The sequence below is a fragment of the Lactuca virosa genome, chromosome 6, assembly GCF_052849685.1.
Source record: "Lactuca virosa cultivar CGN04683 chromosome 6, Lactuca_virosa_CGN04683_v6, whole genome shotgun sequence".
NCBI lineage: Eukaryota > Viridiplantae > Streptophyta > Magnoliopsida > Asterales > Asteraceae > Lactuca > Lactuca virosa.
The window spans coordinates 118,016,682-118,088,770 of NC_136431.1; the positions used below are offsets into that span (position 1 = coordinate 118,016,682).

The window sequence follows — 72,089 nt, forward strand, 5'->3', positions numbered from 1 at the left end:
GCCGTCATAATTATTTACGAAACCAATCTGAAACTTACACTTTTAACCCCCGACTTCTAAAATTGTGACAATTAGCTCCTCGAGCCCAACACCTTGCTATATAATTATTGATTGTAGGGCTATTATACATTCATTCATTTATTTATTTATTTAATAAACGGGGTGTTACATTTATGGTCTAAGCATAAATAATAAACTAAACTCCGAGAGTGTAGTTCCAACTTGGTTGTGCTCAGTTGGTTACTCTTCAGTAAATATCTGCAAGCCATTTACAAATATTAGATAAACATTAAGTACCAAGTGCTTAAGTGTTATATGAAAACTATGAGTTCTACATAGTAGATACTAGAAATACTAATCTCTTCCAGACTTTCTTTCCAAATAAGTGGAGTAAATCCTCTTCCAGTATCCAGTTTTTTCACAAAAGAAACAAGATCCATCTATGTGGGCTTTAGTATATTTCTTGGGCTTAAAGGTGTTCGGTCCATAAAACATGGGTTTCCTGAATCACACTAGGTGACTCTTTCAGCCTTGCATTATTCCAATGTTTAAACTAGCTTTAAATAAAATATCACTATATTTATTGGAATATTGCTTGACCTGATATATGATCAGATGTATGTTTAAATTACCCAAGACTTCCTAAAAGTCATGAATAACTATTCCTAGCTTGATGTTAGAAGCATCTTTAGCATCACAGTGATGCCATTACTAGTTATCATGTTCAGGTTTATTGCTCAAAGCAAATAGTTTAGGACTAAGACCTTTAAGTGTATACAATTTCATATCTCTCACGAGATTGTCTCTTAAGATATAAACCATTCATTGAATTTCTATCTATTGAATGTTATTGTTTCATTAAGTCATTAAAGAAAATGAAAATTCATGATAATGAGAATGGATTATTTAACCTCAAAATTTTAACAAAATTCATTTAGTGTTTTCAATATTTAATCTTTAATAATTAATACCCTTTTAGTTTCCAAAAACATTAATTATCAAAGTTTAGGATCCAAATTGCAAAACAAATAAATGGTTAGGTATCTTTTATCTCATCCATTTGAATTCAACCCAGTAGATATCGGTTATCAATTATATCTTGCTATATAATTCCTAGATTTTATGGGATCACTAATAACAAATTTAATTAGACATGTTTGATCCCATCTATGCCTCGGAACTCTGTTGCTTAGGTATCCTTTAACACAAAAGATTTCCGATCAAATCATCCAATTTGAAAAACTTGTGTCATCGGCCTATAACTTGGTTATAGAAATCTCGAAGACACCCCGGCCATCAAAAGATAACACTAAGCGGTTAGGTATCATTTATCCCGCTAGTGCATACAAGAGATGTGCGACTGTTCTTCAAAAGGATTGCATAGATTTGAGGTTTGTAAAAAAAATGGGGTTTTATATGTTTTATAATTATAGTTTAAAAACGTATGATATCATGGTTATTTCATGCATATAATAAACCATGGTATCGATTATCAAAAGAAAACACTTTTAAAGGTTCTATATAAAAAGGTAGTTTTTATATAATTTGACGCAATTCAATTTTAATAATCGGTATTAAGTTTGAGTGCATTTGAACCTTTTATATCTTTAATAAAACTTCATTTATTACACATATATTTGGAGTTTGTATAAGTTACAAAAATCACCATTTTAAAACTTATAATAGAGTATTTCAAAATTTGTCATTATTAATGATTTTATAAAACTGGCTTTTATTTTTAAAATAATAACTTGTTACATCTTATGTCCAATTTGGAAAACCAAACTCCATATGATGTTTATTTTGTCCAAAATTATTTTAGCATGTGAAAAACTAATTTATCAACCACACATAATAATTGTATAAAATAAACAACACAAACATGCATAAAAAGATATGTGCATAAACATAACCGACTAATGACATTTTTGTGAGCCAACACAAAATATGGCAAGTCCATTCCTAAAGGGACATTTAGGGGGACCAAAAATCTTCCTGTAATGTTGTTGTAGAAGCTCTTACTTAAGTAACACCCATTGCTTGCAAAAGATTGGAAAATCTTCTTTAAAGGAAAATTTTCAGCTTTCATGACACTTTTCAAAAAGTGACATCTTTATGTTCAGCACATGTACAACACATGTGTAGCTTTCATGAAACTTTTCAGAAAGTGTCATCTTTCTGCCCATCACATGATGAACTCGAAATTTTCCCTTTTGTTTTCAAAAAATGGCCCCAACTTCATTTCTTGTTACATCTTTGTACAAATAAATTATTTCTAAAAACTAATCTATTACTTTACAAAAATAATCAAGAAAACTAATCTATTTAATTATTACATACCATATGAATAAATAAATTATTACAACCATTTTTATAATAAAAACAAAAAACACACCAACACAACAATCATAATGGTCCTTGGCTAGTTTATGCACATAATATACATCAACATACACATAAAACAACCTTTGTTTTTCTAAGACAACTTTGACAAAAGATGCATGAAACTTTTGTCACATAAAAAAATAACAATTATAAAGTTGTCATAGAAAATATGTATGAACTTATTTTTATAGAAAAACAAGTTATCCATATTCTCCAAAAACTAAGATTTTCAAAAATCAAAAAATCTAACCAAACTTGCAAAGTGGCTGTTTAATACCAATTGTTGGGTTTTAGTTCAAAACTAGTTTTATAATCTAGAAAAATATGGCAAACGGAGGACTTTAATTTTTGAAATAATATAAACATTTTATACCCACCAAGGATCTTCTTGCAAGTTATCAAAAGATTAAAACACCAACCATTGAAAGGATGAAGAAATAACAACCTTTGTTGTTCTTTGGGTCCTCTTGGGAGGCTTGGAAGTTCATGAAGAATGTGGAACCTTTGAGACACCAACAATGACTCAACTTGATGTAGATGCTAGTCCATAAACTCTTAACTCTTAAGCTTGAAGGTCATAACCAATATTAACTTCAAGAGAGCAAAAGATAAGCAAGTATTCTTCAAGTTTTTAACCAAAAACTAGAGACAAGTGAGAGGGGAGAGAAGTCACGTTTTTTACACTAAAAAAGCACCAAAAATGAAAGTCTTCAGGTTATGGTCTTAAAGCAAAGGTAATACGCATAAGGTATGAGCACTTTAAGACCTACCATGTCCCTAATGTTCCCCATAACTTTAACCCATGCTTTCTTTTGATTTAAATAATAAAAAGGTCATGCTTCTTTTATTCATTATTATAAAGATATAAAAGAAGACAAAAGTTTATAAATTTTGTAAACTTCTTTTATAAAATATAAACTTTGGCTTTTGGCTAAAAGACAAAAGTTTTCTAGTCTAAAATAATGTACATGACTTAATAAATCATACCATATGATATATTATGTTACTTGCAATTGAAAATTAATATTTCCATGAAATAAATAATTTCCAATTAATTATAAGAGTTTTATTGAATATTTATTAAAATCAATTTCTAATAAATAATCAATTATATCAAGTTGTTGTTAGTGTGACCCATTAGTATCATATGTTAATTAGCAATATCACTTTAATATGACTCTTGAGCGTACTAGACCTTTCAGTTTTTATTTTTGGCCAAGCAAGCTAGCATCTATTTAGTCTCAGAAAATTAAAAATTGTGGGGACCGGTTGGTCGCTTTTCAGAAAATAATCGTTCTTCAGAACCTTCTTCCAAGATGGAATTGTCACCCCATGCGTTGAAACACAAACCAAACTATCAGGAGCTCGTGTCGTGGTAATGATCATATCATGACATTCTTCTTGAAAGTCTGGTTGTTTTTGTTCTTCGTCCGAGCATTCTGCTAGCAATCTTTCCAACTCCTCCAAATTTCTTTCTGGATAAAATTTCTCCTCTTTTATCTCTAGCTCATGTATCTCGACTTGTTCTGGTTCGTCTGTCAAGACGTAGTCTAACCATCTTCCAAACTTCTTCAAATCTTGGTCTAAGTCATAACCATCATTTTCCCGCTCTAATTTGTGCTCCACTTCCTCAAGAAAAGTGTCAAAACCTTCGAGATTTGGAAAATACATAAAAAACGAACTAAAAACAAAATAAATAAAAACTGAAAACTACTAAACTCACGTCGTGAGAGGTGAAGCTCACGTCGTGAGAACAGTAAAATCAGAAAAAACAAATTGCAGAAAATTAACTTTTTGCGGTTTTTACCCCACAAAAAGGATTGATAAACCTAAAGTAATTAAATTAACAACTGAAATAGTCATCCCCGACAACGGCGCCAAAAACTTTGATGTGGTGCAGACTGTACCTATCTAGCTTTAAATTTATAACCTAACTACTTATCTACTAATGCACCTATAGGCAGTGTACCTAGTCAGTTTATAGTATAGTAAACTAAGTTGGGTATCGAACACAGGGAACAGATTCAATATGCTAAAATAACTACTAAAAATTAGTCTAAAAGCAAGTAAAAATTAAAAAGGGTTTTTATCTGATTTTGCAAGTTTAAACTAACTTAAGCAATCAACTAAATATGATTGTAATCAAGAAATTAAAAAAACACTTTCGCTTAGTTTTGAATCCACATTTTCCTATGGTTACCTCTTATTTATGGATTAATAAAGCTGGTTAACAATTGATATGTAATTAGCAATCTTGGACCGATCTATTAATATTTTTACCAATTCATGTACTACTATGTAATGGTCATACACAAGCAAACACAAAATTCATTAATAATAACAATTGGGCTATGTAAGATATATCTAGATAATTATCTATGATCAAGACAATTAATCAAATACAATTATGATCACAATTATGTTCTCCAACACAGCTAAAGATGTTACCTATATTCCTTATATAAGATGTGGTTAATCATAGCTCTATCAATTTAATGGTCACTAAACTACTAGGTAACAACTTTATGCAATTCAATAGTCACTAAACTACACTTAACTTGAATTAAAGCAACAAAGATGAACACTTTAACATGCTAGGCAATGATAATCAAACACATGCATAAAACCAAATTCATAAAATCCATAAAATAATAAGTTAACTCATAGTTTTAAGGTTTCATAGCTAAACGAAAGTCTACTAATTTAGTTACTCATATCTGAAAGGAAACACATAAGTTCATAAGAAATTGACATGATTAAATTAATGAAAACCGAATGAAGTGTTTTAATCTTTAAATTCTTGAACTTCAAACAATCTCTCCTTCCAAAAGATGCTTTTCGCACTTTACTAACCTCCAAACTTGGTTATCTCTCCAGAAAGCAAAGGTATATATATATATATATATATATATATATATATATATATATATATATATATAGTTTCCAAAAATCGAGTCTCTCGTCGTGAGAATTAAATTCTCACGTCGTGATCTCAGTAGAATTCATGTTTGGCAAGGAAACTGCATTCCGCATAGCTATCTTCTAGAAGAATCAATCTCACGTCGTGATATTATACTCCTCACGTCGTGAGAACTGGGAATTAGCATTTGTTATAAAAACGAAAGTCGTCTAAAATTTTTTCTAGTTTTCAGATTATTTTGAATCTCGTCAATCGGAGTTACGAGTCATGAGATATGGTCAAAATACTGACGATGGGTCAAGCTGTCCAACAACATCATTTTTTTCAGCTCCAGTCCTCCAAGTACCCAACTTTTGTCAGTTTCAATGTTTTTCTTCGAGAATGTCCACTTTTGGCTGCAAAATACAATTTAAACATTATAAGTACCAAATATCTTTGCCATTAACCAAATTATAGCTTAAAATGTATTAAAATAATGGAGCAAATTACACGAATGGTCTTTATGGTTTAGGGCAATTTACGTGTTTGGTCCCTAACTTATTTGTTAATTGGGAAGGTCCCTGTCTTACCTAAAAAAACTATTTTGCTCTTGATTTTTTAATTTATTTAAATAAACATACCCCCAACCCCACCCCCTCACCTTACCTTACCTACCCCACAATTTTTCCATATTTAAATAAGTCTTTTTAGGTAAGATAGGGACCAAATGCATAACAAAAAAAAATAGTAGGGACCAAACGCATAAAAAAACAAATAGTAAGGACTTTCCAAGTTAAGAAAATAAGTTAGGGATCAAACGTACAAATTACCCTAAACTATAGGGACCATTCGTGTAATTTACTCAAAATACTGCCTAGAAATGTGTATAAATATAACACTATCACCTGTCTAGCAAATAACCTATCCATCTGAAACCAAGAATATTTATGAGTGTCACATGTGGTAAGTACAAGAAGAAAGGACACAATTAAAGAACTTGTAAGGGCCAAGGTGGGATTATAAGTGGAAATCATGCAAGAAAATAATGGTGGTGTAGGGGGAATGGTGTTTGATAGTTATCTTTTGTGTTTGAAAAACTTCTAATTGTCTTTTAATATTTTATTATTAAGAATAACTTTATGTCCTATTTGGAGGTAAAAACTTTGTTTAATTTTACAAAATGGTTTATCTATGGTTGAGTTGTTTGGTTAGTAATGTACATGTATAATATTTATCGATTTCATTGTTTTTTATTCATATGTTTGCTTCATATGGTTGTTAATTAGGATAAGATACAATCAAATTTTTATTTCATATGGTTGTTGATTAGGATATGGTATATTAAAATGTTTGTTTCATATGGTTGTTGATACAATCAAATATTTGTTTTATATTATACCTTAGGATATGATATAATCTAGAATTATACACTTCAACAAAATTACTAAAAATGACATAACTATTGTTGACATTTAAAGAGGTTATCATTAGAAAATGTAAGGAGTTACAAAGCAACTTAAACTTTACATTTTTACATTTTAGTTTAACAAAACAACCCCCTAAATAATGTTGAAAGTTTTTTCTTTTCCAAAAATTGCAACTAACAAACCTCTAACACCTAGCCTCTAAATCTAAAACAACACAACACCCATAAAAAGAACCCAAATTGTAACCAACTACAAATACATCTTCATTTTTCTTGCTTCTTCTTTCAAATACCCCAACGAAACCTCATGACTGTTGATTGTTTCAACAACCAGTGTTATACTAGTTGATTGTCAACACATGAGTGGCTCAACCCAACCAATAAACCCACATTTTGCGTTCGTCATTTTTTAAATTTGAATATATCACCAATATAGAAAATATAAATACTTTTCATAAAATTTGTTACAAATAGAATAGCCGACTAGAGTTAATTGAAGTCCAAGATGTTCACATAAGCTACTTTTCCACCTAAGTGGAGCACTATGTCGATTTCTTTCAAAAGGGAGAAAGCATTAGGTCTAAGAAGTGGCAACAAGGAGATATATGTTAAAGCTTATTTAAAGAAAAAATAATAATTATATATTAAGAGAGATATATGAAAAAACAAAAATGCTCTCGTATCGGGGCACATGGGCAACTTAATGGGACAAAATAGATGTATATTAACTTGACAAAATTGCAAGAATGGTTTTGTGTTATGTCCCAACTTGCAAGTTTGGTCCAAAAAGATTTGGATTCACGCCAGTGGTCCAAAAGTTTGATTTTGTTGCGAGTTTAGTCCAAACTTTATGAAAATATTTAAAATAATGGAATTCCCTTTAATTTTGTTTTTTCATTTTCTTTTTATTTCAATAATTAAAAAAACAAATAAATAAAATACAACCCATATATATATATATATATATATATATATATATATATATATATATATATATATATATATATATATATATAGCGGAGCGTTCAATCGAGAACATTTTCCCCACGAGAACATTTGAGAACAAATTTGGACCACACAATTTTTTAATTAAAATTATAAAATAATATTTATATAAATCAAAAAATAGTTACAAACAATTAAAAAAACCCACTAACTAACACCACTCACCACCCAACCAACACCACCCACCACCACTACCCACCACCACCACCACCACCAACCACCACCCATCACTACCCACCAATATCACCACCACCACCACCACCACCACCACCCGCCACCACCATCACCACCCACCACTATCACCACCACCTACCACCACCACCCATTACCACCACCCACCACCACCACCCATCACTACCCACCACCACCACCTATCACTAACCACCACCACCAACCACCACCCACCACCCACCACCCATCACTAACCACCACCACCAATACCAACAACCACCACCCGCCACCACCACCACCACCCACCACCCAACCACCACCACACGCTGCCACCACCCACCTCCACCACCCATCACCACCGCCCGCCACCACCACCAACAACCGCTACCTACCATCCATAACTACCCACCACCACCAACCACTACCCACCTCTCATCACTACCCACCACCACCCACCATAACCACCACCCACCACCACCAACCATCACCCGCCACCACCACTCATCACTACCCACCACCACCAACCACCACCCATACTACCCACCACCACCCACCACCCATCACTACCCACCACCCGCCATCACCATCACCACCCACCACTATCACCACCCAACCACCACCACCTGCTACCACCATCCACCTCCACCACCCATCACCACCGCCTGCCACCACCACCCATAACCACTACCTACCACCCGTTACCACCACCCATCACTAACCACCACCACCAACCACCACCATCCACCACCACCAACAACAACAACCACCATCCGCCACCACCACCACCGCCCGCCACCACCACCACCATCCACCACCCATCGCCACCTCCCACCTCCACCACCCATCACCACCGCCCGCCACCACCACCAACAACCACTACCTACCACCCATAACTACCCACCACCACCAACCATTACCCACCACCACCTACCACCCACCTATCACTACCCACCACCACCCACCATAACCACCACCAACCACCACCCGCCACCACCACTCATCACTACCCACCACCACTCATCACTACCCACCACCACCAAGCACCACCCATACTACCTACCACCAACCACCACCACCACCACCCACCACCCATAACTACCCACCACCACCAACCACTACCAACCACCCATCCCTACCCACCACCCACCACCACTACTTGCAACAACCCACCTACCCATCACCACACACCAACACCACCCATCACCACCACCCCGCATCCACCACCCGCCGCCACCACCCCCACCTCCACCTACAAAGATTTGTTATTGTGTTTTTGATTCATTAGTTTTTCTCGTGTATATAATCACATGTGATTATATGTATCGAGTCACATGTGATTATATGTATTGAATCATATATGATTTATATGTTATTAAATACATATAATCAGATGTGATTAAATACACGTGAAAAAACTAGTGAATCGAGAATGCCAAAAAGAATATATCCACGTAAATCATATGTGATTAGATACATATAATTACACGCGATTATATGCATTTAATAAAATATTATTTACGTGGGCCGTATTTATTTTCGTTTTTTCAATTTTATAATTGGCATCGTGTATTAAATCACATGTGATTATATGTATTTAATCACATATGATTTACATGGACAATATTTGTCTTCACGTGTTGATTCAATAGTTGTTCTTGTGTATTTAATCACATGTGATTATATTTATTTAATCACATATAATTCGTATGGAAAATATTTATTCTTGCGTCGATTCAATAATTGTTCTAATATATTTAATCACATGTGATTATATGTATTTAATCACATATGATTTATGTGGACAAGATTGATTATTTCTTTCTCAATTCAGTAGTTGTCCCAGTCAGTTCCGCACTTCGGTCTGATGCAGTTTTCGGACTTCGGTCTGATGCAGAGGGCAAGGCCCTGGTTAGTTCCGGACTTCGGTCCGATGCAGTTTCCGGACTTAGGTCCGATGCAGTGGGCAAGGCCCAATAGTTGTTTATATGTTATTGTATGGTATGTGGTAGTTTGGGGGAGCTCACTAAGCTTCGTGCTTACAGTTTCAGTTTTGGTTTCAGGTACTTCCGCTAGTAAAGGGAAGAGCTCGGGATGATGGCATGGCACACACCACAGTTTTCAGTTACCCTGGGAGTTCACTCTGATGTCTTGATATGATGATACAGATTTTGATTTGATACATTTACTATGTCTATTGAGATACTTGTTCCATGGATTTTTATGAGATGACGTTGTTATCACGATTTTAGTAATATTAAAACAAAAATTTTTGGGTCGTATTTTTGGGCCGTTACAAGTTGGTATCAGAGCCTTGGTTTGAGGGATTCGGGCATACTTCCGGGTATGTCTGAACTCAAACTAAGGAAATGGTAAAGGATTTTCAAAAGAGAAACATTTTTGAAAAGAATTTTCGAAAAAGAACTTAGAAAGAGAAAGAGTTTGAAAAAGAGAAAAGGGTGTGGTGCATGCGATCAGCCGAGCTCAAGTAAGTACTCCCAAATTACCCATACAAGTTTATGTTATGATTATCAGTTTCAGTAGAACATCATGCTAGAATAGGACTAAGGACCTAGGAATGATGCCTTATGTGCCTGCTTTATGTGTTTCAGCTTTATGAGAATTTCATGCTAGTACAGAGTAGACAGCAGTAGGATAGCCTGTTTAGGTTATGCCTGATAGTATGAGCTTAGCATCGTATGCTAGTGCAGTTTCCCGTATAAGGATAGGGTCTGTTGAGTCAGTTTCCTTTTGTCTGAATGTTGTTTGCTTTGTACTTTGTGGGACTTGGAATGACGGGAGTTAGCTGTTAGGTGGATACGTTAAGTCATATGCAATCAGGGTTGAATAATCTCAGAGTGTTGGATTTGACCCTATTGCGTAGCTCTTGTCTGATTCCTAACCGTTGTAGGGCCTAAAGGAAGAGAGGCAGAAGTGTGAGAGGATTGTGGGCCGAGTAGCCTCTTTCGATTATGATAGTCGAGGATTGTTGACCCTTCATGGGAGAGTTTGGGTACCGTACTGGGGCGGAGTACGACAGGTGTTGATGGACGAGGCTCATAAGTCTCGTTTTTCCATCCACCTAGGGGCGACGAAGATGTATAGAGATCTTCGACCCGATTATTGGTGGCCATGCATGAAGCGGGACGTAGCTTGGTACGTGGAAAGGTGCCTGACCTGCAGGAAGGTCAAGGCGGAGCACCAGAGGCCCTACGGCAAGATGCAGCCGTTAGACATTCCGGTGTGGAAATGGGAGGATATCACTATGGATTTCATCACTAAGCTTCCCAGGACCGCACGTGGAGTTGATTCGATTTGGGTCATAGTGGATCGGTTAACCAATAGCGCGCATTTTATACCGATTCAGGAGAGCATATCGGCCGAGAAGCTAGCCGATATCTATGTACGAGAGGTAGTGGCACGACATGGAGTGCCTGTATCAGTAGTATCAGACCGAGACGTCCGTTTTACTTCCAGGTTTTGGAAGCAGTTTCATAACGAGATGGGTACTCGTCTCCTTTTCAGCACCGCTTTCCACCCCCAGACGGACGGGCAGAGCGAGAGGACGATTCAGACTCTCGAGGACATGCTTCTGGCATGTGTCCTGGATTTCGGTGGCAGTTGGGATACATATCTTCCGTTAGCGGAATTTTCATATAACAACGGTTACCATGCTAGTATTGACCGCCCTCCTTTCGAGATGCTCTACGGGAGGAAGTGCAGCACCCCGATTTGTTGGGGCGAGGTCGGTCAGCGAGTCATCGGGAGTACCGAGGTGGTGCTCAGGACCACAGAGTTGATCCAGTAGGTTCATAGCAGACTGCAGACTGTGCAGAACCGGCAGAAGAGTTACGCCGACAGGAGGCGTTCGGACTTGGAGTTTCAGGTGGGCGATATGGTCCTCCTGAAAGTATCACCCTGGAAGGGTGTTATCAGGTTCCGGAAGAGGGGCAAGCTGGGCCCCAGGTTCATTGGTCCTTTTAGGGTTTTGGCCCGGGTGGGTCGGGTTGCTTATCCGTTGGATCTTCCAGCAGAACTTAGCCAGATCCACAACACTTTCCATGTTTCTCAGTTGAGAAAGTGTTTGGTGGACGAGTCAGCAGTTGTACCCTTGGAGGATATTCAAGTTGATAGCAGCTTGAATTATATCGAGAGGCCAGTTGCGATCTTGGATTGGAAGACGAAGACCTTGAGGAACAAGGTAGTCCAGCTAGTGAAGGTGCAGTGGCAGCACCGGAAGGGTTCGGAGTGGACGTGGGAGTCCGAGGAGGAAATGAGGGAGCATTATCCATAGTTATTTATCGATTCAGCAGCAGCAGACTTCGAGGACGAAGTCTAAGACAAGTGGGGGAGAGTTGTAACGCCCCAATTCTGGTATGTAATTTAAATAAAGTATTTCTTATTTCTTAAGGGGTACTCGACGAGTCAGAAGCTCAACTCGTCGAGTAGAGACGAGATTTTGAGCACGTTTTAGAAGGCGACTCGACGAGTCCATATTCTTGGACTCGGCGAGTCCGCCAGTCTGGATGAAACCCTAAATCTAAGGGTTTGCACCATATTTAAACAACTTTATGCACCCTAGTCAACCTCCCTCACCCACAAAGAGTCCCATACGAAACCCTAGCCGTTCTATTAGCATTTTTGGAGCATTTTTTCACTTGTGAAGGTTTTAGTGCATCTTGGGGATTTGGGGAAGAAGAGAGAAGAGAAGTATTCAAGAGGGAGCAAGTAGATCCAGATTCCTTGTTGCATTTCAGTCTTCTTGGAGGTATCAAGCTGGAACCTTTGTTTATTATCTTTTAGATCTCTTGGAGAGCATGTTATTGACATTTTGAGCTCTTTCTAGACTTTAGGGTCGAATTAAGAGTTGAGATGATGAATGGACTTCAGATCTAAGCTTTCCAGAACCTCTTAAGCTCAAGGATGCCACCTTTTTCTGAGCCAAGTTTCCATTTCCAAGCTTAGATCTCTTCCTTTAGCTTATTTTGGGTTATAAGCTTCGTATTAGCATGTTTGCACGTAAAGTTGGAAACTTTACGTGTAAAACCAGCCCTAGGAGTCCCGATCCATGAATGGAATGCTCTGGATTCGAGCAGAATCGACTGACTAGTAATGGCATGCTAAGGACTCGGCGAGTCGCTCTTCTGACTCGGCGAGTCGAGTCGCGAGTCCCCGATATTTCCCCTTTTGAGAGTTTGCGAGTGGAATAAGTGAGTGGGAATTGGACTCAGTGAGTTGAGACGTAGATCTAGTAATAGAGGGACTCGGCGAGTCTGCGCCCTGACTCGGCGAGTCCAAGGCAATCTGCTTGCCTCAAGAACAGACTCGATGAGTTGTTCATACAACTCGGCGAGTCGCAGACTGGACATGTTCATGCGATGAAGATGAAATCGACGAGTTATTCATACAACTCGGCGAGTCGGATGAAGTTAGATTGGACGTTTATATGGAAGAAGAACTCGTTGAGTTGTTGCCAAACTCGACGAGTTGAAGCGGGTAGAGGATTAGAAAAGGTGTTAGGGACTCGGCGAGTTGGCGGCCCAACTCGGCGAGTCCGGTCAACTGAAAGTTGGCTTTGGCCAGGAAGTTGACTTTGACCAGGGGTAAAATAGTCATTTTACCCTGGGGGCAGTTATCAATGTCTGATCTAGTGTTTTTGGGATGTGTAGCCGTGTAGTTCCAGAGCATCAGTCAGCCAGCTTCAGATTTAGCACCTCAGCAGCCAGCGTTACGAGGTGAGTTTCCTTCCAGTAGGAACGGGTCTAAGGCCACAATGCCGGCCCGTTTAGTTAGCAGTAGTACCGGACTTCGTTCCGATGCAGTAGTTCCGGACTCCGGTCCGATGCAGTAGTTCAGTATGCTTGATGTCTTTGTGATTCATGCATGTCTTTGTGTTATGTGTTCCGGACCTTGGTTTCAGTTCAGTATGCAGTATATGTGTTTTATACTAGTAGTTATGTTTATGCTATGCTATGTTCAGTCAGTTTCCGGACTTCTGTCCGATGCAGGGGACAAGGTCCCAGTTAGTTCCGGACTTCGGTCTGATGCAGTCAATTCCGGACTTCGGTCCGATGCAGGGGATGGGGTCCCAGTCAGTTCCGAACTTCGGTCCGATGCAGTTTCCGGACTTCGGTCCGATGCAGAGGGCAAGGCCCTGGTTAGTTCCGGACTTCGGTCCGATGCAGTTTCCGGACTTAGGTCCGATGCAGTGGGCAAGGCCCAATAGTTGTTTATATGTTATTGTATGGTATGTGGTAGTTTGGGGGAGCTCACTAAGCTTCGTGCTTACAGTTTCAGTTTTGGTTTCAGGTACTTCCGCTAGTAAAGGGAAGAGCTCGGGATGATGACATGGTACACACCACAATTTTCAGTTAGCCTGGGAGTTCACTCTGATGTCTTGATATGATGATACAGATTTTGATTTGATACATTTACTATGTCTATTGAGATACTTGTTCCATGGATTTTTATGAGATGACGTTGTTATCACGATTTTAGTAATAGTAAAACAAAAAATTTTAGGTCGTATTTTTGGGTCGTTACAAGTTCTATATGATTAGCTACATATAATCACATGTGATTATATGCATTTAATCACATATGATATATGTGGTCAATATTTATCTTTGTGTTCTCGATTCAATAGTTGTTCTTTTGCATATAATTATATGTGATTATATGTATCTAATCACATATGAAATTATATAGACATCATTATGATTATATGTATTTAATCACATATGATTACAGTGGACAAAGAACAATTATTGAATCGAGAATGTGACAATGTATCTCATCCATATAAATCATATATGATTAGATACATATAATCACATGTGATTATATTTATTTAATCAAATATGATTTATGTAGACAATATTTATTTTTGCGATTTCGACCGAATAATTGCTTTTGTGTAATTAATCGCATGTGATTATATGTATAAAACCACATATGAATTTTTGCGTTTTCCTTCTCGATTCAATAGTTGTGTTCATGTACTTAATCACATACGATTATACATATAATCACATGTGATAAAATACATGAGAACAACTATTGAATAGACAATATTTGCTTTTTCCAAATAAAATCATATGTGATTAGAAACATATAAATCACATCTGATTAAATGTATTTAACCACCACCTGCCACCACCACATATGATTATATGTATACATATGATTTATATGGATACAATTTATTTTTGTCTAAATAAATCATATGTGATTAGATACATGTAATCACATATGATTAAATACACGAGAATAACAGAAAAATGTATATTATCCACATAAATCACATGTGATTAGACATATATAATCACATTTTATTATATGTTTTAATCACATATGATTTATGTGAACAACATGCATTTTCGCGTTGTTGATTCGTTAGTTGTTCTCATTATATGTATGATGTATCTAATCACATATGATTTATATTGACAAGATTCATTTTCACATTTTCTCTTCAACAAATTTTTTTATGTTTTTAATCACATGTGATTTATGTGGGCAATATTTATTTTTGCGTCGATTCAATAATTTTATCATGTATTTAATCATACATGATTAATATGGATTATATGTATTTAATCACATATGATTAATGTGGAAAAACAAAAATTGTTGAATCGAAAACACGAAAATGAATCTTGTGTACATAAATTATATGTGAGTAAATGTACAAGAACAACTGTTCAACGAGAATGTGAAAACGAATATTCTCCATATAAATCATATATGATTAGATACATATAATCTATGTAATTAAATACACAAGAACAACTGAATCGAGAAGGAAAAAATAAATATTTTCCACATAAATTCTATGTGATTAGATACATATAATCACATGTGATTATATGCATTTAATCACATATGATATATGTGGACAATATTTATCTTTGTGTTCTCGATTCAATAGTTGTTCTCGTGTATATAATCTTATGTGATTATATGTATCTAATCACATATGATTTATATAAACATTATTATTTTTTGTCCGTATAAATCATATGTGATTAGATACATATAATCACATGTGATTATATGTATTTAATCACATATGATTACAGTGGACAAAGAACAATTATTGAATCAAGAATGTGACATTGGATCTCATCCACATAAATCATATATGATTGGATACATATAATCACATGTGATTATATTTGTTTAATCACATATGATTCATATGGAAAATATTTATTCTTGCATCGATTCAATAATTGTTCTAATATATTTAATCACATCTGATTATATGCATTTAATCACATATGGTTTATGTGGACAAGATTCATTGTTTCTTTCTCAATTCAATAGTTGTACTCATGTACTTAATCACATGTGATTATATGTATCAAATCGCATAGGATTTTTATTGATAATATTCATGATTCAATATTTTTTCTTATGTATTTAATCATATGTGATTTTATGTATTAATCACATATGATTAATGTGGAAAAAGAAAAACTATTTAATCAAAAACACGAAAATGAACCTTGTGTACAGAAATCATATGTGACTAAATGTACAAGAACAACTATTGAACGAGAATACGAAAATGAATATTGTCCATATAAATCATATATTATTAGATACATATAATCTCATGTAATTAAATACACAAGAACAACAACTGAATCGAGAACGCGAAAATAAATATTTTCCACATAAATTCTATGTTATTAGATACATATAATCACATGTTATTATATGCGTTTAATCACATATGATATATGTGGACAATATTTATCTTTGTGTTCTCAATTCAATAGTTGTTCTCGTGTATATAATCATATGTGATTATACGTATCTAATCACATATGATTTATATAGACATCATTATTTTGTGTCCATATAAATCATATGTGATTAGATACATATAATCACATATGATTATATGTATTTAATCACATATGATTACAGTTGACAAAGAACAATTACTGAATCAAGAATGTGACAATGAATCTTATCCACATAAATCATATATGATTGGATACATATAATCACATGTGATTATATGTATTTAATCAGATATGATTTATGTAGACAATATTTATTTTTGCGGTTTCGATTAAATAATTAATTTTGTGTATTTAATCACATGTGATTATATGTATATAATCACATATGATTTGAGGTGGACAAGATTCATTTTTGCCTTCTCGATTCAATAGTTGTGCTCATGTACTTAATCACATACAATTATACATATAATCACATGTGATAAAATACATGTGAACAACTATTGAATCGACAAAGCGAAAAATGAATTGTGTCCACATAAATCATATGTGATTAGATTCATATAATCACACGTAATTAAATTTATTTAATCACATATGATTAATGTGGAAAAATAAAAACTATTGAATCGAAAACACGAAAATAAATCTTGTGTACATAAATCATATGTGACTAAATGTAAAAGAACAACTATTTAACGATATTCTGAAACGAATATTGTCCATATAAATCATATCTGGTTAGATACATATAATCTCATGTAATTAAATACACAAGAACAACAACTGAATCGAGAACGCGAAAATGAATATTTTCCATATAAATTCTATATGATTAGATACATATAATCACATGTGATTATATGTATTTAATCACATATGATATATGTGGACAATATTTATCTTTTTGTTCTCGATTCAATAGTTGTTCTCGTGTATATAATCATATGTGATTATGCGTATCTAATCACATATGATTTATATTGACATCATTCTTTTTTGTCCATATAAATCAGATGTGATTAGATACATATAATCACATGTGATTAGATGTAATTAATCACATATGATTAAAGTTGACAAATAACAATTACTAAATCGAGGATGTGATAATGAATCTTATCCATATAAATCATATGTGATTAGATACATACCTTTCTTTGTTTACTCTACCGGATTAGGCTATCCGTGAACAATAACATAAAAAAAGTAATGCCTACATAATAGGAGAGTTAGTGTAACTCACCTCCTTGAACTTGAAAATTAGCTAGCTTGAGCTAGATGGATCATTTCCTTTCCACGAACCTACACAACAATTATAACATTATTTAGCTTGTGCTTTTTTGTATTACTCTTATAAAACTTATGTACATATTTCCTTATTTTCTCTTTGATTGTAGGGCTCTGTTTGGGATCTGTTTTCTTACATTTCAACGCATTCTTAAATTTCAATAAAATAATATTGGTAAAGTACCTCTTTTATCTATTCATAAATATAAATATTTCGTTCTAATGATTTTTGGTTGATTTTATATTAAATTTACAAGTTAGTAACTTTAAGCTGTCACTTTCTGGACCACTCAACACTCTTGGAATAAACTGTACCAATCTAATAGGAATTACATCAGTTCCTTTATATGTGGGAAATTATACATCCATATCTAACTATAGGCTGTACAATTTTAGCCGGAGAAGGACAACTCTGGTGGTTTTTACTGTTGGATTAGGTGTCTAAGCCCATAACTATAATTGATGTGTACTTGATTTAATGGTAGCATGGTCCTTTTGGGTTCCCTTCACCTTAGCAACTTGATAGGATGACTTTTAGAGAGAGAGGTTGAATTTATTATTTGGAATAATAAATTGATTTATTAATGTAATATGGAAATAATATATTAATTAGAAATTATATTATTTAATTAGTATTTAATCATAGATTAAAGGAACCGATTAAAAGAACAGGGGCTGTTTTGCAAATCATTGATAGTTCTGAAACTGGGCTGATGGACTCCAAAATTGGGAGTGGACGAAAATATATAGGGAGGCCCTATAGATTTCATCCAAGGCTTCTTAGTGGGAGGTCCATGGGTTGCTCAAGCCTTAAGTAGGAAATTAGGGTTTCCTCTAGAAACCCTAGCAGCCCTCAGCTATATAAGGAACCCCTAGGCTTAGGATTTTCGGCCAATGCTTGCTTCCAGAGAACCCTAGCCGAAATTCTAAGAGCTTACTCCTCTCTCCTTATTATCCTTTTTCTAGTAGTGTTTGTGAGCCATTAGAGGTGCAACATTTGGGGCACTAAGCTTTCAAGAGTCAAGGATCTACAAGGTAATCATCAAAACCCTTTTATTATATGATTTTCGAAAATTGTATGCTAGATCTAGGGTTTATTGCTTTGGTATTCAATTGTATGTTCAACTAGTGAAAAACTTAGATCCAAAGCAATTAGGGTTGCATGATCACAAAGGATGTAGTTATGCTCAAAACCCATCAGTGGAATCAGAGCCTAGGATGTTTTTCAGTTGAATATGATGCATATGTGAATTGTCCAAAGGAGGAGGGAACAGATTCGTCAATCTGTTCATCAGACTCGACGAGTCCATAGTTGAACTCGACGAGTTGCCCCTTCTCGACGGGTGTATTGCAAAAACTCGACGATTCGGGCTGTCAGATACCTGATTTTTCGATTTTAATATCTTTGTTTGATTAGGATAATTACCAAATTCGTTTTAAATGTCTAAAATCGAGTTTTCTGGAAAAAGTTAATCTATATCCTTATCAAATTAAGAGATTTTGGTCAAATTTTAAGATAAAGACAAAATTATTTGATTAATTTAATTATTTAAAAGTTGATCTAGTATTTTTGAAATGTTTTAAAAATACCCCCTTTGGTTTCGGAATTTAAAATTTAATTAAAAGTTTAATTTTGAAATATTAAATTCTAGAACCCTAGTATTTTTAAAAGTTTAAAATACAACCTTATACTATTATAAGATTAAAAGTTTAATTTATATATATGTACAAGAAAGTCAGTCTTACCGTTAGTAGGCCTCATTCACGAAGCTGGTCTATAAGGAGTGTTTAAGGAAGCGGCCTATAAAATAACCGTCATTAGGTATCCATCTTACCCACCGCACGCTTGACTAGTGGAGGGTCGTTATCCGAACGGGTAGGATAGGGCATTAATCTCTCATTAATAAGTATAATGATAAATATTAAAGTAACTAAATGTTTTAATAAATTCCCAATCTTAGTTACTTTAGGAAAATGTGAATTTGATGCTAGTCCATGAAATTGCACATTGCACGTTGTCAAGTCATTAGTGGAGCGTGTGTGGTTAATCGGCACACTAACTTAGACTAACAAAGGGTGGCAATGGGTAGCTCTTAAATTATCATTGATCAATGGAGCGTGTGTGGTTAACCGGCACATTGATTAGGTGGTAAATGACATCGAGAGTACCGAGCTAATTTTCATGGTTATTCATGTTGGGTTTTGAGCACTATAACACTCCTATAGTGCACATGCAACCCTAAATGCTTTGGATCTATGTTTTCTCTAATTATACATGCATTTTCAATTTTCCAAAGCATTGTCCTAACTAGCATACATTTGAACAATTGAATGACACAACTAGTTAGATGACTTACCTCTTAGAAGGACTTGTAGTTCTTGACCTTTGAAAGCTTGAGCACCTCAAGTGTGATGCATCTAATGGTTCACAAACACCAATATGCAAAAGGTGGATTAAGAGAATAAGTTATTTAGCTCAAAATCAAGGCAACCGATTTTGGTTCATAAGGGTTCTATGTATAGTATTGCACATGCTAGGGTTACAGTTTGTAAACCCCAATGACCCATGACTTTCCACATTCTCATGCTCCATGGATTTAACCTCCATGGACTATCTATGGGTTATCTTATTGGATTAACCCATCTATATAATCATGGATTATTGGCCCACTGAAACATCCCAAAAACATGACCCAAAAATTTCGTTTTCAAATCATTATTTAATTATAAACCATCCAAAGTCATAAGTAAAATAAAAAACCATGTAGCATAAAACATCATAGTATCTGTCTCAAATCAAAATCTCATAACAAACATCAGAGTAAACTCCCAGGCTGTGACTGTGGTGTGTACCATGCGATCATCCTGAGCCCTTCCCTTTGCTAGTGGAAGTACCTGAAACCAAAACTGAAAATTGTAAGCCCGAAGCTTAGTGAGCTCCCCCAAACTACCACATACCATACAATAACACATATGACACATACTGGGCCTTGCCCACTGCATCGGGCCCTGCCCGGCATCAGACCGAAGTTCGGCATAAATTGGGCCCCGCCCACTGCATCGAGCCCCTCCTGGCATCGGACCGTAGTCCAGAATAACTTGGGCCCTGCACACTGCATCGGGCACCGCCCGGCATCGGACCGAAGTCCGGAATAAACTAAACATAACATAAACATGAACATATAACATAATCACATATACTGCATCGGGCTTGCCCGACATCGGACCGGAGTCCGGAACATATAACACATATCATAAACATGCATGAATCACGAAGACATCAAGCATACATAACTACTTCTCGGGACCGCCCCGGCATCGAACCGAGGTCCGGAACTACTATCATCTAAACGAGACGGCATTGTGGCCATAGACCCGTTCCTATTGGAAGGAAACTCACCTCTCAAACTGACTGTTGAATAACTCGTGCAAAGGTGACATCGTCGGCTGCTCCAACTACTCCCCAGCTATAATGACCAAATAAACATTTAGTCAAAAACTGATGACTCTCCCATGGGCAAAATGACTATTTTACCCCTCTGATCTATTTTGGGCCATGACCGAGACCCAATCCTTTCTAATCCTCACTAAGGCCCATTAAGTCCTCAAATGGCCCAACTTTCTAAATTGGGCCCAACTCTTCAAATGAGCTTTCCTCTCAAGCCCAACTAATCCTTGGGCCCTTAACAAACTTCTGAAGGCCCAGCACGACCCATTACTGTTATGTCCAAGACCTGGCCCAAACCAAGGCCCAATAACAAAGTCCACTGACTAAGCGTACGCTGAGCGTACCTCTCTGTACGCTGCGCGTACTACTGAAAAGGCTTGTACGCTGCGCGTACTGGCGTGTACGCCCAGCGTACTCTCCTATTAAGCATTTTTTTTCCAAAAACTGCTTAATCCCTTAAGACATACGTCAATACTATAGATATGAGTCCCATGCTTCTTCCTAACCCTTAAAGTTGATCACTTGGTGGCTTGCAACCCACCAAATAAGCCCACCACTAAAAATGACAATGAACTTCCATGGAAATGGCTAGATCTCTTGCATGGCTTCATAAAAGTCTCAAAGTTTGCAACTTTACAGCTAAAGGAACCCATTGAGCTTCAAGGGTGGCAACCCTAAGCTCAAAATCGAAGTTGCATGGCCAAGATCCAAACTTTGGACCTAAAAAGGTCCAAATCTTCAAAACCCTAGATCTATGATTCTAGAAGGAAAGATAGGAGCTTTATACTTCCTCTTGGTGCCAAATGGTGAGCTTGTTCCAGATCCTTGAGCTCAAGGTCCTCAAGGGCTTCTTCTCCAACCTTTCCTTTCTTCTTCCAAGCCCTTCTTTGCCAAAATAAGCTGAAAATGTCAAACACACACACAAGGAAGAGTATGAACAAGTTAGGGTTTCTCTGAGGGTGATGGACAGGTGAGGAGGCCAAAAAGGGAGGCTATAATGATGTATTTATAGGTCCTAAACCCTAAAAATTAGGGTTTGTCATCTGCCCGCATACGTTGGGCGTACATCTTGGTACGCCGCGCGTACGCACCCGCGTCCCTCGAATCCAATGGCCACTACGCCTCGCGTACGCCAGGTTACGCCCGGCGTACGGCTTATGGGTAGCCCATCAACTCGGCCCATTTTCTAAATCCACTCAAATGGGTCCAATGTCCAAGTGCTAGTCCAAAACAATTATTAACTTATATAATTTAAATAATACCTTGAGGAACGGGTGTTACACCCACACTACAAGAATCATTGATTTACATAATCAATCCTCATATATTTAATTAGTCTCTTTTGACCACAAAATTAATTCAAAATTAATTCTTGATCAATATTAATTAAATAATTTCATGTTAATATATTATACTTGTAATATATTAATAAACCATAAATAACCTTATCTCAAAATCCATCCTATCAAATTGCACTGGTGAAGGCAACCCAAAAAGGACCATGCTACAATCGGGTCAAGTACATACCAGTTATAGTTATGGACTTAGACACTAAATCCAACAGTGTCCCACTTGGATAAGTCTAATAACTATAACTGCCAATGTAACTCTAGGTTCCGACTTAGCAATCGTAAGCTTTCAAAAGCCGTCGTCGAACTCTGACCTAGTCAGTGACTCGTCCTTTAGATAAGGGATCATATATTCCTCTGTTCTCAAGATATCAGCCGGACAATTACATGGAACAATGTCATACTTATTGTCCAGCAGTTTGTTTCCCGATTTCCGATTTGTTTGACATAGAACATAACTGAACACATCAATTTAGTTCTGATCGGGCCCGACACATAGTCAAAATGTAATCATCAAGGGGCCCAAGATATCGCTTTTAATCCTCTTAGGATAAAAGGAACATATAAACTTTGACATTATATGCTTGTACTAACTACTCATTAAGTCATGCACAACGATCCGTTTTATAACATCAAGTTACTGAGTTACTGATGCGTTTTCGTATCATCAATGCACAACCAACTCGTAGTCAGCAACTCATATATCTTAGTTTGAAGATTATATGATATTATCGTCTCACAATTACTCATGATAAATTCCATGAAGTAATTCAGGTGAGTGCGGGTTGAATCCAATACTTAAATATTATTTCAGAAGCACTCATGAATGGTGTAGCAAACTTTTTCTATGTCTAACACCTTAGACAATCTACAAGCCAACTCATGACAGTCTTATTTCATACTTACTTCCAACGTATGATCGATTGTGGATGGTTTGAATAATCTTATTATTCGGGAAGTCAAAACATGCAAAGTGAAACGCAAAAATAATACTAATCCTATATGGCCCCAAAACTTTTGAGTGTAAATAAAAACACCTTTTATTTAATCACCATATTGATTACTCATTATTCATTGTATATTGTTTCGATTTATCAACTATTACTTGAATTAAAACAATAGCTATCCCATGCTCCAAGCATGCACACTATGTTTACTTATGGTCCTTACTTTGTGAAATGGATCAATTGTAAACATTTCCAATGATACTCATTTCACAGTTCCAAATCCTTATCGTAAGTGTAATAATACCAAGTTCTTGCCACTTACTGTACTTTTTTTTAGATTCTAAACTTATATGCAGTGATCCTTTTGTAATGACTATGTACACAAGTCACAGAGACTTTATCAATTACAAAATTTTCCATTGGAGATTGTTACAAGACAATTCCATAGATCCGAAGTCTCATATTCAAAGCACATTCCTTTGAACATCCTTCTTGCATAAAAGTTTTTAACTTTCTCATAGATTCTTGATATCCAACTTCCATTATGGAAACATTTCCATATTTGCCATATGACAACTCATTGTTAATAGAATCCTGTCTATTCATAATAATGTCAATATGGTCCATCCATTACTATACTTCCAACTATCCATAAGCAACCAATCTTTGGCGAACCTTGGATTATTCTTAGCAGTTGTTTAATAACTTTAGTCATATCCAGTTCTAGTCATTTTTCTCTCTTAATGCCCTAGGCATTTGGAAAATTAGAACACATGAATATTATAGCATATGCAATCGATCCTATACCCGAAGCATATGGGATACGATTCATAATGTCTTACATAAAGACATGATACTTGACCAGTATTTTGCTATAATATTTCTATTTGTCATGTCCTCACAATTCGAACTATGAAGAGGGATGTCGTAATCATAATCGAATTTTGAGAATGCAATTAACATTTCCATATGTAGAATTTCCTTATGTCGAATCTTTTCAACATAACATTCATATATGTCTTTGACTAAATTTGATTAAACATCTCAATCTAAGCTTTTAGAATTGAAAAATGAAGTATAAGTTCCTCTCCCTTAATTAAAACAAAACAACTTTTCAACCCTGCAACTTTGCGAATTGAAACTTTGTTTTCTATAATTAACATTGCTAACTTACAACACTTACCATAATAATTATTCTCCCACTAGCATAATAATTATTATCTTACTAGCATAACACTTATGCTCCCACTAGCTTTGACATGTATCCAAAATCAGTTAGACTTCTAGAAATCAATACTTATTGACTTTCTTACCAAAGTTCAGATTTCTGCGAGATGCTTCGATAAGCCTTTAACTAAGCTTCTCAAAGTCATACACATTTCCTTAGATAGTTCACATGTGTGTCTAAACTATTTCAGAACTTACAGAATAAGTTCTGAATGTTTAGACCTTTTGCCATTTCTCACAATTCGAACTATGAAAAGGGATGTCATAATCATAATCGAATTTGAGAATGCAAATATCACAAATGCTATCTCCTTGAATCTACTTAGTGAAAGCGTCTCCTCGCAATCATTTTCATGAATTGGAGAGAAACCTTATGACACTTAGATTTTGTTTATGGTGTATGTGTTCCTATCCATGTGAATTTGTCAAAACCATAATCACAAGACAAGGTTAGTGACAAATCCAAACTCATATGGACTGAACCTATCTAATCTTAATTCCTTGCCACTTGGTAGCACAAGGGTCTGTCATTACTTCCAGGTTGTTATGCAAACAATTGAGAACTCATAGAACTCACATGCATAGTCAACCAACTGAAATGGCCATAGAAACAAGAACATGTTAACGCGATAGGTTACAAACCTCAAGCCGTGTGCTAGTGGTTAACAATAGGTTTATTCTTGATTAGTTTTTGAAACTTGTCAAGATCTTTAAGACTCCCACTGACCTCTCGACATATAAGTTTCTCTCTGTCAAGAACATTACTTAACAAACAAATATTCAAGAGTTAGTGCGGTTTCTTATCAAGACAAACACTTTTGACAATCGGTCTTATTTGATCTTTGTTTTATCCAAAACATTACAACTTAACAATTTCAAATGTACAAGAGTAGAAAATATTTTACTCTACATTTGCTGATATGTCACTCAATATACAATCTTGGAGTATGGCTCTAAGATTTGATTTTGGAACGAAGTATGATTCATCTTAATTGATTTAACCATTTCAACAATTCCTGATTCCTCTTCTTAGCCAAACAAATGCACTAAGGCGTCCTTAGAGGATCAAATTGTGATCTGGTTTTCATAATCATTAAGATGATCATAAAACACGATACTCAAGTACTCTCCCATCTTTTCAGATTGGAGAAACTTTTATCTTTCTGCCTAATTTGATTCTTCTTATTCGTCATGTTGTACACTGAAACTTTTCCAATGATTCAGAATTATACTTAAACTTGTAATCATAACCATATTTACTAAACTTTAGTAAATCATGACGAATAGTCTTGTCGTTCTTTGTGGTGGACCTGACCAGCGCACAACCAAGTGTACCCGATCCCTTAGTCCTTCACTTGACTCACATATACATGTGAACAAGGAATTAGTCTCAATTTCCCAAAGATGAAAATTCTCATTCTTCATGCAATACAAGTTGCATGCTCCAAGTTTCTGTCCAATTGAAACTTGGGTGATGAGAATCTTTCCTTATTTGGTAAATTTAGACACTACCACAAACGGAAGAATCAAATCCATATTGCTAAAATAGAAACATACAAACATCAATTTTCATAAATGCCATTGCAAGGAAATATAAATAAGATAAAAAGTCAAAATTTTATTTATTTATAAAAGGTGCGGAAAAACTTTTCCTTACAATGCAATTACATATGAGAACTATGCTATTACAAATTTCTATGCAATCTATCATAACTCCTAAGCAGCAGCTCAAAATCCGATCATCGAATCAGGCGAACAAAATCCATATTTTCACGATCAGATTCAGCTTACTCTTCTTTTAAGCTTCCTTTCTTTTCTTTGATCCTACAAAACATCAAAATGCGACCCTGTCACATCATGTATTAAGAATCTCCAAATAGGAACTTAATAGAGTTAGATAGTGGACTTACCTGAAGCAGAGTCAAACTTTTTGACTTTACCATCCTTATGGTCCTTCAAGTAGATACGGAAGCTTCGCAACCAATGTCACCTCTCTTGGCAATAGAAACAAATGGACTCTTTTGGGAATGGTACACGGGACAATCTCAGACTTAGCATTTCCCTTTCTCTCGGAAAGAGAAATCTTTTCTGGACTTCCAATGTTTCCATTGTCAATGTCTATGGAAGTTTGGGAAGTAGATCTTCCAACCAAATTTGCATTACCAATGCACCAAATCATTGTTGATTCAACACCAGTTAACAAATATGTAAAATCGATAAGGGACATGTCGCGGTCCGTCATATAGTAGTCTTTAACAAACTGACTGTACGACTCAGGAAGTGATTGAAGAACCAAGTCAATAACCAAATTCCTCGACACAACGACTCCTAACATTCCCAGCCTGTCAATGTGTGACTTCATCTCCAAGACATGTGCACACACAGACCTTCCATCTTGGTGTTTGCTAGCCAATAGGGCTTGAGTGACCTTGAACTTTTCAAGTCTTTAAACTTGTGAGTTAAGGAGAATAATTGGAGGATGTGGAGGAAGTGAAGTATGATATTGTGGAATATCAACTTCATGTGGAAAGCTTTTTCCAAAAGATTTAGGAAGACCATAGTTGTCTGAACTAGACATCTACAAGGGAGAAATTCAAGTTAGTTGATGTAAGTCCTTAATATAACACCCAAAACGAAATATTAAGGCTAGGACCCAACATAATATTTTACAATTGCGAAGAGGGATGCCGTAATCCAATTGTAAAATATTTGAAGGTAGGTAAATGACGATTTACCAATTTCCACCATGAAAAACGAAATAGATTATTAAGTTTTAATTGGATTTGAAATTCCTAGATCCTTTAAGATTCATTGAACTTTTCAATGGCATGTTTAAATCTCGATTGTGCCCTTCAAGTTTGTGACTGGGATGCCGAGGATCACAAACAAGGAGTGAATAACCATGCAAATTAGCTTGGTATACCCATTGTTAAAGATCACCTAATCAATGTGCCGGTTAACCACACACACTCCATTGATCTATGATTAACATCAAGTTACCCTTTGCCACACATTGTAAGTCCCAGATTAGTGTGCCGGTTAACCACACACGCTCCACTAACGACTTAACAAGGGTGAAATGTGTAATTTCATGGATTAGCACAATTTTCACATTTTCCTAAAGTAACTAAGATTGGAATTTAATAAAAGTATAGTTACTTTATTTTTATCATTATACTTTTAATGAGGGAGAATTAATGTCCTATCCTACCCGTTCGGCTAACGACCCTCCACCATTCAAGGAAGCGGTGGGTGAGAGTGGACACCCATTAAACCACCATTTTATAGGCAGTAACCTTATACCCCCTTATAGACCGACTTCGTGAATGAGGCCTACTAACGGTAAGACTGACTTGTCTTATACATATATATATATATATATATATATATATATATATATATATATATATTAAACTTATAATATTATAAAGTATAAGGGTTGAATTTTAACTTTTAAAACTCTACGATTTGGAATTAAAGTTTCATTAGTGAGACTTTACAAATTCCAAAACTTGAGGGCAAGTTTTGAAACTTGTCAAAACTCTTCAATTTTATAACTTATGAGTTTAATGTTGTTTTTATGAAAAGACTCTTCATGTTCCATAACTTGAGGACAGGTTATGGAACTCATTAAGGAACATTTAGATCGATTGTAACAAGGAAAATTATCATATAATATTCTATTGATCTAATCTAACTCATATAGCAAGGCAATTCATATCAAATAATACAAATAATTAACCTATTATCTTAATATTTGACAATTGTCCTTTCATTTCCATAACTTATGAGTTTAATGTCATTTTAATGTATAAGACTTTTCATTTTCCATAACTTGAGGAAAAGTTATGGAGGTCATTAAAATTCATTTAGATCATTTTCTAACAACTAAAATTATCACATAATTTATGATCTAACTAAACTCATAATCAAGATAAGTCCAAGTCAACAATTTGAAAGCAATTTTGTTTATCATATAAAAACAACAATTATTTTAAAACTTTAACAATTATCTTGTGGTTGGATGAGTACAAGCACTACCATATCATAAAAAAACATTTCCAATTATCCAAAACAGTTTGTAGTAGTGTTCCCAATCCAAACCAGGCCAAGTAACTCGAAATTCTGCAAACAGAGCCTTCAACTCGTCGAGTGCATGAACTGACTCGCCGAGTTGCTCTGTTACTGAGTGGACTCGTCGAGTCTGTTCATGGACTCGGCGAGTTCACCGGTCAGAGGCCAAAATTTCGACTTTTCCAACTTTGAAAAACTAGTAAGCATCAAATATAATAGAAAAAAATCCTAGGCTCTGATACCACTGTTGGGTTTTGAGCACTATAACACTCCTATGGTGCACATGGAACCCTAAATGCTTTGGATCTATGTTTTCTCTAATTATACATGCATTTTCAATTTTCCAAAGCATTGTACTAACTAGCATACATTTGAACAATTGAATGATACAACTAGTTAGATGACTTACCTCTTAGAAGGACTTGTAGTTCTTGACCTTTGAAAGCTTGAGCACCTCAAGTGTGATGCCTCTAATGGTTCACAAACACCAATATGCAAAAGGCGGCTTAAGAGAATAATTTGTTTAGCTCAAAATCAAGGTACAACCGATTTTGGTTCATGAGGGTTCTATTTATAGTGTTGCACATGTTAGGGTTACACTTTGTAAACCCTAATGACCCATGACTTTCCACATTCTCATGCTCCATGGATTTAACCTCCATGGACTATCCATGGGTTATCTCATTGGATTAGCGCATCTATATAATCATGGATCATTGGCCCACACTACAAGAATCATTGATTTACATAATCAATCCCCATATATTTAATTAGTCTCTTTTGACCACAAAATTAATTACAAATTAATTCTTGATCAATACTAATTAAATAATTTCATATTAAGATATTATACTTGTAATATATTAATAAACCATAAATAACCTTATTCTCAAAATCCATCCTATCAAATTGCACTGGTGAAAGCAACCCAAAAAGGACCATGCTACAATCGGGTCAAGTACATCCCAGTTATAGTTATGGGCTTAGACACTAAATCCAACAATTCACACCTTATTTGTGATGCTCGGTATCCTAGTCACAAATTTGAAGGGCATAATCGAGATTAAACATTCCATTGAATAGTTTAATGAATCTCAAAAGATCTACGAATTTCATTTCATTTAAAACCTAATTCATTTAAAATTTACGTTTTCATGGTGGAATTGGTAAATCGTCATTTACCTACCTTCAAATAATTTACAATTGTATTACGACATCCCTCTTCCGAATTGTGAATTATTATGTTGGGTCCTAGCCTTAATATTTCATTTTGGGTGTTATATTAAGGATTCCTTATCTAATCAAAACTTGTCCTTCTTCTTTTGCGTATGTCTACCTCAAACAACGCTTCCGATTCCTCCAACAACAACTCCTCCAACACTTTCTCGCTCTTGAGCATCTGTGCCAAGGTGACATTCGATGGGCCCAATTTTAATGATTGGATATGAAACATCCGAATGGCCTTGCGTTTCAAGGACAAGGAATACGTCCTCGACACAGAGCTGAACGAGATCAATGAGTCCAAATCTACTCCCAAAGAGATAGCTGAGTATAAGGCCCACTGCAAGGACACGACCAAAGTGTTGTGCATCATGGTGGCCACTATGACCCCTGAGCTACATCGGTTCTATGAGGACTATTGGCCTTACGAGTTGTGTCAGGACTTGAAGGAGACGTACCATCAAAGACCGCGTCAAGAAAGGTACGAAATAGTCAAGTCACTCATTACCACCAACATGAAGGATGGAGAGTCCATCACGACCCACCTGCAACGTATAAAGAGATATGTGGATCGTTTGCTCAAGCTGAATGTGAACTTCGATGAGGAGCTGGCTATTGACATAGTCTTGCACTCATTGCCTCCTTGCTATGATCAGTTCAAAATGACTTATCATTTGAGCAAAGAGGAAGTCACCCTGAGTAAACTTCAAGGCTTGCTAAGAACTATTGAAAGTGGATTAAAAGGAAAAGCTATTGAATGCACTCCGCCTACTACTGCTACTGCTCCAGTCATGGCGATTGGACAAGAGAGGGGAAAAAGAGGAAAACTCCCTCTAAGCAAAGCTGGAAGGGAAAGTCTCATGATGGGTCTTCTTCTAGTGGACCCAAAGAAAAATCCGGTTCTACTCCCTCTGCCTCAGATCCAAAGGATGCAACGTGTTTCTACTGCCAAGACAAGGGACACTGGAAGAGAAGCTGCCCTAAGTACCTGCAGGACATTAAGGATGGCAAGATCAAGCCTACCTCGGCAGATATTTACACTATTTTGTCTAAAAATTCATCGCATTCTAATTCTTGGGTCCTTGATACAGGATGTGGTTTTCACATTTGCTCTGACTTGCAGGGACTAAGAGAAAGTAGGAATGTGGAGCTTGGGAAGATGAACCTGATAATGGGCAACAGGAGATCATCACCTGTTACCACGATCATCATTTATTCTTTAAAGCTTAGTAGTGGATTATGTTTAGACTTGAATAATTGTTGCTACTCGTCAGAAATGACGAGGAATATTATTTCTTTTCATGGTTTGTACAGACAAGGTTTTAGATATTCTTTTAATAATGAGAATGGATCTATTAATGCTTATTTATAATGGTGTATTTTACTTTGAAGCATTGCTTTATGATGGTGTATATGAAACTGTGATGGTTGTAGACAATTTAGAAAATAGTGTGTTGCATATTGATTCGCCTAATGTTTTAGACAAGGCATGCTTGTGGCATTGTCGTCTTGGACATGTCAACAAGAAGCGCATTGCCCAACTCCAAAAGGATGGAGTGTTGGAATCATTTGACCTAAGGTCAGATGATACATGAGAGTCTTGTTTGCTTGGAAAGATGATTAAGTCACCTTTCACAGGTTCGTGTGAAAGAGGTGAGGGATTGTTGGATCTCATATACACCGATGTGTGTGGGCCCTTCAGATCAACCGCAAGGGATGTAAATCAATTTTATGTGACTTTTACCGACAATTATAGTAGATATGGATATATCTAATTAATCAAGCATAAGTCAGAAACCTTTGAAAAGTTCAAAGAGTTTAAACATGAAGTCGAAAATCAATTGGGTAGGAAAGATCAAGATGCTCAGATCCGATAGGGGTCGTGAGTATCTTAGTATCGAGTTCCAGGACTACCTCAAGGAATGTGGAATTTTTTCACAATTGACACCTCCTAGGATACCGTAACTTAATGGTATGACTGAGAGGCGTAATCGAACCTTGTTAGACATGGTTCGTTCAATGATGAGTCGAGCTTCGCTACCGATATCGTTATGGGGGTTTTGCCTTAGAGATTGCCGCTCATATCCTTAATCTAGTCCCGACAAAGAAGGTTGCCAAAACACCTCACGAGATGTGGACAGGGAAGGTTCCCTCATTGGCACATATCAAGGCTTGGGGTTGTGAAGCTTTCGTTACACGAGAGACTCACAACAAGCTTGAACCTCGAAGTGAGCGATGTATTTTCATCGGCTACCCACATAAGTCCTTTAGATACTTGTTCTATAGACCTAGTGAGAACGTGGTCTTCGTAGCACGAAGGGGAGTTTTCCGCGAGAGGGAACTCATATGAAAAGAGGATAGTGGGAGTATAATTGATCTTGCAAAAATTCAAGAGTCAAGTGATGAAGGAACCTCTAAAACCTAATTCATTTAAAATTTTCGTTTTCATGGTGGAATTGGTAAAATATCATTTACCTACCTTCAAATAATTTACAATTGGATTAGGGCATCCCTCTTCCGAACTGTGAATTATTGTGTTGGGTACTAGCCTTAATATTTCATTTTTGGTGTTATATTAAGGATTCCTTATCTAATCAAAACTTGTCCTTCTTCTTTTGCAGATGTCTACCTCAAAAAACGCTTCCGGTTCCTCCAACAACAACTCCTCCAACACTTTCTTGCTCTTGAGCATCTATGTCAAGGATCCGAAACATACGAATGACCTTGCATTTTGAGGACAAGGAATACGTCCTCGACAAAGACCTGAATGAGATCGATGAGTCCAAATCTACTCCTGAAGAGATAGCTGAGTATAAGGCCCACTGCAAGGACGCGACCAAAGTGTCGTGCATCATGGTGGCCACTATGACTCCTGGGCTACAACGATTCTATGAGGACTATTGGCCTTACGATATGTGTAAGGACTTGATGGAGAATTACCATCAAAGAGCGCGTCAAGAGAGGTACGAAATAGTCAGGTCACTCATTACCATCAAGATGAAGGATGAAGAGTCCATTATGACCCACGTGCAACGTATGAAGAGATATGTGGATCGTTTGCTCAAGCTGAATGTGAACTTCGATGAGGAGCTGACTATTGACATAGTCTTGCACTCATTGCCTCCTTGCTATGATCAGTTCAAAATGACTTATCATTTGAGCAAAGAGGAAGTCACCCTGAGTAAACTTCAAGGCTTGCTAAGAACTATTGAAAGTGGATTAAAAGGAAAAGCTATTGAATGCACTCCGCCTACTACTGCTACTGCTCCAGTCATGGCGATTGGACAAGAGAGGGGAAAAAGAGGAAAACTCCCTCTAAGCAAAGCTGGAAGGGAAAGTCTCATGATGGGTCTTCTTCTAGTGGACCCAAAGAAAAATCCGGTTCTGCTCCCTCTGCCTCAGATCCAAAGGATGCAACGTGTTTCTACTGCCAAGACAAGGGACACTGGAAGAGAAGCTGCCCTAAGTACCTGCAGGACATTAAGGATGGCAAGATCAAGCCTACCTCGGCAGGTATTTACACTATTTTGTCTAAAAATTCATCGCATTCTAATTCTTGGGTCCTTGATACAGGATGTGGTTTTCACATTTGCTCTGACTTGCAGGGACTAAGAGAAAGTAGGAATGTGGAGCTTGGGAAGATGAACCTGATAATGGGCAACAGGTGATCGTCACCTGTTACCACGATCGGTATTTATTCTTTAAAGCTTAGTAGTGGATTATGTTTAGACTTGAATAATTGTTGCTACTCGTCAGAAATGACGAGGAATATTATTTCTTTTCATGGTTTGTACATACAAGGTTTTAGATATTCTTTTAATAATGAGAATGGATCTATTAATGCTTATTATAATGGTATATTTTACTTTGAAGCATTGACATATGATGGTGTATATGAAACTGTGATGGTTATAGACAATTTAGGAAATAGTGTGTTGCATATTGATTCGTCTAATGGTTTAGACAAGGCATGCTTGTGGCATTGTCGTCTTGGACATGTCAACAAGAAGCGCATTGCCCAACTCCAAAAGGATGGAGTGTTGGAATCATTTGACCTAAGGTCGGATGATACATGTGAGTCTTGTTTTCTTGGAAAGATGACTAAGTCACCTTTCACAAGTTCGTGTGAAAGAGGCGAGGGATTGTTGGATCTCATACACACCGATGTGTGTAGGCTTTTCAGATCCACCACAAGGGATGCAAATCGATTTTATGTGACTTTTACCGATGATTATAGCAGCTATGGATATATCTACTTAGTCAAGCATAAGTCAGGAACCTTTGAAAAGTTCAAAGAGTTTAAACATGAAGCCGAAAATCTATTGGGCAGGAAGATCAAGATGCTCAGATCCGATAGGGGTCGTGAGTATCTTAATATCGAGTTCCACGACTACCTCAAACAATGTGGAATGGTTTCACAATTGACACCTCCTAGGACACTGCAGCTTAATGGTGTGGCTGAGATGCGTAATCGAAACTTGTTAGACATGGTTCGTTCCATGATGAGTCGAGCTTCGCTACCGATATCGTTCTGGGGGTTTTGCCTTAGAGACTGCCGCCCATATCCTTAATCTAGTCCCGACAAAGAAGGTTGCCAAAACACCTCACGAGATATGGACAGGGAAGGTTCCCTCGTTGGCACATATCAAGGCTTGGGGTTGTGAAGCTTTCGTCACACGAGAGACTCACGACAAGCTTGAACCTCGAAGTGAGCGGTGTATTTTCATCGGCTACCCACAGAAGTCCTTTGGATACTTGTTCTACAGACCTAGTGAGAACGTGGTCTTCATAGCACGAAAGGGGAGTTTTCCGTGAGAGGGAAATCATATGAAAAGAGGACAGTGGGAGTATAATTGATCTTGAAGAAATTCAAGATTCAAGCGATGAAGGAACCTCTAACACTGGTGCTCAACCCGAGGATGAAATTCTTGTTGAACCAATTGACGAGTCGTTACCTCTTACACGTTCCACTTAAGTTAAAATGGAACTAGAGTTTTATGGTTTTCATATTACTACGGATGGTGATACGTTTATCAGTGATAGTACACTGATAAATTTTGATGAGTCTACTAACTGCAATGAAGCCATCGCGGGCCCTGAGTCTCCTAAATGGAAAGAGGCAATGGACAGTGAGATCCATTCCATGTATGACAATCAAGTTTGGAACTTGGTTGACAATGTACCAAGTCGTAAGACAGTTGGGTGCAAATGGATCTTCAAGAAGAAGACCGACATGGATGGAAAGGTACACACGTTCAAGGCATGGCTGGTTGCGAAAGGGCTTTACTCAAACCCCAGGGGTTGACTATGATGAGACATTCTCACCGGTGGCTAAGATCAAGTCTATTAGGGTTATGCTAGTCATAGTTGCGTTTCCTGATTATGAAATATGGCAGATGGATGTCAAAACCGCTTTCCTTAATGGGAAGTTGGCTGAAGATGTTTACATGAGTCAGCCAGAGGGTTTTGTGGATGCTAAGTACCCCAATAGAGTGTGTAAGCTTGAAAAGTCAATCTATGGATTGAAACAAGCTTCTCACAAATGAAATCTTTGCTTTGATGAGAAGGTCAAAGAATTTGGCTTCTCTAGGAGTGAGGATGAGTCCTGTGTATATGTCAAAGCTAGTGGGAGTATAGTTAGCTTTCTAGTACTGTATGTTGACGACATACTGCTCATAGGAAACAACGTTCCAACCTTGCAGGAAGTTAAGTCCTGGCTTGGAAAGTGTTTCACTATGAAGGATCTAGGAGAGGCTGCTTATATTCTGGGAATAAGGATTTTGAGAAATAGGAGTAGAAGACTAATTGGACTTAGTCAAAGTACTAACTGGCAGTTTAAAAACCATGAATCGACGATCAACGAAGACAAATTGGACTTAGTCAAAGTACTTACTTGAGAAATAGGAGTAGAAGACTAATTGTCTTCATTTATCGTCGATTTATGGTTTTTAAACAGCCAGTCACCATTGTCGATCACCCAAACTCACAATAAAATCAAAGTTTTAGACCAAACTCGCAATAAAATCAAAGTTTTGGACAACTGATGCTAGTCCAAACCTTTTTGGACTAAACTTACGAGTTGTGACATAACACATGAATCATTTGTACAATTTTGTCTATTAACTTTGGAGACTAAATACACAAAGTATTATATTTTAGACCAAATATGCAAGTTGAAAACTATTTGGACCAAATCTACAAAAAATTATCAAACAATAGGGACCAATTTTGTAGTTTAATCTAACAATAATAATAATCAAATGTAAAGGGCAAGACTTAAATTCATTCATATTTCAAGGGGGAGAAGTAAAGAACAATTAAACCAACTTCGTGGATCCCGATTTGAAATCATCGATCCGCCAAAGCCCCTTTCAAAGTTCAAACGGCTACATCTCTTCCTCCCTGTCGATCCTTCTCTTTGCTGGCATCTCATAATTTCTCGGTAGTTGTCGGTGGAACCCTAATATACTCTCACACTCTCTGATCACTAGTCTGAACAAGGTTTTTTGAAAGATGAAGCGCGTTATGCAACCATTAAACCTTAGTTCGATAAAGCATAGTAAATCTTCTAGTCGAAAACAGAAATATTCCAACGAAAATGTTCCACCTCCAGACGTCAACGCCATTCCAGATTCATTTCCGTCTCCATCGTTTACAGGTAAACCATCTCCCGCCGCTGCCAGTAAACTGAAATCTCCACTCCCACCGAGACCTCCTCCCTCGAATTCTCTCAAGCGGAAGCTTAGTAATGAATTGCCTCAGGAAAATGGTGTTGCTGGATCTTCGGATACAGGAGTGAAGGTAAATTTATGAGGGATCATCTTTTTTTTTTTACAAGTTTTTAAACTGTGGAGTTCTTCAAGAATTTATACAAGAAGCAGCCTTTACACATCTAGGAATATATTTAATTTTGTCATGACCCTCTTCGAATTAGGTTATTGTGCGAATGAGGCCACCAAGCAAAAACGAAGAAGAGGGGGAAGTTATATTACAGAAGACATCTGGCGATTCTTTGTCCATTCTAGGGCAAACATTCACTTTTGATTCTGTAGCTGATGCAGCATCAACTCAGGCAGGTTTCTATTATTTTTTATATGAAATAAATACACATTTTAACACTGATGAAATGTTATTCTGTTTCTGTTGCATTCAATTTGCTTTTACAGGTAGATATATTCCAGCTTGTAGGAGCTCCCCTTGTTGAAAATTGTATTGCTGGATTCAATAGCTCTGTGTTTGCATATGGGCAGGTATTCTTTGTCTTCCTTGTGCTGACTATAAATGTAACAACTTTCTTTCTTTTGTTTTCATGGCTACTTATATTAATGACAAACCATGAATAAATTTTGAGTAGACTGGGAGTGGAAAGACCTACACAATATGGGGGCCTTCCAATGCATTGTTGGAAGATGAGTCATCTAGTGATCAACAAGGATTGACACCCCGTGTTTTTGAAAGGCTATTTCTTCGCATAACTGAGGTAAGATTGCATGTCATGTCTTTGTTTCACCTGTCAAGTCTATATTGAATTATCTTGAATTCTTGATGTTCACTTGCCCTTTTGCTGATGAGTTAATGGCAATTTGCATAGGAACAAAATAAACATGCTGACAAGCAACTCATGTATCAATGCCGCTGTTCTTTTCTTGAGGTAACATGATAATTTATTTATCATGGACAATTGAACTTCTGTTGTTACAAGTATCTTAAATCCTAATTCTGGGAAACTGTATTTACAGATCTATAATGAACAAATTACTGATTTGTTGGATCCAGCTCAAAGAAACCTTCAAATAAGAGAAGATACTAAAACAGGTGTATATGTTGAAAATTTAACAGAGGAGTCCGTTTGCAGTCTAAAAGATGTGACAAAACTTCTGAAAAAGGTTTGGATACTTTACTCTTGTTTAATGAAAGGTTTCCATTATAATGAGTGCCACAACCATCAGTAATCGATCATATCAAGATTCTTCATTTGTCTCTGTTTTATGTTTTTCTTAATATGATAATTGTATCCAGGGGTTGTCAAATAGAAGGACAGGAGCTACAAGTATAAATATGGAGAGTTCACGCTCTCACAGTGTATTCACTTGTGTTGTTGAATCACGATGCAAGGTAATAATAGATGGTGAAATTTCAAGTTATTTGCTTTTTTGGTGTCCTATATAGTAATTTTATCTTGTGTTTTCATATCCACAATTCAAAATTTATAGAGCAAAGATGGCTTGAGTTCCCTCAAAACAAGTCGAATAAATCTTGTTGACCTTGCTGGATCCGAGAGACAAAAGTCAACAGGTGCAGCAGGAGAACGCTTAAAAGAAGCTGGGAATATCAATCGTTCACTTTCACAACTCGGGTATGTCACATGATTTATATTATGTTTCATTGATTTCATTTCTATTGATCTTTTCTAAAGTTCATTTATGTTTGACAACTGCAGAAACTTGATTAACATTCTAGCAGAGGTTTCCCAAACAGGAAAGCAAAGGCACATTCCATATAGAGATTCCAAGCTGACATTTTTGTTGCAGGAATCTCTTGGTGGAAATGCAAAACTTGCCATGGTCTGTGCCATTTCACCTTCAGAAAGGTAACAATAACATGTCATTTTCTTTTTGATCCTTTTATTTGTGTGTGTGTGTGTGTGTGTTTAAACTTTTTATAATTCAATGAAACAGCTGTAAGAGTGAGACTTTTAGTACATTGAGATTTGCAAAACGTGCAAAAGCTATCAAGAACAAGGCAGTTGTTAATGAACAAATGCAGGAGGATGTGAACACACTACGTGAAGTGATTCGACAACTAAAGGTACATTTTCCATTTTTTTTTTAATTCAAGTTTGTGATACAGCTACTGATTGGAATTATTGATATATAACAGGATGAACTAATACGCATGAAGGAAAACAACAATTCACCTGATCCAAATACAGGGTGGAATGCACGTAGAAGTTTGAATCTTCTGAAATACAGCTTAAATCGTCCTATGATGCTACCTCATATGGAAGATGATGAGGATGAAGAAATGGAAATTGTTGAGGAAGCTGAACAAGTTCTTTTGGAAGCCACTGAAGCTTGCAAAAATATGGAAACAGGTAGATATGATCATGTGAAACCCTAACTAGTGATTTTAAGCCAAAAATGTCTAGAACTGAAAGCATTAACCACAATTTGTTTGACACAGATGTCAATATGAAAGATGAAATATCTGAACATAATCTAACAATACTACAATCTGAAGTATCCCCAATACTCAAGTCTCCAACTCCAAGTGTTTCACCAACAGTTATTAGTATCAGCATGAAAAGTTTGAGGACTTCATCAACACTGTCTGCTTCCCAAAATGCCCTTGCAAACAATATTTCAGAAGCTATCATGCTTTCCCATGGTCAAACTGATCGTTTGACTGCGAGTCTGCATCATGGTCTTGAAGTAATTGATAAACATAGAAAAAGTTCCCCTTTGGGGCGTTCATCATTCAGGTTTCCCTGTACACCAGTTAGAAAAGATGTTGGTGTTCAAACTTTTTCTCTAGAGAACGTGTTATCTAAAGAGAAAGAGAAATCCATGGAGTATTTGTGCAACAATTGCAAGAGTAAAACATCTGAATTAGTAGAAGATAAAGATACACATGAACATGATACTTCAAATCTGCAGTTGGTTCCTTTTGATGGGTCACAATTGGTTGAAAAATCCAAGCAGCTAGTTCCAAAAGTAATATTTTTTAACAGAAAAAAAATTCTTTGTTCATTTTATTTTGAGATTAATTCATGTGTAACATTCTTGTAGGCAGTGGAAAAAGTCTTGGCTGGAGCTATAAGGAGAGAAATGGCTTTAGAAGTGTTTTGCACTAGACAACACAATGAAATTATCCAACTTAATCGTCTGGTATGCTTGTTTTCAATTCCTCAATGCCAATATGAAATTACTTTTTTACCCTTTAACCATTTTCATATCATCACAGGTGCAACAGTATAAACATGAACGTGAGTGCAATTCGATTATTGGGCAACTGCAAGAAGACAAAATCACCCGTCTTGAGAACTTAATGGATGGTGTTTTGTCTGCTGAGGAGTTTGTAAATGAAGAATTGACATCTTTAGCAAATGAACATCAAGTATGCATACGCCTTCCAGATTTTCTCAACTTTCTATGGTTCTTTCATTTTTACTATTTTAAAATTTTCATGCTTCTTTTTTTACATGTGGTACAGATTCTAAAGGAAAAATACGAGAATCATCCGGAAACTTTAAGGAAAGAAATCGAGTTGAAAAAAATACAAGATGAATTGGAACGTTATAGGAGCTTCTTTGATATGGGAGAGAGGGATGTGTTAATGGAAGAGATACAATATTTAAGGAGTCAACTTCAATCTTATGTAGATTCTTCACCAAAATTGTCTAAAACACAAACTCCTGTTTTACAAATAACATATCCATCTGAAACCAACGAATCCCCTTCTTTATCCACAATCCCAGAGTCAATTGCTGAACAGAGATTTGAATCAGAGAGAATCAGATTCAACGAAGAAGAAAGCAAATGGATTTCTGTTACACAAGAGTTGAAAAGTCAACTAGAAGCCAACCGATTGCTTGCTGAAAAGCAAAAACAAGAACTTGAAACAGAAAGAAAATGTTCACAAGAGCTTAAAGAAGCAATGCAAATGGCAATGGAGTGTCACGCAAGAATGCTTGAACAATATGCTGATTTAGAGGATAAACATATGAACATGCTTATAAGGCAAGGTCAAATTCAAGATGGGATTGAAGATGTGAAAAAAGCAGCTACAAAAGCTGGAGTAAGGGGTAATGGATCGAAATTTATAAATGCCCTTGCTGCTGAAATTTCAACCTTAAAGGTGGAAAGAGAAAGGGAGAGAGGGCGTTTTAGGGATGAAATTAAAGGGCTTAAGGAACAATTGAGAGATACTGCTGATGCTGTACAAGCTGCTGGTGAATTACTTGTAAGACTCAAAGAAGCAGAAGAAGCTGTTGCTTTTGCAGAGGTCAGTTTCTGTTTATCATTTTTTTTTGTCATTAGAATAACAAAAGTTTTAACTTCATATTTTCATGCAGACACGAGCTTTAGATGCAGAACAAGAAACAGAGAATGCTTACAGACAAATTGAAAGGCTGATGAAAAAACAGAAAAAAGAGACCTCAATATCAATATCAACATCAACATCAACATCAACCCCAGTTTATGATATGCCAATATATGATGTAGAAGAGTCAAACAACTATGATAAACAAGAGTTGACCATGTTGCCACAACCATCTTCATGGTTCTCTGGATACGATAACTGTAACATATAGGTATGCAAGTTTGTAGGCTGTTATAAGTTATGCTTTATTTTATATATAATTACCAAAGCTTATTACAATAATAATAAAATAATTTGTGATGTTATGGTATGTGTTATGGTCCGTTTGACCATTTCAACTTGTATCATCTTTTAACCATTTGATTTCTTATATTAATAAAAACAAAAAATGAAGTCTGGTTTTCATCCATTTGATTTCTTATATTAATAAAAACAAAAAATGAAGTCTGGTTTTCATCCATAAAGTTACTTTTACCTTTTCCAAGTACGCTGATTATGCATTAAGAACATATACAATGTCGGTCTTTTCTCCTTGAAGCACTGGAATCGAACTTGTCTCAAATTCTTTTAAAACCTTGACAACTTTTGGACCAAAGAGAACATAATGATCCACATCAGTAGTTTGGGGTACAAAGATTAAGGGTGCGTTTAGTTGCGGAAAAATGGGTTGTTTTCCGGAAAAAATTTCTAAGAAAAATGAGAATTTTGAGAACGCATTTAGTTCGTCTATTTTTCTAATTTTTTCACAGAAAATGAAAATTTTTCATTTTCTAAAATTACAAAAAAGTCGGAAATTTTTGGAAAAACAATAATCATTGTTTTCCACATTTTTCTAATTCCAAAATTTTTCTAAAATATAAACGCACACCTACTCTCACCCCACCCACCTCTACCCAACCCACCTTAACACCCACAACACCCCTACCTACCCCCCCCCCCCACAAACACAAACACACACCTCCACCCACACCGCCACAAAACACACACCCACAAACACGAAAACACCCCCACACCCACACACACAAAACCCACAGTCCCACACAAACCCACCCCCACCCCCACCCCCACCCCCACCCCCAAACACATATACACAACCCACCCAAACCTACACCCACCCCCACCCCACCCCACCCCTCCCCCATACATACACACACACCCACACAAACCTACACCCACCCCCTCCCCCTCCCCCACAAACACACACACACACAACCCCACATCCCCCCCACCCATCCCCCCCTCCCCCCCAAAACACACACACACAACTCCAAGGTATACTGATATACCTTATGCTGACATGTCATACCCCCGACCAAGCCGGCGGAACATGTCGGGATGTGGGACTTAGTTCATGGATCTCAGGCAATTTGGATACATATAGAACAAGTACAACGATAAACAAAATAGTAGTAGTATTCCATCTTGAAGTTTGAATACAAGGTTTTACAAATAATAATAGAGTACAAGAATTGCCTTAAACAGGTAGGCAAATATAACAAAAACTAGGTTGCTTGGAATCTGTGACTATTCCTTCGTCTGAAATGCCTTCTTAGTGATCCTGAGAATACATGTAGTTTTGAAGGTTAACACAAGGTTGGTGAGAGTTACAGGTTTTATGATAATGTAGTAATGGTACTTTTAAAATGACCAAAAAGTATTGTCTTTGTGAATAAAACCATATTTATTAAATGTTTTGTAAAGAGAAACTAACTCCATGGTTTGTAGAGAGAGAGAGAGAGAGAGAGAGAGAGAGAGAGAGAGTTAGTTCATGTTTATAGTGAGTCCTATAACTGAGCTATGTGACTAGAGTACCCCCTACAACGATTCATTGGACATCGTACAAATGACTTAAGATATTTATCACCCACTTTGATTTGACCGTTGAGGTTGTAGCTAGTAACCGTAGGTGGGGGTGTCAACCCGTGTAGATCTATACATATGTATCTTGCTCTGAGATTAACGATTATAGAGGTGTGAGTCTACTAAATGTTTATACTTACGTAATGAATAGCGTCTCACTATAAAATCCATAAACTAATGTGCATGGATAAATACCTGCCCTATCTTATATGTGGATAAGCATCTGGGGCGTAATGATCGAGAGTGAATAGCCCTAACTTATACGTGGATAAGTCACTAGGAAAAATGATTTACAATGGATAGAATTTTACAATAAAATTTGAGTATGTTTGATAAGTATATATGTAAAGGTGTAAGTAAGATACTTGTTTTAATAAAGTGGTAAATCTCATGGCAGTGTACACAAGTACATGTGTTAATCCAAGTTATAGGATTTATAACTGATATATATATATATATATATATATATATATATATATATATATATATATATATATATATATATATATATATATATATATATACAACTTGTTGAGACAATCCGAAGTCTGAAACTTTTACAACGCCATATGAGTCCAAGAGAAGATTTTCAGGTTGTAATAAGAAGGGGTAGATAAGTAATCAATAAACCACAAACCAGTTCATTACATATGAGTTATGAACTGATGATAATGATGATGAACAAATAAGAACCTTGATATATCTGTGAAGCATGCCTCTACTATGACAGTAATCTACAACATTAAATCAATGTGCCTCCTAAATACTCCACAGTTCTGCAACCATCGTCTCCTTCCAGCTTTTTTGTCACTGAAATCAAATATTCCAAGAAAGCATCAGAGAAGAAGATGAAGAATTAAAACTTTATAGAAAGAGACATAGAAGAATCAAGAAAGACATCGAATGGTTAAGCAGAAGAAAAGAGAAAGCGGTGGGAGGAAATTTGAAGCGTAAACCACCCATATTGGGCGAAGGTAATCGAGTGAAACCTAGCAATGGACGATTTGGGGTGAACGAACCGCTATCGTCTCTTTTTTTATTGAAAGTTGGCGTCACTGATTTCCTGATCACCCTTTGCTCAAAGAAAATTGGAAGATGACGGTGGCGACCCAAATCGATGTCAGCCACTCCAATTTCAACGTACCTTCTCAAAAATCAAAAACTTCAAAATAAGGAACTACATCTTCCAGAATCGACCTATAGAGTGAGAATTAGGGCAGGAAATAAAGGGAAAATACGTGCTATAGTAAAAAATAGGGAAATTTAGACATGAAAAATGAAAATTCCGGATATAGACATGCGTTTTGCGGACCTCCGCGGAACCATGAATTCTCCGCGGAAGGTTAAATTATGTTCTTTTTTCTTAATGTAATGTTGGTCCGCATAGATATCTCCGCGGAGACATTAAGTCCTACGCGGAGGGATTGGTTTGGATGTTGATTAAAGCCTCCGCAGAGGAGGTGACGCGGTGCTCCGCGAAGGCCTTAAAGTCTCCGCGGAATGGGTGGTTGCAAGGCTTTTAGCGACGGTTTTTTGTGATATAAACGGTTTATTTCATTTTTTTAGATCCATTTGCAATATTAGATCGGTTTTAGTGTTAGAAATTTGTTTTCAAAGAAAATATGAGTTTTGTTATTTTATGTATGGGGGGTTTTTGGCCGATCAGTAATGGGATTAACACCTACGTTAGACCAAAGTTGTCCAACTTAGGTTTACTGCTTCCGCCAAATTTTGACCGTCGAATTTTGTTTGATTTGGTCAAAAGTAAAGCTAATGCGTTCAATAGTAATATATCATTGTCATTTCAACACCCGGTTCATGGGTATGTTATGAATGTTATAGACGAAGCAGATGTTCATCAACTCAGAAATGTAATTTCTGAAACGAAGGAGATTGTGGATTTGTATTTGGAGGTGTTTGAGGGAAGGGTCGAACATACAAAAGCTATTGACAAGATTGTACCATACAATGTTGAAAACATTGTATCTGATAATGTTGAAGAGTGTCCATAAGAAGAAACTGTGGCAGTGAATACAGTGGAAGAAGAAAATTTATATGAGTTTGGAAGACTGTGTGACAAAACTTTGTCAGACGATGAAGAGTCAAATCAAGGCTGGTCAGAAGATGAGTTCACACACGGAAAAAAAAGCTTCAAACATCTTTTACGGTATGCCTCCCATACCTGATTGTCCTGATCCTATTATTGAACCTGGACCATTTCACATTTTAGGTCTAAATGATGATATGTTTGTTCGTCAAACGTATTATAACAAACAACAATTAATATTTGCTTTGAGTCTTAAAGCAACCAGAGAAAAGTTTCAGTTTAAGACAAAATATTCTAACAAAAACCGTTATGAGTTATATTGTGAAATTGAGAACTGTACTTTGCGTTTATATGCAAAACGCATTGATCCCACTGATGAATTTGAAATTAGGACTTTCAACAACGTGCACACATGTTCGTCATTACAGATACACCCAAATCATAAGCATGCAAATAAAAAAGTCATGGGTACTATATTGCATGAGATTATGGGAAAAACTCGTTCCAAGGTTTGGAGGCCTAATGACATATCAAGGGATTTGAATGCTTTGCTGGAAATCAAAGTAAATTACAAACAAGCTTGGCGTGCAAAACAATATGCTATGGAACTGTTGTTGGGATCCTCTGAAGAATGTTTTTCCAAACTTCCTATTTATTTTCACAATTTGAAGAGGCATAATCCCGATACGGTGGCCTATATACAAACAGATTTAGAAGATTGTTCCGAGTGTTGTTTTTATGCCACTGGGAGCACGGTAAATACAAAAAACTTGTTATTTAATATATAATTAATTGTAAAAAAATTTATAGTGTTTATGTGTTCCATTTTCATATATTGCAGATACGAGCGTTCAAACGTTTTTGTCGTAAAGTTATAATTATGGATGATGCCCATTTGAAGGGTGATTTTAAGGGAACCATATTGCATGTAGTCGCTATGGATGGGAACAACCAGATAGTGCCCCTCGTGCACAGAATATGCAAAAAAAGAGTGGTCTTACTTGGACATGGTTTCTTGAAAAGTTGTATGAATGCGTTGGTGATTGTCAAGATTTGACGTTTGTAACTGATAGGGACGATGCAATTCGGGTTAGTATTGAAAATGTTTTCCCACATGCTCATCATGGCGTATGTGCTTTTCATCTACTAGGAAACATAGTACACAGGTTTGGGAAAAATGATAAAACAAAAGTGTTGTTTTGGAGGCTTGTGAGAGCTTACAAAAGAAATGTTTTTGAAGATTTGTGGTATAGATTTAGTACTACTAGGCCGCAAGTAGCGGCGTATCTAAGTGAAATTCCACGTGCTAAATGGACTAAAGCATATTCCCCGTCGAAACGGTACGATTACATGACCTCGAACAGTGCAAGGAAGATGCCTATAGTACCCCTTCTTGAGTTCTTCCGTCGTCTTTCACAGGAATGGTGTAACAAGCGTCGCATCGATGGAGGTATGACTTTAATTTGGACTTTAATTATGTCGAATAATAAGTTCATTATATATATGTTCTTTACAGGGAAACGTTCAACAATACTAACGGAATGGGCTGAAAAAGTAGTTAGAAAAAATGAAGAGCGTACGACAGGATGGTCCGTTTCTGGTGTTTTAGATGCAATATATCAAGTGCATGATTTCAAACATGGTGGCATAGTTGATCTGAGGCAAGAGACTTGTACATGCAAATATTGGTAAGGAACTGGGCTGCCTTGTGGTCATGTCATAATGGTCTTAAAGTACTTGAAAAAAACTAACTTTGGACATCTAGCTATAGATGCTTACAAAATGGAAACGTACCGATGTACGTATCAGGAGGCGGTTTACCCCCTTCCTGAACCGTGTGATTGGGAGATTCCTGCTGAGATGATGGTTGTTAAACCCCCGATAATGGATACACGTCAAGCTGGTAGACCGAAAAACAGAAATCATATCCCGTCACAAGGTGAGGAACCTATAGTAAGAAGGTGTAGTAGATGTGATAGTACAACATATAATGCAGCGACTTGTCCGACATTGGTCCCAATGAAGCAAAATAAGGCTAGAAAAAGTAACTCGGCATCAGGTAGTAACACAAAAAGGAAAGGGAAAGGGACGCAAGGGACACAAGGGACTCACGAGACGCTAGAGACGGACGGGACACAAGAGACGCGCAGGACGCAAGGGACGCAAAAAGAAGACTATTGTTCAACGTTTGATTTGAATGATTGATGTTGTATCTATAATTAATTATGTCATGTTTTGGAAGACGTTGATTGTGTACTTTGAAATGGTGTGGTTACTTTAAAGATTATGGGTAATATTATGATCATGTTAGTGCATCATTACTAGTAGAATGATAACTAAAACTCGAAGATAATACATAGAACAAAACAAAAACACATAATAAACGTACAACAACAGTAATTAACTTAAGGGGATTGCAATGGATACTTTTCTTGCTCCATTGTTATATAGTCGCCCCTAATTCTTATTTTATCTTCAAAACGGTCCTTTTGCCGCCCAAGATCTATCATTTCTGCATGCTTCTCAGCAAGCCATTTTCAGTCAGTTTGATAGTCTTCTTAGTCTTTTTTTTATCCATTCCTCGTGGTCTTTGATTTTTTTTATCAATCTGCATCCTTTTCTCAACCTCTTTGCACTCTGCCGCAATGAGGTCACGACGTTCAGTGAGAGCCCGAGATGACTCTTTATCTTTTATTTGTTATTCTTCAGCCCATTGTAATTGTTGCAAAGTATCATCAGACATATACGACTCTCTTATGTATGGTGATGGGGCAAGAAAAGGGTCGATTGGATCATAATAGAAACAATCAAGTTCGTTGCACGAGCAAATATACAAATTTGAAGATGAACTCATATTAAATTTCAAAATAATTTGTAACTCTTTACCAAAAATTCAACGATCATCCATTTCAATATATAGACCCTTCAACTCCGTAGAGAGGTGTTTGTCAGTCCGCAGAGCTGTTTGCCAGTCCGCAGAGCTGTTTGCCAGTTGGCATAGCTGTGTGTCAAGTCGCTGTCATCCTTACATTACAATTATGGAAATACACTTATTTATTAAAAGGTAAACATTATTTATTAAAAACTAAACAACGCTAACGGACCAAAAGTAAGGTTAACATAGAACTGAATACAAACTAATATTCGTTGTGATCCGTACATTTCAGTTCAAGTCAATTGTCGTGGAGGTAAAACGACAACACTTTCAACTGGTATTTCCCAATGCCTAACGGTTGGAATAGGATTGACCGTCTCAGTTTGAAAACCATTTCGATACACCGCGGTAGTTAACTTTAAATTTACCATTTGCTGGATTTCTACAATTTCAAGCCTTTGTAGTGAAGCTATAGCATGCTCACAAGGTATACCGCATTTTTGCCATTTACCGCAACTACAAATACCACGGTCTAATTGCACAGTTTCGGTGGTTGAATACTTACTCACTTCATATGTGTCGCTAACAATATGCCTAATCCTACAACCATCGGAGTGGATAAATCTTTTATGAAGCACCTTTAGTGCATAAGGGGTTAGAATACCATGAAAATCCCTGGTGAAATGAACTGAATGATAAAACAAATATTATGATGTCATAATGTATAATAACATATCATTTGAACATTTGAGTGATGTCATAACTTATAATTACCTCTGAATGCAGCACGTTGAACATACACTGCTTGCATCGAGTCATGGACCATTTCAATGATTGTTGTTATTGGAAACTGTTGGGTCAAAATTATGGTTTATACTTTGCTTTTCTGAGCAATTGTATTTTTATGTAATATTTTATGAGTTTACGGTCAGGTTTACGACCAGGTGGGTGTTTACGGCCCATATTCCCCAAGTATATATATAGGTGTTAGGTGGTTGAGGAGGGATTGATGAACAGAAGAGAGTGTACGGCCAAGAGAGAGAGAAAGGAGTTTTAGTGTGTGTAAGTGTGTGCATCTTGTGTAAGGAACTTAATTCATATTATCAATACATTCAAGATTCATATTATTCTTCTTCTCCTTCTCTTCTATTTGATCTGACATCATCCGTTTGATTGGGATTCCGCACCATCAAACGGATCTGATTGATACACAAGCAGATTAAGGACTTACAATTGGTATCCGAGCTTGGATTGTATCAGTCATTTTTGTCAGATCTGGAGCATATTTGATCTTATTTTTGAAAAATTCCTGCGTTTTTGGATAGATCTCTGAAAATTAGGGGGGTTTGTTCTTCGCGTTTTTCATAAAAACGGGTTTTTGATCGAGTTTTGGAGCAAAAAGGGGCAAAAATCGCTGTTTTTGGTCGTAACCAGCGAGGCGGCGGCCACGTTTACGGCTAGGGTTCCGCCGGAGTTTACGGCCGACGGTTTGCGGCCGGTCCTCGGAGTTTGCGGTCCAGCAGCCTCGGTCTTCGCTTCAGAGTTGATCCTCGCACGTCCTCGCATCGCGTCATCGGCCTCGTCCTCGCAGCAGCATCTTCGCCTCGCATACACTAAAAAAAGGGGGGGGGGGGGAGAAACAGATTTGAGGGTGCCGGGGATCGAACCCGGGACCTCTGGTTGAGCAACACAGCGTTTTACCAACTCGACTAGCGGACACCTTGGTTCGTTTCTTCGAAATCTAATTCAAAAGGCGTCTTTCTTCGATTCTAATTTCGCCAATTTGACATTTTTAGCCCAAAATTCAAATTTCTTTTATTTTTAAATTCCATTTTCAACCAAAAAAAAATTAATAATAATAAAAAACCAAAAAAATTTAGTTTTTAATTTTTGACTTTTATTTTTGACTTTTTACTTAAAATTTTGACTTTGACTTTTAAAGTTTGACCTTTGACTTTAAACTTTGACTTTCTCGTTTAACTTTTAAATTTTCAAATTTAGCTTTTCAGTTTGACTTTTGAGTTTGACTTTTTAAATTTGACTTTTGAGGTTGACTTTTGAGTATTTAGTCAAAAGGCATATTTAAAAAAAATGAGCTCTTCAAACGTTCCAGTCAATGAAGTTTCATGTAATCCATCTTGTAAAACTACGATTAAGTTTCTTCGGGAACAAATTGATTTATTAAAAAGAGAAGTTGAGGACCTGAGATATGAAGGATATCAACTCAGGAAAGGATAGAAACCCCTAAAGGCCTAGTTAGAGACAAAAATAAAGGACTTTAAGAGAATTCAGACAGAATACAGTGAAAAATGTGAACTTTATGATTATATCAAAAGACTGAATGATGAGTTAACTACTGAGCTTGATACATTAAAGAGACAATTTGATACTGCAAATTTTGATTTTAGAAAATTTGATGGATCAAGCGAGGTAGTTGTCAACATGATTGATCATTGCATGCAGTTCAAATGAAACCAGCATAAGGATTTAGGATACGATAGTGTACCTCCTCCTTATAATCACACATATCAGTATCAACCTTTGTCTAAAGATGAGATTGCCAACGAACCATTCATGGTTTATGGCAAGCCATCTGGTTTTGTTTCAGGAGAATTTATTAATGTTGAAAGTACTAACGTTTCTACTTCCCCTGCAGATCAATCCTTAAATCAGTCAAAGCACGAAGTTGAAGGATCTGTTTCTGATAACAAAACTGAGTCTGAACCTGATGTTTTTGTTTCCAATGAAAAACCTTTTGTTTCTGATGTTGAAAATGACAATGTTTTTTGTGATACTTCTGCATCTGCTCCTGCTAAATTAATTTTTTTTGACATATTTGATGATTTGTTTGGAAATACTGATGTTCATGTTTCTAGCACATCTACTTCATGTGCAGGTAAAGTAGCAGAGGATGAGAACAAGGAGAAAACCATTGAACAAACCAACATCTCCTTGAGCTCTGAATCTGTTGCTTCGAACTCAACTGCTTCTGATCAACCTGCTATTGAGAAATACAGGCCACCAATTCCAGTGAAACAGAGTGCCTGTTGTAATTGTGCTTGTGGGAAAAATAAGAGATAAGGGAAGGATACGCCACCAGGGGTAGGAAGAAACAACTTCACAGTGAAGAAAAGGACATGTTTTCACTGTGGAACACCTGGACACATTGCCAGAAATTGTCCTAATCGCGCATACGTTCCCTACTATACACAAGGGTGGCAGAACGCGCCAAGAGGGAAATTTTCCAAAAGAAACCCCTCAAGGTCACGATCAGACATTGGTGACTGGAACGCACAGAAGGCCAAGAATCAAACCCACAAGGCCAAGAATCTGAATCCCAAGGGAAAGAAGGGAATGTCGGCCAAGAAGCCTAATCCAAGAGATGCTCCAGTGAAACAAAGACCGGTTAGGTCAAAGTCATCTCAACAGCCGACATCAAGATCAAAAGCAAGTACTGAGCCACCCATCAGATCAAAAAAGAAATGGGTTAAACCCAACTACAAATGGGTTCCAAAGGCTCACTCTCCCAAATCTTCTAACGATTCTAATATTTCTTCATCTTCTGTTTGTGATAAACAGGACATGTCATGGGAGAATGTATCTTGCGTAGATGACAAAGGTCGACCCAGTTTCAAAGTGGACTGGGTTCCAAAGACCAACTGATCCCGCTCTGTGTCGGAGCAGCTATGGAGGCATATCATCAGACTTCGGTTTGTTGGTAGTGGCTGTTCCTGGCACATGATAAGAGGCATCTCTCAACTGTACAACACTCAGAACATTGTTTGGGAGTATGTGTCCTTTGCGGGAAAGGAAGAGATCACAAACGGGGTTAGTGCTTAATGACATGAAGAATTTTCGGATCTGTTCTGAGATTACGCGTGCTGTTCTCAGACCTTCTGGATGCAAATTCAATTGGTGACTTACGGTTTGAGTTTTCTTCTCTATACTCCTGAGTTTTTCTTAAGCTGATTCGCTTTAAAGACTAATTTTTGTTTTAGGATAGTTTAAATTTGCGCATTTACTTTCGTTTCTCTCCTATGCACAAATTTAGGGGGAGAAATAAAAACAAAACAAAAATTTTAAAATTTAAAAAAAAAATATATGGTGTTAATGAAATGTGCTTGAGGGAGATGTTTTGGGAAGTGATATAAATATAAAGTGATAACGGGCAGTCTAAAACATGTGTAAGGGACTGAATCTGAATTGTCTAGGCTCTGTGTTCGATGCGCTGGTAGGCACGAAAGATTAAAATGGACTTGACTAGGCATTAATGAACTTAAGGAATCTAGAGACTTGAAAAATCTTGACCTAGATAGATCCATTTAGCCTGACAATACGACACTCAGATAGGTTGAGCAGGGAGATATACATGATAATCCACCGGTCACACTAAAATAATCTGTATCTAGAACTGTGGTTTAACTCTTCCTCGATGTACGGACTTTGTCCTTAATTCCGGTATTGATGGGGCGACTAGGGAATTCCGATAAAGTAGGTCTGTATGAAATTATTTTCTTGCTTTCTTTCTGTTAGTCATATGTTGCCTCCTCTGCGTGATTGAAATACATCCGACCTGGACTGCAACATATGCAATTCTATTTCTCTGCATCTTCTATCTATGCAATTCTTCATGTCTGTTAGTCATATGCTGTCTCCTTTGCGTGATTGAAATACATCCGACCTGGTACACAGCATATGCACCATTCTACTTCTCAATCCCTCTAAATATGGTTAGTCATATGTTTCACCCTCTGCGAGATTGGAAGAGATCCGACCTGGGTGTATAGCATATGCATTCTAAATCTGACTTCTCTCATAATAATTGTCTGCTCACCTAAAGTAAGGAGTACTTTGGAAGTTCCTGATTATTGGGGTATGTCAGGAAGCGGGAAACATGTTCTAGTACATTTAAAATTGAATAATCACTAGGTTGTCTATAGATCTTGCTGCTCAATTTAGGTGGACAACAATATCTTTGGTCATCGTCAGCTGAATAGTCCTTACGGAATATTATCTAGGAACTTAGGATCACATTGTCTTGTCACTTATAGTATGTCCTAATTTTATCACAATCTATCGTGTTTAAGTGGACCATAATACCGACGATTGAGCAGATCTATTCATGAAGGGAGAGGTACTGATAAACGGATAAAGGCTGTCTAAAAACTTTGATCCCAAATCACTCTTAAAGTTAGATATCATTTTTATTTTTGTTAAATTTGTTCATAGTTTTCTTCTAATTTAAATATTAGGGGAGAATTAAAAATTTTGAAAACCAAACAAAAAAAAAATTAAAAAAATTAAAAATATTTCTGTTTTATTTCTTTTTTAGAAAATATGAAAAACCCAAAAATATTGTGTGCTAAATTTTCTTTTAGTTTTGTTTTGTCTTGAAAAGTGAATTCAGGTGAAGATGAAACTCATGGAGTTTGTGTCGAAGATTTCTGAGCCAAGGCTTCATCTGTGATCATCGAAGAATTCTCATTCGAAGGAGCAAGAAATGAAGATTATTCTTTCGACATTCAATCCTTCAACCCCAGAAGCAAGGTGAAGTTGAAATTGAAGATTATGTGACGGTTTGCATTGAAGCCTCCTCAATCAGTCTGCTGCTGACTTGAACCTGCTGAAGTGATCCAGAAGATTTGTTCTCTCTGATGTTCTCTCTGAAGATTCTTAAACTGAAAGCACTATCTTTCAAGAATCAGTACAAGAAGCCTCCTCACCCAATGTGCGTTCAATGTCAAATTCTGAAGAAAATCCCAACTGATCAAGATGAAGTCATTCATTGAAGATTCATCAAGTTCATCTTGAAGTTGTGAAGAATTTGAAGATTAATGCTGAAGCCAAGCTCTCGATGAAGATTGACAAGAAAAGCCAGCTACTTTTTAGGGGAGCTTGTTGGGTCAATTAAGAAAATAAAGCTATAAACCAAGGGGGAGATTGTTGGGTCAAAATTATGGTTTATACTTTGCTTTTCTGAGCAATTGTATTTTTATGTAATATTTTATGAGTTTACGGTCAGGTTTACGGCCAGGTGGGTGTTTACGGCCGTAAACAGGTTGACGGTCGTAAACCCATTTACGGCCCATATTCCCCAAGTATATATATAGGTGTTAGGTGGTTGAGGAGGGATTGATGAACAGAAGAGAGTGTACGGCCAAGAGAGAGAAAGGAGTTTTAGTGTGTGTAAGTGTGTGCATCTTGTGTAAGGAACTTAATTCATATCATCAATACATTCAAGATTCATATTATTCTTCTTCTCCTTCTCTTCTATTTGATCTGACATCATCCGTTTGATTGGGATTCCGCACCATCAAACAGATCTGATTGATACACAAGCAGATTAGGGACTTACAATTGGTATCAGAGCTTGGATTGTATCAGTCATTTTTGTCAGATCTGGAGTTGGCAGTGGTAGTATTCGCCTTAAAGATAGGGAGGCACTATCTTTATAGTACTAAATGCAAACTTTTCGTTGTTATAAGAGTCTTCAATATCTCTTTAATCAGAAGAAATTGAACATGAGGCAACGGCGCTGGCTAGAGTTACTCAAGGACTACGACTGTGAGATACTTTACCACCCTGGTAAAGCAAATGTTGTTGCTAATGCTCTCAGTCGGAAGGTGAATCTTGAAAGGAAGAGGCCAAGAGCGTTGAGAATTGAAGTTGTCTCTACAATTGTGGAAAGTATAAAGAAAGCTCAAGAGGAAGCTTTAGAGAAAAAAAATGACCGAAAGGAGGAACGTTTGGGAAAAACGTTGGTGTTTGATACAAACGGTCAAGGACTAAAGGTATTCAAAGGTAGGATTTGGATACCTAGGATGGGAGGAGTAAGAGGTATTCTGATGGAAGAAGCTCACAAAACCATGTACTCGATTCATCCCGGCAGTACGAAAATGTATAGGGATCTAAAACCCTATTACTGGTGGCCGATGGTGAAGCTCGATGTTGCTAAGTATGTGGCTGAGTGTGTAACTTGTGCTAGGGTTAAGGCACAACATCAGAAACCGTATGGGAGTTTAGATCCTTTACCTGTACCCATGGGTAAATGGGAAGGTATCACTATGGATTTTGTGACTAAACTGCCCAGAACAAGGAACGGTCACGACATGATTTGGGTGGTCGTTGATCGCTTCACTAAGAGTGCGCATTTCATAGCAGCCAACGAGAAATGGTCTATGGATAAACTTGCGAATTCTTATATGAAGGAAAGTGTGAGGCTTCACGGTGTTTCGTTAACGATTGTATCCGATCGTGACAGCCGTTTTACCTCAAGGTTTTGGAGGAGTCTATAAGAGGAATTGGGTACCAAGTGTGTTTGAATACAGTTTACCATCCACAAACCGATGGTAAGAGCGAACGAACAATTCAAACATTGGAGGATATGCTGAGAGCATGTACCCTGGAATTCCAAGGTAACTGGGGTAAACACTTACCTCTAGTAAAATTTTCCTATAGTAATAGTTTCCACTCAAGCATCAAAATGGCACCTTATCACGCTTTGTATGGGGAAAAGTGTCGAATGCTGTCATGTTGACTGGAAGCTGGGAAAAGCAGTTTATGGGACTTGAAATAGTCCATCAGACTGCTGAAAAGTTGAAAGTGATTAGGGAAAGGATGTTAGCTACTCAAGAGAGCTATGCTGACAAGAAAAGATAACCGATATCATTCAAAGTTGGAGATTCGGTTTTACTTAAAGTCTCGCCGTGGAAGGGACTTATAGGATTTGGTAGAAGGGGAAAGTTGAGTCCAAGGTTTATTGGACCATTTAAAGTTCTTCGGAGAATCGGGAATCAAGCTTACAAGCTAGAATTACCGGAATAACTGGAGGGTATTCATAATACCTTTTATGTGTGTTATTTAAGAAAATTTACGGGCGATGTGCCCGACATAATTCTCATTGGATGAAAACAAGAGGTTGATTGAAAAACCTGAGGCAATCGTTGACCGTAAGACTAAGAAGTTGTGATGTAAAAATGGTCGATTTAGTGCTTGTGCGTTGGAAACATATGAATGGGCCAAATCTCACCTGGGAAACGGAGAGTGACATGAGGAGTCGCTACCCGTATTTGTTTGCTGATGTGTGATTCCGGGGACGGAATCATTCTAAGGGGGAGAGAGTTGTAACGCCCGTGTTTCTAGGCTAGGCATTAATATTGACATAATGGTCTAGGTTAACCTTTGTAACTCATTTAGAAGAAATGAAAAGGAATTATGTGAATATTATGTGAATTATGTGTTTTATGCTTAATTATTAGGGTTTAATTAATTAAGAATAAAAATGAGCGTCAAAAATTAAATTTTAGATATAAGCCGATATCTATTAAGAAACTTGTAGTGGGTGTGACAAGGATTACGGATATATAAAGAATGCCGAAATCCGAGTTATAACGAAGAAGTTATGACCTGTCGAAGTTTCGCGACAAACCGGCACGGGGCCGAATGTCGTAAACAGCGAGTTTTCGATAAACTACTTTTTGACCTTAGTGATCTAAACGAAACTCGTAGTGTTCGTTAAACCGAGAGTAGGTATAAAAAGAACGCTTAAATCTGACTTCGTATGAGGAAGTTATGATTTTTCGAAGTTTCAGTTTAGCAGTAGACAGCTAAAAACTCGAATTTTAGATCGAGTGATTTTTAGCCGACACGACCTAAACGAGAATCGAAGGTCTCGTGAATAGTAGCACAATGGTAAAAAGACAGATGAAAACGGACGTCGGATGAAGAAGTTATGAATTTTTAACGGATTTCCTGTCCCAGTCTGTTAAAAATAATAATATAAAATTAAAGTCAAAATTAGCCGACGAAGTCTAAACGAAAGTTGTAGAGCGTAATTTTACCTACGCGTGCATATAAATAACGTAAAAACGGAGCTCGTATGCGAAAGTTATGGATTTTAGAAGTTTTGGCGCGAAAATCGAGGAATAATGCCAAAACCGGGAATTTTCGCACACGTGGACTTCGGCCACGTGTCCTCGCTTCGCAATCCGACGCGTGTCCGGAACCTACTGAGTCACCGAAGCCACCTGGCGAGGCGTGTCATGCTCTTCGCGAGTCCGAGGTTCGGTCCAATAGGAGGCTGCCCCGTGTCCGATCTCGTTGTGTCATCAGCAACGTGTCCGAACCGAGGAAGCTGTCCGAAGCGGTCCAATCAGAAGCCTCCAGCGAGGCCCTCGCACGCGCAACCCATGTGCGAGCACCTGCGCACCCTCGCCTGCGGACCCCACCTCCTTAGCCGACCTTCGGATCTCACTCCTATAAATAGGAGCCTTGCGAACCCTCCCGGGTAAAAATGGGATTTTGCCATTTTTGACCCCTTTTTCCATATTTTTACTATCCCGACTTCCCCGAAGCCCCGGTACTTATTCCAAAGCCCGGAATACGCCACGAAGTGCCCGAGAAGCCCGGAAAATTTATCTTTTCGGTTTTGAATCCCGACCTTTCGCAGAGCCCGGTTTCTCAATAAAACTCCCGGTTTTATTAGAAACGATCGTTTTAGGAAACGAATTGCTGCCCGATTTTCATTAAATCAGGTGAGTGTGTAGTTACTTTCACCTTACACATATATATGAAGTATTTTCTTTAAAATACGTGCTATGTGTAATTATATTGATTGTTTAATTAAGATGACTGTTGAATAGATGTTTTATATAAGTTTTAAACTGTATATATATTTTTATCTACAAATATGTTGGGTAAAACATGGGTAGATGAATTAGATGATGTGTGATGAAATAAAAGTAATGAGAGGTATCGATGTTTAAGATGATCTAGTCATCTAGCAGAGTATAGACAACGACCACAGACTATTTTAGATAGTCCAGTGGAACGTTAGTAGACTTGTAATCGGTACGTATGTTTGAACTATATGTTCATAAAGTGTTCTTGAACTATATGTTCATTAGGTGTTTTTGAACTATGTGTTCATCTATTAGTTCTTCCTTTTGACACTATTACGTGTCGGGGTACGGGAGCGTACGGGAGTACTTTATCAGTATTTTCCCTATACTTTTATTTGGAAGAGCTTTGGAGTCTTTGTTCTTTTATGAAGTGATCGGACTAGCTTCATGAGTCAGTAATATAGATTATGAGTTAAATAGTGGGTGTGTAATTGAAAGGTGAGTTGGATAGATGAGATGATTAGTGATATAGATCATGAGTTGAGAGTGAGTGGTGAAATATGGGAAAAGCTTTTACCCAAACGTTGGCGTGAGTGGTGCAATATGAGAAAAGCCCTTACCCAAACGTTGACCCCCGTCATTCAGCAGAGTAGGGATGACAACCATGGACTGTTCTAGACAGTCCAGTGGGAAACATTAGCAGGCCCGCAACCTGTAGGTGTTAATGAACTTGAGTGTTCATTCGCTGTACTCTATTCCCCTCATGATTGCCTTTAGTGCATGTGTGGCTGGGGAAACCCCTTAGTATGTTCATCAGCTGTATGGAAAACCCATTGACATGTATTGCCGGGGGGGGGGGGGGGGGGAACACCCGTGGGAAATACCGTCGATGAATAAGAGCTATGGACTTAGCATATGGAAAACCCACTGACATGTATTGTGGGGGGGGGGGGGACTCCCGTGGGAAATACTGTCGATAAATAAGAGCTATGGGCTTAGCACATGGTAACGATGTGACTTCATGTCTTATTTGACATAAATTGCAGTGGGAAGCAATGTTGTCACTTTATAGGTTGTTTTATGTTAGGATGTCTTGTTTGACATAACTTGCTGAGGGAAAGCAATGTTGTCACCCCGATGTTTGTTTTATTTGACATAACTTGTTGAGGAACCCCCAAAGCAATGTTGTCACCCCTAGTGATAATCCTTAGGCTAGGTCCCTTGTGATAGTTGTTTTAGGGATGTAAAGTGAGGATAATGGGAATGGGTAATTAGGGTTATTTTTGGTTGATGAAATTAATAAATTTATTATTGACTGAGAACTTAATAAGTTTATTATTTATTGTGGGTTGAAAACCCTATATGCTCACCAGGCTCCCAAGCCTGACCCACTCAGTTTATTTGTATCACAGGTATCGATACGAAGTTGCTTTACACTGAGAGATTAAAAGAGAAGTAGATCACTAGTGTAAATGAATGTAAGTTTTGTTTATGCTTATGTTTTTGTATTGACAATGACATCCCAATGGTTTAAGTGAATAAAATACATTTCTTTGGAAATGATTTGATAACATAGTTATCATGTTTATCTGGGAACAAATTCCGCAACACTTTTAATCAAATGATTACTCTGAAATTATTTTAAAAGCATAAATTAAATCGGTCTTTTCTGGCCGTGAAATTAGGGATGTCACTGATTTCGAGTATACGGACCTTTGGAATCTGGTTAAAAATAAACCTTTTTTCATGTAGACGACTGTTTCCGTATTTCTAATGTTTTATGTAATGTTTGTTAGTCGTAATGTTTATGTTTATGATTTTTTTTTGTAATGTTTTTATGTTATTTGTAATGTTTATTTTGTTTGAATGTATAAAAAAACACATATTTGTATTAAACAAAATTACTAAAAACAAGTATTTCATATTAATATATATACAAAGTTCTCAAAATCAAGTTATATAGTATCCCAAATAATATTTGTCATCCTATTTCTGTAGAGAAATCTCGCATCTCTACGTGGCTTATCAATCTTCACCGGTACCCCCGAAACAATCATTTTCATAAACATGCATACGAATACTCCACAATCCCCTCTATCAAGAGTATATTCCTGTTGTGGCGCGTCTACAATATCAATAAACTCCACAGTTGCTTTGTCTTTGTGTCCTTCCAGAACTCAATGGCATCTAACTCTGAGATAATACTATCTCCAAAACTTTTGAATTCTCCACTAGTAAGGTACTTTGAGAAGAAATTCATGGATCGTGTTGAATCATAAATATCTACTTTCCAGGTATCTAAATGTAGCACTGCCATAAACCAATGGGTACCAACAACATTTATGGGGAATAGAACCTGCAAACAATAAATAAATTAAATAGTCGTAAATTGAGTAATATTTAATATATAAACAAATCATAATTAAACTTAACTAACCATATCCACATCCTTCCATTTAGGACGGCCTCCAACACCATTTGCTACATGCCTAAAAAGAAATGATTTTCTGAGTTGCAAATTGATTTCTTGAGGATATATCGTCCACCTTGCGTTCGCCGACCGTCTTTCCATGATCAGGGCAATCCATATCGCAATATGTTGTACATTTTTAGATAAAAATGTTACAATTATTTATATAAATTATCGTCTAAAAAAGTAGTTCAAATTTAAATTTAACAAATGTTACCGAAGAAAGTAACCACCCAGAGTCAGTAACTGCAAGTAACCTCGACCAAAACTCCACATCCAGTGGGAGTATGTGCAGCCTATGTTTGGTGTTGAGGTTGGAAGAGATCATACTCCATTCTTTCCAAAAACTCAACGTACTAGCAGCATGAACACTGTCCAACAAGAACTGATTTGAAACATCATTACTCTCTTCATTCACAATGTCTTCATTTGCTTTTTCAGGACTCTCCACTGCTTTTTTTTCCTTGTTTTGTTGATTAATTTTCTTCACTTTTGGTGTGGATTGCATCTAAAAAATTAACATGTTAAATAATTATCAATAATGTTATATTTTATAAATATACCAAATTTAAAATATGAGTTTTGTACCACTGTGAACGGAGTCCGCTAATACCAAGGAACACCCCTCCAGTGACGGCTCAACATGCGTAGGTGTACGCCCAACTCCCCCTCCAAACCATGACTACCTAAATCATCATAGCTCAACTGTGTACCATGGTAATATGTTTCTTCCTCCTCTTCATTTATCATCTCCTCTTCCTCCTCCTCCTCATCTCCAAACCCTATGTCTGGCTTATCTTTTTTCTTTAATACACGATCTACTTTAGAAGATAAGTCAGCCACAATGCCTAGTAGACGCTTCACTAATGCCTTTGTGCTCGTCTTCTTCTTCTTTACCAACCTTGTTTATGTGTCGGTTGACATATAAGTTCTTTCTATATCAACATGTTGTGAGGAAGAAGCATTTGTGCCAGATTCAGTAGAAGATGTTTTCCGACTTGTACTTCTTTCTTCGAGGAGGCGAGGCAACAACAGGTGGACTATTTCAGACCGGACTATGTTGCGGTGGGGGAGACTCTGGACTATTTCGGACCAGAGTATGTTGCCGTGGGGGAGACTCTTGATGGTTAAGAGTCCAGTTCACATAGCGAACATAAAACGACAACATCAGCTCCGTCGGGTTTGCCATGACAGAAATAGTTGGTTGTTAGGCTGCAAAAATCAGATTGTTAGTTTAACATGAAAAACATTGGAATTTGTAAATATATATAATCCTTAATATTAAAATCATACCAAAGACACGTTGATTATTTGACGACATTAAACCCAAGTTAACGGTGTTTTACTTCTCCACGACCTCATCCGTGGCAATTCTATCGGCGTGTGTATATAAAACTGGGTTGCCTCGAGGAACGTCTCCAAAATCCATATTTATGTAAAAAATGTAAGCATAAACGGAACTATGATAACTATTTAAATGCGTTAGAAACTAACCTTAAACGGAAGCATAAACCGGGAACAATATACTTGTGTACTTTCTTGGATTCGGGATTGACCTGCTTGAATAGTCTAAATTCTTCTATTTTCTTAAACATTCCACGCATCAACCACAAAGTATAGGTCCAGAAATATGTACCCCATGCAAACCTGTAATTTTTAATTTATTTTTTATAATTACTATTATTGTAATTATACACAATCTTTAAATGTAATGCCTGTTTCAATCATCTATATTATCAGCAAGCTTGTATACTGTCGCGGGAATGCCCGTTTTAACGTCCCGTCCGTGGAGACCTTTCAACATAAAAACAAGCTGGATAAGCATTACAGCATCTTCATCCTGAAGTGACAAATAATTCGGAGACATAATGTAGTCTTCTAAATCTTCCAGCCGCAAACGTGCATCAGAAATGTCTAGGAACAACCGAGCACGAAGATTTGAATTTGACCGGCCTTTTTGTCATAGAGTAAATCCACATAAGAACCAACTTTTAAACCACAAATGAGAATATATTCAGTTTCACCAAAATCCAACTGCATCCCCTGTAAATCAAAAAGAAACCTCCCCATTTCAAATACTTGTTGAGACCTTACTTCGTGCAACATCATCAAATGCACAAGTAAGGGATCACCATGTGGGATATGCATTCCTAAGAATATTCCAAACGGCAAAGCTTCGAAGAATAGCCGTTGTGATTGTGTTAGGCGCGGAAAATAGTCTTTAATAATAGTACCCACCACGCGTTTTAAAGTTAAATCCGATTTTTGATTGAGATCATCGTGCTACAAAACATAACATTTAATTTTATATAAAACGTTAGTAATTGAAAATAAATAGCAACATACTTTTTATGTATAACTAAATACCTCATATATATAAAGGGATATAAAAGGGCAGAAATTTTATTTTTGGGAAAAAACATTTTCAGGTCATTCCGCGGAGGCTAGAGATCATTCCGCGGAGAACCCTCTGAGGAGTGACCTCTAGCCTCCGCGGAGACCCAATTTTGGTGACTTAGATCATTCCGCAGAGGGAATACATCACTCCGCGGAGAATCCTCTACGGAATGACGTATATCTCCGCGGAATGGATCTTCCCAAAATCGAACCTGTGAATCTTTACATCCCAAATCTAAATATGTATATATATTTCCATGTAATCAATTGGATTTTTGTAACAATTGAATCATATACGACATTAATCAAAAGAGGAGAATGTGAGAAATACCCGGGAGTCGAATCCATCAGCTAAAATATCGGGGAAATTACCCTCCATCGGTGCCGGAGTTTAAGTCGAATATACTCCAATCGCCGGCAAATGACGTCGTCTAATGTCGTTGTCGCCGGATTTGAAGTCGTCGCCGGAATCCTCGATGTCAACAGTCGATGCGGAGGAACGTTTTTGCCAAAGCGGAATCGGGGACCAACGAGGATGACTCATTTTTGTCAAAAAAAAATGAGGGTGAAATTACAAAACTACCCCTCTCCGCGGAGGATTCATGGTTCCGCGGAGGTCCGCAGAAGGTCCTCCGCGGAACGCATGTCTATATCCGGAATTTTAATTTTTCATGTCTAAATTTTTGAATTTATCCCCCATTTTATGCCTATAGCCGGTATTTTCCCGGAAATAAAACTGGAATACACAAAATCGAGGAAAGAAGAGTCAGAATTAAATTTTATTTAATTATTCAAAATAATAATTATTTATATGATCTTTCGTGTTAAGTATCCCGGACTAAACAATACAAGATTTTTTGGCTTATATCATAAAGTTTTAACATCTAAATTTTTATGTATTCAAATCTTTTCTAAAAACTATATTGTGTAATAGTTAACTTCTTAGTACATGCACATATTTTTAAAGTTCAACTAAACTATTTTCGATCGGCTCATTTAAAAAAAAAAAAAATATACATTCATTATTTATTATTGTAAGGGATGTTTTGTTGTTTGTTTTTTTTATTTTAATGGATGTGTTCATGTATTTGTCTTATATTACCTTATATTAGATAATAGAAAATTCAAAAAAATTGTATGCCATATCTACTTTCATCTAAGGTAAAGTTTTCAACATGACTTAGAATGGTAATTCTCTAATTGTATTGTAGACCATGATGTTTTATTATTCATGAAATGAACTACATATTTACTTTGTTTATTTTATTTTCCTAAATTTAGTCACATTATTTATAATTTATTCTGTTGGGTTTATATATGATTATTACATTACAGGCATATATAATTTGTTATATCTTAATGTCATTTTCATGATTTATTAGGGTCGTGAGTTACAATGGGAAAATTGACGTTTTAGCTGACAAAACTTTATTCTTTGTAAGAATCATGCACCAAAAGTAAAGATTTAATAAGAATAAATATTTTTTTTACAACCCACGAGCTTGTCTTGTGAAAGGATCACAACTTCCATGTATTTAATAAGAATAAAACTCAAAAAGTGATATTATATTGTATTATACAAACTCATGACTTTTATAAAATATGTGGATTTACATGTGTCATTAAATACTTACAAATTACAAAGTTATTAAAAAAATACAATATTACAATTCATAAGTTTTTTTAAATTAATGATATATTATTTTATTACATAATCAATTTTTTAATTTTATTTAAAATTAACACATGTGGGTTCCACGGGTTTCAACATATATATATATATATATATATATATATATATATATATATATATATATATATATATATATATATATATATATATATATATATATATATATATATATATATATCATGTGAAACTATAGATTTTATTTGATTTTTTTCTTTAAATTGATTAATGTGAATGATTATTTTTCTATAATATAAATTGATTAGAGCAAATTTAACATGGAACGTTTAGAAACTTCTAACTTTTAGCGTTTGACAAAAACTCTGTTTCGAACAAAAAATCTCATTTGACACTGCATGCTATTAGTGTTTAGTTTAAACAAAATATTTCAAATCTAAAAATTATCTAACGTAGTTTAAATCACTTCCTCTGAAATAAAATAAACTTATAAAAGGGAAAAGATAAATGACATTCTCACGGATTTCAAAACCCCGTGACTCCCCACTAGGGATGTGCGTTTGGACCGAATACCCGAACCGAAACCGAAACCCGGACCGGACCGACCCGAATTAGGATCGAATAAGTTATTTGGGTTGGTTCTCGGGTATCTATTTTTGCCCAATTCGGGTTTCGGGTTTTTCGGTCCGGGTTACCCGAATAAAGGTTTAGTCGGGCCAAAAAGACCGACCCGGAAAGTGAATAGTCACTTGAACCGAATAACCCGAATAAACCGAAATGACCCGAATAACCCAAATAAACCGAAATGGCCCGAATAACCCAAATAAGGAAATTCTATTTTTAGTTCAAGAAAAAAAACATTAATTTAATATTTTTTTTCTTGAACTAAATATAGAATTTCCTTATTTGGGTTATTCGGGTCATTTCGGTTTATTTGGGTTATTCGGTTCAAAAACATAGTGTAAATGTTTGTTTGGGTTATTTCGGTCCTTTCGGGTTAATAACCGAACCGAAACCCGTATTACCCGAACCGAACCGACCCATATTAGTATAATCGGTCCAGGTTTCGGTTCCCACTTTTCGTCCAATTCGAGTTTCGGGTTATTCGGGTTCGGGTCGGTTCCGGCCCGAAGCACATCCCTACTCCCCACGACTTAAACACCGCTAAGTCTTGTCTAATAAGCGACTTTATTATTACTATATTTTTTTTTCTCGTATCTTATCTTTTTACCATTTGGTAACATAAAATATTGAATCAATATTAAGATATATATATTATCGTCAATTATTGATTTACTAATTTTCTAATAATTTTTTATTCTTGTGTGATCTGTTGTCAACAAAGAAAAATGAGGAGATTATAAACGTTATTGCTTAGATGTATTTCTTTAAATTTTGTTAGTTTTTGAAGGCTATAGTCCTTCTAAATCACATAAGCTCAAGTGTTTTTTGTTTTTAAAAAGGTAAAATATGTATAATATGCAGATTAAATTTGCAGAATAAATTGTACACTAAAACATCTGCACTTTGTAAGAAAAGAATTATTTTCAAAATCTACAAGCTGCTAAAAAACTGAAGTTAAAGATAAATTTTTTTTAAAAACAAAAAAAACTTAAAAAGACATTTCGACAATTCTAGTTTTATAACACTTAAATTTAATAAATATCTCTACCATAACAATGTTTTTTAAAAGCATTTAACGAATATTTTGTGTTAACTGCTCACCAATTTAATCTCGTAAACGAGGTTCAAGTACAATTCAATACAGATTTGTTCTACTCACTAAGGATACAAGATACATGACACATCAAATGACTAATCAGACATCCGTATTTATAGTTGAGTGATCAGACCTAAAACCCTAATGGGCCAAGCCTATTGGACCATAGGCCCATGAATGGTGACAAACAATCATATTCCGCCATGCAGCATCTTCTAGAGCATTCTTCCATGTCATACAGCACATGTGTATCAGCAACGCACATGATGGACCACCTTGACCATATTGGAGCATCATGAAGCACAGGTGGCGCATCATAAACACTAAAGGTCCAACATCCATCATGGTGGCACAACATGGTGTATTTCTTGAGCATCATCATCTTCTAAGCATACATGGATCAACATGGCACAACAAAGGAATCAAGATGGCGCATCATGTATCAAGATGGTCCATGACGGCGCAACATCTCCTCCATGGTGCAACTTCCTTTCTTGACGGAGCAACATCATCTTCATGGCTCAACATCTCCATGGCTCAACATCACCTAGGCGTAACTTATGACATGATGGTGCATCATGCTATCATTTGGCATAACATCCCCAAGGATGGCGCAACTTCCTTCTACATGGCGCAACATGAAGTTCCATGTTGCTCCAAGTACTCCAATTTGCTCCCTGTTGCTCCAAGTACTCCATGTTGCTCCAAGTTGCTCCAAGCCACTCCAAGTTGCTCCAAATCACTCCAAGTTGCTCCAAACCCCCTTTTGGAAGATCTGTTCCTTTGTCACTTGATCCGTTCCTTTGTTAGATGATCCAAATCCATCTCAGATGATCCGTTCCTTTGTCACTTACTACATGAACCTCAAGTGATCCATTGAGATCTAAGTGCTCCAAATGCTCCATGAGGATGCTCCAAATGCTCGAGTCATATTTAACAATTTTCACATTGACTTGAGCGTCCTCTGAACTCCACCTCGAATAAGAACTTCCTCTCACATCCTGACATCAAGCCCCGAAGGGGCTTACCAACATCAACCAAGTCCAAGCAAATCTTGAACTTCTCTTTGGGAAACGACCTTGTCACCATGTCCTCCAGATTCACCTTGGTACCATACTTTTGAATGCATAACCTGTCATAGAACATGATAGGTTTCTCCACCTTCAAAAAAAGACTCTGAACGAGACCAACCGTCAATGATCTTCTTGTCTCTAGATCACTTTCATGGTCCAAGTATATCAATCCAATCAAGTCCATATGTCATGTATTTATACCATACACCAGACAGACATAAAGTGTTCCCTTTAAATTTCACAAGATCCACTTGACCACTTCCCAATGAGCTTTCCCCCAATTGCCTCGAACCGCCAAAGAAGTACCAACACGTTTGGCACCCTGCTATTCTTATTTCTATGTTGTTCCATGGCACCCTACTATTCTTCATTTATCATAAAACTGTGTGGGGTTTCTGTTTCAAACTCCACCTTCTGGTTATACATAGCAGATTCAAAGGTCACATCGCTGCTAATAACGAATTTCGGAGTATTTCCTTCTTCTGAACACCACAGATGATGAACTTTCCCTCCAGATGCATATCCTAGAAATATGAACTTTATTGCCCTTGACTTAAGTTTACCATCATTCACATGAGCATAAGCAGGGCATCCAAAAATTCGTAAACCAGAATTTTCAAAGGGTTTTTGAGACCACTCCTATTGAGGAGTATTACAATCAATTGTAGTTGATGGAGATCTATTCGCCATATAGCAAGCAACTACTTCTGCCCAAGTTTGCTTCGATAAATTAGCAGGAAATCGCATGCATTGAGCATGCTCCACCAGTCTTTGGTTCATTCATTATGGTACTCTTCTTTGCTATGGCATTAGCCATACAGTGCGATGCCTCGATGTACCTTCTATTTTAAAGAAGTTGTTAAACAAAGCCTTGCAGAACTCCAACCCATTTTCTGTTCTAGTGACTTGACATGGTTCCCGGTCTGTTTCTTAACCATATTCTTCCACTCCTTGAACTGCCCAAACACTTCATCTTGATCGTTTGTCTTCAGAAAAGTACACCCAGGTCTTCCTTAAGTAATCGTCAATAAAAATCACAAAATATTGACATCCACCATGAGACTTCACAGGAGAGGGACCCCATAGATCTGAGTGAACACACTCGAGGATCTCTTTGCTTGGGTGTTGAACTGAACTGAAATTTACCCTACTTCGTATCTCTTGAACACAAGCTTTACTAGGTTCAGTAGTTCTAGTTGCATCTCCACCAAACAACCCGTTCTCTCTCAAATTCCCCAACTTATGATGCCACAACTTCCTTTCATCATCATACTGATCCAAGGATTGTGTAACGCCCGCAGATTCGGGCTAGTCAATTTAGAGGCAATAAGTTTCGAAAAAGACTTTTTGATAGAAGATTATTTAGAATAAATAATTTTAACTAAGTCATAGTATATGTCACAAGGATTTCGTACATATAAAGAACGCTGAAATCCTAGTTATAACGAAAAGTTATGACCTGTCGAAGTTTTGCGACAAAACCGGCACGACGTTGTTTGACGTAAAAAGTGAATTTTTGATAAATTACTTTTTAGCCTTAGCGATCTAAACGAAATTCGTAGTATACGTTAAACCGAGAACGTACATAAAAAGAACGTCCAAATCTGATTTCGTATGAGGAAGTTATGATTTTTCATTAATTTTAGCATAGCAGTGCACAGCCCGGAAATCGAATTTTAGATCGGTAAATTTTTAGCCAAAATGATCTAAATTAGAATTTAAGATCTCATTAATAGGAGTTCAACGATAAAAAGGCAGTCGAAAACGGAGTCCGTATGTAGAAGTTATGAATTTTACACGGTCGTTAACAGTGTAATCTTCTCAGACTGTTAAACTTAAAATCGATCAAGAACTAGCCAATGGAGTCCAAAGGAAAGTTGTAGATCTTGTCAATACCTACGCGTGGATATAAATAACGTCAAAAACGGAGCTTGTATGCGAAAGTTATGATTTTTTTAAAATTGACTGTTTTACCTGCGTCCGGCGCCATGTGTCAGCACCAGGCTTCGCCTTGGTGCCTACGCAAGGCTCACGACCTAAGAGCCATGTCTCACAACGTGAGAGGCCCCCAGACAGCCTATAAATAGAGCTGAAATTCACTCCATTCTTCACACCTTTCAACTTCTTTCTCTCCCAAACCCCCCAAGGTCCCAAGGTCTTTTCCCTAGCACTTCCTAAGTGTTAGAGGCAAGTCGCGGAGCGCCAGAAGGCTCCGAGAAGAAGAGCTTTCGGCTCATAAGTTCTGCCTTTGCAGAGCCCGACTCCTAGTGTAACATCCCGTTTATTAAATAAATAAATGGATAAAAATAATGAATGAATTGTAGCCCTAAAATCCATAATATTTAGCGGGGCGTTGGTTTCGGGGAGCCAAATGTTATAATTTGGATTATTTGGGGGTGTTTGGTACAATATTTGACTTATTATGAAAGGATTTTTGGAGGCAGCGGCTAAAGGGTAAATTCTGGATTTAAATTGAAAAGATTTTAGGAAGCTGGGGGCTGAATGGTAAATATTGGATTAAATTTGAAAAGATTTTATGGGGTCAGGGGCCAAACTTGTATTAATGCATCAATGTTTCATTTGGAACACAGGATTAAACCTGTGCCTTCCCCTCGTCGCATCTTAAACCCTAAACCTAGGAGATCAGCCGCCGCCATGCATGACCTTTCCAGCCGCCACCATCCTTCGTTCATTGTTCCGATCAGACTAGGCCGCTAAGCGGCTACCTCGTCGATGAAACGCCGCCACAACAGCTTTGCTGCCGAAGACGTCGTGTGCACCGGAGAACCTCCGAGACCGAGGAAGCAAGTTGTGTTCGTCACTGTGTGAGTCGTGGAAGAAAAGGGAGCTCTCGGTAAGGACCATCGTTGCCCACCTATATCTTCTTCTTCGTTCTTTCTGTGGTTTGATGTCGTGTACGTCGACTGGGATCAACGATGGTCTTTGGTCGCCGTTTCTGGGTTTCCGATCGTCGCCTGCCACCCGTAGTGGCTGAGATGGGAATGTTTCGATGTTCTGATCGTGTTTACAAGTGTGTGCGTGTGTTTGCTCGACTGGGATTCAAGAGAATCGACCACCACCACCGTGAGGTGGTGGCTGCCACCCTCTACCATCGCCTGCCACCACGAGGGTGGCTGTATGTGTGTGTGTTTTGTGTATTTTAGGTGTGTGATGGTGATACTATGATGCTTGAGCAATGTTTTGGCCGGAAAAGCAACCACCACCACCATGAGGTGGTGGCTGCCATCGTTTTGCCACCACTAGCCACCATCTCCGGTGACTGTGCATTATGTGAGTGATTTGTTTGGTGCTTGGAGTACGTTTGTCAGTGTTTTGGCCTAATATCATAATCACCACCACCGTGAGGTGGTGGCTGCCGCCGTGAGCCGCTGCCGACCACCACCGCCCAAAGTGGCAATGGGTGGTGTCTGGCCTAATGGAACCCTAAGTAACATGAAAACCTAATTTGGAACCTTATTAAACACTACTTAATCTAAAAGCTTAATCTTGGACCTAATTTGCACGTGTTTGGGTTAGAAACCCTAATTAGGGTTTAGAAAACCCTAATTTTGTGAAGATGTTAGTTTTGGATTGTCGGGACTAGTGTTTGGACCAGTGGATTGAAGTATGACTTATGCCCAATTACATTGTATGTTTGGCCTAGTGGAGTGATGGACTTAATGGATTAAGTCCTTAATGGGTTAAGCAAGAACACTTAACCCTAATCGTCATTTTATGTAAGAAACCCTATTTATGTTTGGGCTTCAAGTTGGGCCTTCTGATGGGCTTTGGTGATTGGGCTATTGATGGGCCATCCAAGAACAAGTTTATGGACTAAGGAAATTATTGGGCTTTAGGATAAGGCCCATTGGAAAGGCTTGGGCCCAATTTGGAAAATTGGGCCATAGGTGGGCCATAACTAGGCCTTAATGATTATGAGATATTGGACCATCGAAATGCTAAGTGTATGGACTAGGATTTTGAATGGGCTTTAGAGTAAGGCCCATGTAAGGGGTTTGGGCCCAATTTGGAAAATTGGGCCATAAATTGGCCTTGGCTAATTGTTTAGCGTTTGGGACTTCAGAGTGTGAGTTTGGGCCTTGGTCTTGGACCAAGCTAGGTTAGGGGTGGAATGATCTTTTCACCCCAAGTATGGACTTAAGGTTATGCATTGAAACCCGAATGTTAATTGGGTTTTGTTTTGATGTTGACAGTTCTGGGATCTATCAGCCAGCAGCCATAGATTTATTCACGGGACTTCAGCAGTGCGAGGTGAGTCTCCTCACTATTTGTATGGCACCAATGTCGGCCCATTTAGTTTATGTATGGTAGGAAGACCCGGGGGTTAGCCCTAGGCATTATGTATGAAAGACCAGGAGGCGGCTCCTGGCACACTGTATGCTATTATTTATGGTAAGAAGACCCGGGGGTTAGCCCTAGGCATTATATATGAAAGACCTGGAGGTGGCTCCTGGCACACTGTATGCTAATTAGCTAAGTAGAACAATATGTATGCTAGTTGTCTTTGTGATGCTTTCATGGAAGACCAGGAGGTGGCTTTTTGGCACTTGTCTGTAAGACCGAAGGGGGTGGCCCCCGACTTAGCAAGAAAGACCACGTGGCGGCCCGTGGCATAATGGCAAGACTATGTTTTGGCACATAGCATTTTAGTTGATTATGATATATGATCGATTTGTATGGCTCACAGTTATGTATGGTAGTATCCGGTTGATAGAGACCGAAGGGGTAGGCCAGCACCCAGATATGCTAGGCAGCAGGTTGATATGTATGGTATGTGGTATTTGGGGAACTCACTAAGCTTCGTGCTTATGGTTTTCAGTTTTGGTTTCAGGTACTTCGTTTTCAAAGGAAAGGAGCTGGCTCGATCGCAGTGCATCACACTATGTTTTTCGCATATGAGATCTTTGGGATTACACTCTGATATTGTTTTATGATAACATGTTTTGATTATTGACACCTTGCTTTTAACATGGGATGTTATTATGGATGTTTTTATACTGTTTTTTTTATAATAACTTAATTATAAATGAAATTTTTGTTCTTAAATTTTGGGATGTTAC

General features: G+C 37.1%; 3 protein-coding genes across 3 annotated transcripts; 2 read left to right on the forward strand and 1 right to left on the reverse strand.

The window, feature by feature from the left end:
- Positions 1-36,550: 36,550 nt before the first annotated feature.
- On the forward strand, positions 36,551-41,603 carry LOC145120334 (kinesin-like protein KIN-12B). The gene is made up of 16 exons (XM_079056163.1): positions 36,551-36,996; positions 37,130-37,271; positions 37,366-37,445; positions 37,550-37,675; positions 37,787-37,846; positions 37,935-38,081; positions 38,215-38,310; positions 38,409-38,551; positions 38,636-38,785; positions 38,874-39,003; positions 39,076-39,289; positions 39,379-39,908; positions 39,984-40,082; positions 40,159-40,311; positions 40,408-41,199; positions 41,270-41,603. The coding sequence occupies exons 1-16, from the start codon at positions 36,709-36,711 to the stop codon at positions 41,507-41,509; spliced, it is 3,390 nt and encodes a 1,129-aa protein (XP_078912289.1). The 5' UTR covers positions 36,551-36,708; the 3' UTR covers positions 41,510-41,603.
- Positions 41,604-45,252: 3,649 nt separating this feature from the next.
- Positions 45,253-47,410, forward strand: LOC145121896 (uncharacterized). Its single transcript, XM_079057579.1, has 5 exons — positions 45,253-45,960; positions 46,047-46,054; positions 46,138-46,655; positions 46,722-46,877; positions 46,971-47,410. Exons 1-5 carry the CDS (start codon positions 45,253-45,255, stop codon positions 47,408-47,410), a joined length of 1,830 nt encoding a protein of 609 aa, XP_078913705.1.
- Positions 47,411-48,373: 963 nt separating this feature from the next.
- Positions 48,374-48,906, reverse strand: LOC145121897 (uncharacterized). Its single transcript, XM_079057580.1, has 2 exons — positions 48,855-48,906; positions 48,374-48,768 (listed from the first exon to the last, which is right to left on the reverse strand). Exons 1-2 carry the CDS (start codon positions 48,904-48,906, stop codon positions 48,374-48,376), a joined length of 447 nt encoding a protein of 148 aa, XP_078913706.1.
- Positions 48,907-72,089: the final 23,183 nt, after the last annotated feature.

Coding starts and splice junctions, on each gene's coding strand:
- LOC145120334 (XM_079056163.1), top strand. CDS start 36,709: ATGAAGCGCGTTATGCAACCATTAAACCTTAGTTCGATAAAGCATAGT. Junction 37,446..37,549: donor CTGTGTTTGCATATGGGCAG/GTATTCTTTGTC, acceptor AATTTTGAGTAG/ACTGGGAGTGGAAAGACCTA. Junction 38,552..38,635: donor CGTTCACTTTCACAACTCGG/GTATGTCACATG, acceptor TGACAACTGCAG/AAACTTGATTAACATTCTAG.
- LOC145121896 (XM_079057579.1), top strand. CDS start 45,253: ATGAAGAGTCAAATCAAGGCTGGTCAGAAGATGAGTTCACACACGGAA. Junction 46,656..46,721: donor CAAGCGTCGCATCGATGGAG/GTATGACTTTAA, acceptor TGTTCTTTACAG/GGAAACGTTCAACAATACTA. Junction 46,878..46,970: donor TGATCTGAGGCAAGAGACTT/GTACATGCAAAT, acceptor TTGGACATCTAG/CTATAGATGCTTACAAAATG.
- LOC145121897 (XM_079057580.1), bottom strand. CDS start 48,906: ATGGTCCATGACTCGATGCAAGCAGTGTATGTTCAACGTGCTGCATTC. Junction 48,769..48,854: donor TCAACGTGCTGCATTCAGAG/GTAATTATAAGT, acceptor TTTATCATTCAG/TTCATTTCACCAGGGATTTT.